The following is a 72,089-nucleotide window of genomic DNA, read 5'->3' on the forward strand; positions in this document are numbered from 1 at the left end:
TTAGTACCATCAAGCATATCATACTTTTTGTGATGTATGATGTATAACATTCAATCATGTTAAACGCGTTAAGTTTGCCTGTAGCCTGGCTAACGTTACTGCTCAATGAAAACTGTTCGAATATCGGTGGATTCAACTACATAGCCGGATATAAAAAATATACCACACAATAATATGAAAAAACAGATGAATCGCTTTTGCTTACTTCATTTCTATCATGTCCAGCGGCCGTCATCCGTGAAGCCATCTCCGACATGGTAAGCTGCTTGCGTTTCCTCTGGTTCCACAGCTCACTTTGTCTTACATGTTTGCTCCCGCTGAGATGGTAGTCGATGGTAGACTTTCTTTTATGGTCTAAAATTTTGTTACAAGGACTGCAAAACAATTTACCCCCACTCTCGTGCAATATGTCTGGATATTGCTTAGCCCGGTCCTTAGCGCTTATGTTTGGTGGCAGGTGAGACGCATTTTCTTTCGCCATGTTTATCTAAGTAACGCGCTCAGACATTACGCGTGCGCAGTATTTAAACTAGAGATAAATTGGGGTGATTATAATTTAATGTTTATTTAGGTCTTCTTCATTTTTGTGAATATTTTGCGGTTAAAAAAGGAATTATGCGGCTAAATTAGGAATTATGCAGGATCGCAAAAAAATGCGACATACCCAGATAGCAGTTACATGTGGGCCACATGTGGGTATTATCTGGCACATATGGCCTAGATGTGGCATGGCTGAACAGATATGGGCCAAATTGTGGCCATATTTGTTTTGCCATAACTTTAAAATCTGCGGGAAATGCTCTCTTGGTTCACAACTGATTTTGAGGTATATGGCCCAGATAACAACGAACACATGAGAACCATATGTGGTTGAGCTATGGCACACAGTGAAAACACCGACTTGTGGTAAACATTTGGCTTACACGTGGAAATACACAGGAAACCTAAATCAAGCGCGGCAGACATGCGCCGTTCCACACCTCAGGTTGCTATGCATCTTCCCTCCTATTGGTGGAGAGAGTACGGCGCGAATTTGACAGACGCGGCGCGGCAGCAGCCAGGTGGCATTTCTCCTCACGACTTTGTACGTTCAGGTAAGTAATGTTTTGGCACTTAAAGTCATATAAGTGAAATATGCAGCATTATGTGTCAATATGTCATGTTATTAAGCGTTTAGATTTTCGTTTAATTGAGGAAGGGGTCAAATTAGCTAATATATTTTCCTCAGTTTAACAATAGCGCTGCCTATATGTTACTGTATAGGGGTCCTCTGGTTTGCCGTTTTAAATTCCGATGTTATTGGTATAAATCAACTGTACATACACATAAAGTATGTCTTGTGTAACGTTAACGTTAATATCATTGTGAATTTCAGGCGACTTGGTCTGACGTCGGTGTTAACGTGTAGGCCCAAACCATTTGTGTGCACAAATCATATTAATAATAATAATAAAATGCCAACAAGAATAGCTACGTTACATTAATACGTGTGCATGATTGCATGTATCTTTTTATTTAAATCTGAAATGATATTCTATCAATACTTTTCCCTCTTTAAAATTAAATTGTACGTTAACGTTAGGCGATTAAGTTGTTGTCATAATACAAAAATTATGATATATCGATACAATACCTTACTAAAATACCTTGTTAACATGACCTAATAATGAACTGCACTTCTACAGCATATTAATGTGTTAATGTTCATTTCAACATTTACTAATGCATTCAAATCAGAAATTGTACTTGATAACGTTAGTATGCACTGTGAACTAACATGAACAAACAATGATCTGCTGTATTTCTATTAACTAATGTTATCAAAGATTACCAAATACAGTATGAAATGTAGGCTATCACTCGTGGTTTTTTAATACATTAACTTTTGTTAACAAATGAAACCTTATTGTAAAGTGTTATCAATTGTAAAAAAATAAAAATAAACTAAACTTCACTTGACTGCTTGTTCATGCCTTGCTTTTTGACCATTCTCTTCCCTTTATTTAAAATAAATAAATAATTACGTGCCACAGTGTGATCGTGCAGAAATGTTAGCAACAATCACATTATCAATTATGTTAACATTCTCTAACCTTTCACAAATACGAACCCCAACCTGTCTTTACCTGTGGGTGCTATGACTGAATTCTTATTTCATGATTTGAGTCATTTAATAGCTTTTTTTAAATAAAATTGTATAAGCACAATATATTTTATTTTATCTTTGTTATTAAAATAGGCAAACATGCAAATAAGCAATATGACAATTACTATAATAAGAAAGATACAAATCAAATAAACAGTGCTTCAAATTTTTCATACTTAAATGTTCCCAAAAGTTAGTGTAGCCATGATGAAACCAAGTGAACTAAACCTGTCTCTTCACTGTACATGTTATATGATGTGCTTATAATTTATATAATTTTAACTAAAATCCTGCACTTAATTAATATCTGAAATTATGCCTGATATCACTATGTAGCCTGCCTGCTTTTAACCCTGCTTCCTTTTTTACAACAGATTTTGTTTTTGTTTTTTTCTTACAGATTTATTCGGTGAGACTTTTCCCTTCAAACTATCATCATGGACATTGGAAGTAAATGTAAACCAAATAACCTTAGAAGGAGGGCTGTTAAAAGAGTAAATGACTTATTTGACTCCCTTGGTTGCATTCAAGATAGTGAGGAGGAATTACACTCAGATCATTTATCTACCAGGCATGCCTCAGATTCTGAGGAGCCGTGTGCTGAGTCGTCATCAGAGGTGGCTTCTGATGATGACCAATCTGATGATGGGAATGTAGTGAGTGATGATTTGGTTGGTTCACTGGCAGGCTGGGCTGTACATTTTGGAATCTCTCTGATTGCTTTGTCTGCCCTTTTGACCATACTTAGGGTGCAACTCCCTTTCCTTCCTAAAGATGGTAGAACTCTGCTTAAAACAAAAACCTCTTACAAGACTCAAATGATAGCTGGTGGAGATTTTCATTACTTCGGTATACTAAATTCACTAAAAACAGTATTTGAAAACATGTGGTCCAAAGTTCCTGACCAACACATTTTTAGACTGCAGTTAAACTTTGATGGCATTCCACTGTTTAATAGCAACTCTGTTCAGTTTTGGCCAATACTTGGTATTCTTCAAGACTGTAAAGTAAAGAGGCCCTTCGTTATCGGACTGTTCTGTGGTAGCTCTAAACCAAAATCTTTGAACGAATATTTGAAAGATCTTGTTAGTGAATTGAAAACACTGAGCTGTGGGTTTGGCATTAAAGGCAAATGGTTCTTTTTAAAAGTTAGTTCTGTTGTATGTGATGCACCTGCTAGGGCTTTTATCAAAGCCATCAAGAGTCACACTGGCCACTCCGCCTGTGGTAAATGTACTCAAACTGGCCTGTATCTCAAACACCGTATGACCTTTCCTGAAATTAATGCCCCACTTAGGACTGACCTCTCTTTCCGGCAGATGATAGATGAAGACCATCATGTTGCCATGTCTCCTCTAATAGAAACAAACATTGACATGGTTGGTGGTTTTCCTCATGACTACATGCATCTGGTTTGTCTTGGGATGATGCGGAGACTTCTAGATCTTTGGCTGAGTTCAGGGCCAGTCCGTGTTCGTTTACCTTCCCGGCTGAGTCAAGTAATTTCAGATTCTCTTGTAGGGTTGAGATTGTACATACCTTCTGATTTTGCACGTAAACCAAGACCACTAACACATAGACTGAGGTGGAAAGCTACAGAACTCAGACAGTTCTTGTTATACACTGGTCCAGTGGTCCTTTGTAATGTCCTGGCCTCACCAGTGTACAGCCATTTTATGCTTTTGTCAGTTTCTGTTTATATTCTTCTCAGTCGGAAATTTTGCTTTCTGTTAAATGACTTTGCTCATACATGTCTAGTGTCTTTTGTTGAACATTTCGGCGTGTTGTATGGTCAGGAATTTCTTTGTTACAATGTGCATGGATTAGTGCACCTCTGTGAGGACGTAAAGCAGCATGGTAATTTAGAGGAATTTTCTGCTTTTCCTTTTGAAAATTTCTTGGGCACTCTAAAAAAGCTTGTCAGAAGACCTAGCAATCCTTTGGCCCAAGTCATTCGCAGGCTATCCGAAATAAATGCTCAGAGCAATGCACGTAATGATGAGACCATCAATAGGACCCTTAGACGTGAACACAACAATGGCCCTGTCCCTTTGATGTTTTCAAAAGCAGTTAACCAGTTTCAAGAGGCTTTCCTTGGTGGTTTAGTCATTAAAATATCTGAAGGAGACAATTGTGTGAAAATACAGAATAGTATTGCCACTGTTGTGAACATCATTTTGAGCGAAGGAAAAGTATTTCTTGTGTACAAACAGTATAAACATAGAAGCTCTTTCTTTGACTATCCAATGAATTCAAGTGATTTGGGAATTTTTGTTGTGAGGGAACTCTCTGAAGACTTGCATATCTCAGAGTTTGATGGCAGTATTGAGAAGTATGTTAGGTTACCTCTTGGAGAAAATTTTGTTGTTTTACCATTACTACATTCTGCACAAGTTCATGAAACAGAAAATTAAATATGGGATGTGTGGCGATAAACCAGTACAAAAGTCACAGTTGGTAAGTATTTATCTAATTGTTGTTTTTGTTTTAATTCATAATGTCTGCCTCCCTAATTGATCAAAACTGGTGTTATTGCAAGATAAGGTGCTATGAAGTTGGGAGAACATTTTAAAGAGCTAAAACTAAGTTCAAGCTACAAGGTCTTACTGTTAGGTAGGAGTGTGCGATATGTATTGTCAATAATAATATAGTAATTGTTGTTTTAGCTGACATCGCTAACATTTCTTTTGTATGTGCAAGTTTTCACTGTGTGACATAGCCTAATAGAATGACATCCACATTTCAATATTATATAAGGGAGCAAAAAATTCCCCATAGGAGTTTTTGTAATTTTATTTTATATATTTAAGCATTATCAGTCGAGCAAGTCAAGTCAAGTCAAGTTTATTTATATAGCGCTTTTCACAACACAGGTTGTATCAAATCAGCTTCACAGTAATAAATTAGAACAATACATCAATGTTTGTTTCTAGTGGAACGTCTACGTTTGGTAATGCTGATCAATAGTATCGTTGATTGATTAATTAAATTAAATATCCCCAAATATCCCCAACTGAGCAAGCCAAAGGCAACAGTGGCAAGGAACCGAAAAACTCCATCAGGTGACCTAATGGAGAAAAAAAAACCTTGGGAGAACCCGGGCTCAGTCGGGGGCCAGTTCTCCTCTGGCGTTTATGAACTAGAGGTCGGATTTAACTGTAGGATTAAAAGTATTATATGAATGCCTGGCTGAAGAGATGCGTCTTTAATCTAGTTTTAAACTGGGAGAGCGAGTCTGAGCAACGAACAGTATCCGGAAGACTATTCCAGAGTTTTGGTGCTAAATGTGAAAATGATCTCCCTCCTTTGGTGGATCTGGATATCCTAGGTATGACCAAAAGCCTCGAATTTAGTGATCTTAAAGAGCGCGATGGATTATAGGGCGATAGAAGATCCGTTAAATAGACTGGAGCTAAGCCGTTTAGGGCTTTATAAGTCAGTAGCAATACCTTGTAATTAATACGGGACTTTATAGGTAACCAATGTAGTGATGATAAAATCGGTGTTATATGATCATATTTTCTTGATCTAGTTAGAACTCTAGCGGCGGCATTTTGGACTAACTGTAGCTTGTTTATTGAGGATGCAAGCAATATGTTTTTATGCTTTGTATATCTTTCAGGAGTTTTTAACTCTCCTGACAGGCGGTTGAAAATAAGAATGTGATCTTTAAAGAATAGTTCCCTTAAAAAAGCAAATTCTGTTATGATTTACTCACTCTCAAGTGGATCCAAACCTGTATGAACTTCTCTCTTTTGCTGAACACAGAATAAGATATTTTGAAGAATGTCGGTCACTAAACAGTTGATGGACCCCATTTACTTCCATAGTAATTTTTTTTCTCTTCTATGGAAGTAAATGGGGTCCATCAACTGTTTAGTGACCGACATTCTTCAAAATATCTTATTCTGTGTTCAGCAAAAGAGAGAAGTTCATACAGGTTTGAAACAACTTGAGTGTGAGTAAACGATGACAGAACTTTCATTTTGTGACTTGCCTAGTTAAATAAAGGTTAATAATGTTTTTCCTGAATATAGGCACGATTGCAAATTTAATAGAATCAATATCAAACAAAGTTATATTTTATGCACACTAAATTGTCAATTAAATTTGTGTTAAGCATTTAATGAATTGTTGATAAAATATAAAGTACAGTGGTTCTTAATTGGCTTGGCCACGGGACCCCCTTTTCCTGTGATCACTAAGCCTCGACTTTTTTTTTCTTAAAAAAAATGTGTGTGTATATATATATATATATATATATATATATATATATATATATATATATATATATATATATATATATTTATATTTATATTTATTTATTTATTTTAATTATACAATAAATCTCTTATTTACATTTACACTTGTGTTATAATGAAAGGATTAGCAGTGTTAAGCGGATTCTGACTTTCTGAGTAGCACCTCTGATTGGTCATGTCGTCATGTTTGATGTACTTCTGTGGAACTCAAATGAACATGTTTTAGTATGTGAATGATATTTTCAGTTTTGAGACTCATGTTCTTTTTCTTTTTTTGTTCAATAGGCATGTTCCATATCGTTTCTTTTTTGGAAACAAATGAGGTGGAAGTGGTGCCCAGCAGTTGGGTAGATGGTGACCAATGTGTCTGGCCCCATCTAAGAGGGGAGAGCCTCACAAAGGCTGTGAAACTTGCAATGAAACCCAAGAAAGAGTGGAAAGTCTTTAAAGTAAAGCTTCTCTACACAACAGGTAGTTCTTTAATATTTAACCCCAATAAATATGTGCTCTACATAATAGTTAATGTCTCACCATAAGTTTTGCGCTTTATCAACAAAATGAAGGAAAACAGATTTTTATTGCAAAAGAAAAATATTTGATAGTGTTTAGAATATCTGTGGATTCTATCAACTTTTCTATTTTTATACAATGTTATAAAATGTATAAATGTTTTATAAATTATGCTCATGTTTATTTTGTTTATGTCCCTTTCACACAGTAAGCCTGGTAAATTACTGTAAAATTACAAGTACAACTTTTCCACTAAACACAGAAAGGTGCTCTTCAAACACGCAATGGCGTTCTGTCTTTTTACCAGTAAGATATCATTCACACATCAGTACCAGAATACTAGTAGCCTCTGATGTCAAACGTTTGAAATGACCTTTAAAGTGTTAGTTCAGCCAAAAATTAAAACGATTTCATTGATTCCCTTATGTCGTTTTGAACCCGTAAGACCTTTGTTCATTTTTGGAACACAAATGAGGATATTTGAGGATACTTTTTGCAGAACGAGTCCAATACCGATACTTTGATTTTTGGTACTCGCCGATACCTGAATTTTCACTGCATTTGTAATTTTTAAATGTATTAGTAGATAAACCAAAAGAATATACATCATATTAGTTGGCTTAATTTGTTCATCATATATATATTTTTCTTTCAGTTATTTTCATGCTTAATTAAGCCTGCTAAATGCATTGTATAAGCTTCTGTTACTGTCACTGTTCATTCTATTGCTTTATTTTTAATTTAATAGCCACAGCACATATTTAGAGCTGCTTCAGCAGGGCTCAGTGCTGAGGATCGGGTCAGCGGTTCAGATGTTTGTCAAAACCAGTGAAATATCAATTATTTAATCCAAGTTTGATTCTACAACAAAAACTACCTGCCTAATTAATGTGAATTTAAAACAAGTAAGCAGTCAGTAACAAAATAAGAACAAACAATCGAATTACAAATAGGACAAATAAATACAATATAACAAAGAAAGACTACAAATGAAATAAATAGTGTTTTTAGAGTTTTTCAGGTAGATCTAACAGGTACAGACATTTGAATAAAGTAATCAAATGTGAAAAAAAGCATATTCATTACTGTATAAATTATATATAGATGGATATTTTTGTAAAGTTGAAAAGGGTAGCCTATTTAGTCAAGAGCAGTAGGGGTGGGGAAAAAAATCGATTCTTAGATGAATCGCGATTCGGGACGTGGACGATTCTGAATCGATTCACAAATGTCAAAAATCGATTTTCTAAAAAAAAAAAAAAAAAATCTAATAACGTAACATTGAAGGAACGCAAAAGGCGGAACTCTGAAGCGGACGTGCAGTGCGCGGACAGTCTGTGGCGTGAACATAACAGACACGCACATAACAGACGCATGATGGCTGAGCGCCAAATCCGAACGGCACCAGAGAATGTCTTCGTTAAAAGCTAACGTATGGAACATTGGCAATTTCATTGTGATCTATTTAGTATTTTTTTGTATGAGAGCTAATTTCTGTATTGTTTAGTTTTCACATCAATATGCTGTGTAAACCGATCTGATCTGTATGCAATATGTGCAATGCCAGTTACAAAAAGTTACATTTTGACTAAGTTACTCTCTGCAGAATTCATTCACTTTCTTTGCTATTTTTGATTGTGGTATACAGCAAACATTTCAAGTCATAACTCTTTATTATTTAGTTGTGTATAAGTCAAGAGCGACTTTGTATGTTACTAATTATTCAGAATATGCATAAGTCCACAAGCATTATACGTTATGATAGCTTCTGGTACATAATTCTATATTTTTGAACGAAAACTGTTTGTGAATTTGCTACAGCAAAATGTTTTTTGTCTGAAGGATTATATTGCTCATTGGAAATAACAAGAGGATGTTGGTTAGAAGTCTATTATTAAATGCTAGAGATTCAGAATATGCTGAAGTTTGTATTAATTTACTACAAGTACGCTGCTAGTACAGGAGAGCAGTGAGTATTTCTTTGTCATTTGTTTGATTAACATTAAAACACAGAAGCAGGTTTATCAAACTGCTGCCCCTTTATGACCGAACACACGGACCGCATTTGAACATGGCTACGTTCATTTGAGATATAACCGACTTTGTTTACTATAGGATACTCGCCAAGACAGGCGTTTTTACATAATTTTGTGTGAATTTTTCCGTACAAGCTCATGACGTGAAAGACAATAATTCCGTGTTCACGTGCTGAGACGCTGGTTTGCGGGGCGAGCACTTCGGATGTTTGCGTTCATGAAACTTCTTGACCTGCACACGTCCTGTAATAATGTAGGGAACCACTCATTATACTTAATTCAGGTAACAGTTCATGTTTTACTTTAGTTAAATATACGATTTAGTTTTCATCCAAATAACATGTGCACGGTTGTAGGCGCGCGGGACAGCGGTTTTGGAAAAATATTTTCACCCTGGCAATTCATACTAGCTGTCGAGTGTGGTAACAAGTTCTTTAAAAGATTTTTTTTTTCAACCGTGATGAAAGACACCATTTCCTTACAGATATAATTGGTGACTGCATCAGTGAATTCATTCCGCCTTACACCGTCCCTCTTATATTTAGTACATTGTGCAAACGCATGACTGATAGACAGCTGTACTTGGGTGTCTGGCTTCTGCGGTCGTTTTTTGCAGTGGGGCCCAGTTTGGCAGCCTCGTTCTTGTGGTGCACTTGAAGGTGCGTGTGTAAATTAGAGGTGTTTCCTCCAGCTCGTGCGTCTATGCCTCAGTTCACCTCGACAAAGCACTCGCGGCGCCGCGGCCAGTTTTGTTTGGCAAAATGTACGTGGTATCGGCAAATTTTTATGAGTACGAGTATATGAGGACAGTATCGGCCCGATCCCTGATGCCAGTATCGGTATCGGGCCATCCCTAGTTTCTGAACCATCCATATGCAGCAATGTCATTGCAACTTTCAATGCCCAGAAAGGTAGTAAAGAATTTTTTTAAATAGTCCATTAATGTGACTACAGTGGTTCAACTTTAATGTTATGAAGTGACAAGAATACTTTTGTGTGCAATTTTGGGATTATTACATAGCAGTCTACAGGTGGTCAGAAACCTCTGATTTTTATCAAAAAAATCTTCATTTGTGATGAAAGATGAATGTCTTACAGGTTTGGAACGACATAACAGTTAGTAATTAATGGCATAATTTTAATTTGTGGGTGAACTATCCCTTTAAACACTGAACCGCTTTTTTGAACCACCTGGATGAGAAGTGCTTTAGTTTCATCTGTCCAAGTTGACAACATTATTTTAATGTTAACGTTTATTTACTGGTAGTTTACCAGTAAAGAATGTATGTGTGAAAGGGACTATTTAGACTATGTGGTTGTCATTTAGTCTTGCATGTGTTTTAGACAACTATGATGATGCCAGGAAAAAGCTCCCTGAAGCAGAACTCTTCTCTGACATTCAGTCTGATACAGAGAGTGGGGCTAAAAAACCTAGACGAATTATGTAAGCAAACATTTCTCTTTTCCAAAATGAGTTTTTTATTCTGTTATGAGTTTTATTTTATTGTTATTATTATTATGTTTTTTTAAATTTAGCAAATATCTCTTTCAGTAAGTATATGGCAGTAGTACTAGTAACCTTGTGTCAATTTCTATTTTTCTATGAAAGGAAGAGCTTTAGACTTCAAAACTTTAAACTTTTGAGTGACAGTGATGATGATGATAATGAAGGAAAAAATTTGAAAGCCCTGGAACCACCGCCTCGTATTAAGCCACCAGCATTTAACACATTTAGTCAGTCAACTCAAAGCCCCTCTTCAGCAAGACAGCAGCCTCCTCTCTGCCAGACAGCTAGTCAGCCACCAGCAAGTGACCAATTTCCTTTATACCAACCAGCATGGAGCCAACCACCTCTCCAACAGCCAGCAAGTCAGCCATCAGCAAGTGACCAATCCCCGTTTTACAATCCAGCTAGTCAGCAGCCAGCAAGTGACCAATCCCCGTTCTACAAGCCAGCTAGTCAGCAGCCAGCAAGTGACCAATCCCCGTTCTACAAGCCAGCTAGTCAGCAGCCAGCAAGTGACCAATCCCCATTCTACAAGCCAGCTAGTCAGCAGCCAGCAAGTGACCAATCCCCGTTCTACAAGCCAGCTAGTCAGCAGCCAGCAAGTGACCAATCCCCGTTCTACAAGCCAGCTAGTCAGCAGCCAGCAAGTGACCAATCCCCGTTCTACAAGCCAGCTAGTCAGCAGCCAGCATGGAGCCAACCACCTCTCCAACAGCTAGCTAGTCAGCCACTGCCAAATCACCAACCATCTCTCTTCCAGCAAAATAGCCAGCCAAGTTTAGATTACTTGCAGCCAGCAGGCTCAGAATCTGGCATAAGGAGAAACCAACCAGTACAACGTATGTCACAATTGTGCAACTTTAAAGATAACACAGGTTTAATACTCTTGATTAAAGGATTAGTTCACCCCAAAATGAAAAGTTCCTAATAATTTACTCACCCCAATGCCATCCAAGATATCCATGTCTTTCTTTCTTCAGTGGAAGAGAAATTAAGTTTTTTGAGGAAAACATTTGTGGATTTTTTATATTTTTTTTGGACTGAAGTCCAAATCAGTGCAGTTTCAAAGGTTTTTGAATTGCTTTATCCGGCTGTGCGCGATCCCAGCTAAGGATTAGGTTCTTATCTAGCGAAACAATCGGTCATTTTATAAAAAAATAAATAATTTAGATACTTTTTAACTACAATAGTTCGGATTGAGCTGACCAGGAACAAGCCGGGAACTACGTCATCACGATCAACGGCGCCAGCGGAAATACCCATATACTGAAGTACCGTTTGTAAACAGAGGGCGGTACTTCCTCCTGCGCTGTTGATCGTGATGACGTAGTTCCCGGCTTGTTCCTGGTCAGCTCAATCCGAACTATTGTAGTTAAAAAGTATCTAAATCATAATTTTTTTTATATATATATATATAAAATGACAGATTGTTTCGCTAGAAAACCCCCTCGTCCTTAGCTGGGATTGCGCCCAGCCCGCTGAAGCACTTCAAAGACCTTTGAAACTGCATTGATTTGGACTTCAAAACGATGGAAACCTTTGAAGTCCATTGTGTGGAGAAAAATCCAGAAATATTTTCCTCAAAAAAAATTATTTCTCTTCCACTGAAGAAAGAAAGACATGATTATCTTGGATGGCATTGGGGTGAGTAAATTATTTGGAAATTATCATTTTGAGGTGAACTAATCCTTTAATATCTACGATGAATGGTTGTAGAGATGAATGTTCTTTGGACATATGGCTTTTAGAAAATAATCTATTAAATAATCGTCCTAATGCAACTAGGGGTGTAAATCGGAGCCTACATGACGATTCGATACGATACCGATTTCTTAAGCCAACGATTCGATTCTTTTCGATACTTCAGAATTCCCCGCGATACGATTCGATTCGATTTGATACGATTCAATACTAGATTTTTACATGATATCTATTAAGTTTCATATAAATCAACAAAAATAATAAATAATTTGCCTTTTATTGAGAATGCAGAATACAATTGCAATGCATGTCACAAAGAAATTGTTTTTCCACCTCCACGAATGAGACAAGTGTTGTTCATTATGTTTGTTGAGGTAAATTGTAGTTTTCCTTGCTTTACCCCCGGTCTTAAAGTAAAAAAGATGACTGTGAAAAATAGTACAATTAAATTAAATACATTTATGGTGAGATTACTACAATTTTATTTAATTAAACGCATTTATGGTGAAATTGCTACATTTTCATGTCAATCTGTGTTCATTTTGACCACGAACCATGCGCTGTCACTTTACAGCGCGTGCAGCACAGCACAAATAGACTCGGTGCGGAAACGATCTCTGCACTGCTGTATAGCCTATGCACCGCAGCTGGAACAGATAAACGGACCGCAACCGCGTGCAGTGTGAAAGCTCTGACCTGTTAACATGGGTACGGAAAAAAATACGCACTGCAAACGTATGTGTGAAACGGGCGCAATCAGACAAACGGCAACTCTTACCACTGCTCCATCTGTTTTCCTGAAGCCAAAATACTTCCACACCCATGACTTGACGCCGACTGGAGTGTGTAACATTTCACTGTCATTGCCAGCTCGCTCTGACGGTTCCATCGCTCTTGAAAGTCAGACTCAACAATGTGTCTGAACACAGATAGACTATGAAACGTAAGTAACGCGTGTGAAGTAGAAGACAATAATGAGGTTAGCGCCACCCGCAGCTTAGTAGGCCTAGGTTGTACGCATATGTCGGAGCGGATGCTGAAAATAGACAGGCGGCAAAATAAACACATTAATCGATTCTCTTGCGGACGCATCGATACATCGAATCGTCGGCTGTATAATCGATGCATCGATACGAATCGATTAATATTTACACCCCTAAATGCAACACATTTACTTGATTAATGTGTCAGTCAGCTAATTTGCATGTTAATTTCTTTCAGTTTTGCTAAAAGAGATATTGACAAAACAGGAAATGCTTCTAGACCAGCAAAATACAATTATGAGAATTCTACAGTCAACACATCGCCCAAGGTCTGATGTCCATGATGGGGCCAAGTTCAGAGATCGTCTTCCTGTCAAAGATGTAGAGTCTCTCCAGTGCCTGGAGGCTGAGCTGAAGATGAACCCTGATGCTAAATCAGAATTGGTAAGAAATAAAATGTTGCCTAGTAGTTCGATACAGTAAAGAAATTAAAAAATAAAATGTAAATATAAAATACTTCATAGTCTTCCCTGCATGAAGTAATTATATAAATAAATTCTTATTAAAGCTATAACGGTGCATTCACACGGGTCGTAGCGCTAACTTTTTTTCCCCCATTTACTTTGAATGGCTGATGTCATGCGTTGCCAAACTGAATTTTGGGTTCCGTTGTGTCGCTTCACTGGCATTGCTTGCGGCAGAAGTTGAAACTTTAAGCGCCAATGAAGGCGTCAGCCAATCAGATCACCTTTATACAAATATCTAGCGCGTTGCAGTCCAGTCTGATAGTAATGTGATTGGCTGTTGTTACTATGACAATTATCAACACCAAGCTTCAGACATCCATCAAGCATTGACGCTGACGCTTTGCGTGAATGCAGTGTAATAGTTATTCAGTCAAGAGCAGTAAGTTATTTTCTCTTTTGTTTGAGTAGCTTTAATGGCACAGAGAGCAATACGTATATTAGGCATCTAATTATAGTGATCATACTAATAAACATCTAGTTTACACCCAACTGTTTATGTTCACTTGAGACACAACCAACTGTTTGCATGAATACTACACACAATAGTCATTTTGTCAAAAGAAAGATAACTGAATTGTTTTTTGTGTGTGCACTTTAGCTGTGTCAGCATGTTCACCTCATTAAGTTATTTTTCTTGACTTATTGTGCTTAAAGGGATAGTTCACCCAAAAATGAAAATTAGCCCATGATTTACTCACCTTCAAGTCATCCTAGGTGTATATGACATTCTTCTTTCAGACAAACACAATCAAAGTTATATAGAAAAATGTCCAGGCTCTTCCAAGCTTTATAATGGCAGTGAATGGCCGTTTCTGTCCATATATTCTGTCCAGTGCATCCATCCGTGATTAAAGTAATCCTCATGGCTCTGGGGTGTTAATAAAAGCCTTCTAACCCCTCAGAGCCATGAGGATTACTTTAATCACGGATGGATGCACTTTTATGGACAGTTTTTTATTATAACTCCGATTGTATTCGTCTGAAAGAAGAAAGTCACATACACATAGGATGGCTTGAGGTTGAGTAAATCATGGGCTAATTTGAATTTTTGGGTGAACTATCCCTTTAACTCTTTTTAACGTCAAGGTGTGCTGCACATTATTCTCTCGTACATGCGTTTCATTGCTAAAGTTTCAATATTGCTGTGCTACGCGCAGAGCCGCCTTAACCTAATGTTAGGCCCCGGGGCTGAGAGGTTTTGTAGGCCCCCCATCCCCTCGATTTATAGAGTCTCATTTTAAAAAAAGTGTAATATCTAGGTAATCTACATCACAGAATGCATTAGTTTCTTTCGAGACCTACAACAGTGAGTTTTTTTTTAATATTGTTTTCAATTTTAATATTGTTATTAACATATCACTGAGCACATAAACACAAGACACAACAAGACACTTTATTTAACAACCACACACAGCAACTAAATTTCAACTTTATGCAAATGAGAAGCGATTTTCGCGAGCGACAACCAATAGGAAAGAAGCCTTTCAGTGGAGCTCAGCTCCCGTCACCGTCTCAAGAAACTGTCGACAGTCTCAGTGAGTTTATGCTGGATTTAGTGCGTAAATCATTTTGTTTACAAATTAGATGCTTTGCAGTTGTTATCCTACATGTTAAAGATTTTATTTTGGATGTGTTCATTGTGATTATATTGGCTGGGTTTATAAAAGTTTATAAAATTGAAAGGATAATTGCTTGGTGCATTTGGAAACAAAGCTTGTCTATTTCTAAATGTAATCGCGTGCATCTGTCCGTGTGTTGAAAAAAAAACTTAGATTAAACACACTCGCAACAGACACACCCCAAAGCGAGATGTTAGCGGCACTGAGCGGACTTTTGCCTCATTCGCGCCGCGGGACCTCTAGACGCGCGTAAACGCGTCTTTGCATTGACTGAAATCACTCGCGCAGCGTCGCGCCAGACGCTCTATTCGCGTTTGGTATAAACGCACCATAACAATAACATTCAGAGGTGGGACAAAGTCATTGTTATGCAAGTCACAAGTAAGTCTCAAGTCTTTGCCCTCGAGTCCCGAGTCAAGTCGAGTCAAAGATGAGGCAAGTCCCGAGTCGAGTCAAAAGTCAAAGCCAACAAGTCTCAAGTCGAGTCCAAAGTCCTACCATTTTAGTTTCGAGTCATTTCAAGTCCTCTTACCACAGAAATAAAATTTATACAAATCATGTATGTCTGTGAGATTTGTATTTATTTAAACCTCTTTTTATACAATGACATTAATCAAATACAGTAAAAAACAGAAAATTTAATTTTCACAAAAAATGCTTGTATTTCAACAGCATATTGCACTAGATAGAACAATGCACAGCATGCAGCTTCAGGCCTGTATTGTATTGACCTCATATTGCAAAACAGTTTAACTTTCATATAGATATGGGTCGTTTTAGAAACCTTTTTAAACATGTCATCAATAAAATCCTCACTCCTCAAAATTATGGACCAACCTGATAATATAATTGGAATGCCTCCATAGAGACTGGTGTGTATGAGAGAGAGAGAGAGAGAGAGAGAGAGAGAGAGAGAGAGAGAGAGAGAGAGAGAGAGAGAGAGAGAGAGAGAGAGAGAGATTAAAAGAGACAGGCGTCTATTGGGGACTCGGCTATTATTTGAAGTTTTACGGTACATCTGATCAGGTGCTTGGCATTCGTTCAAAACTTACCTTTCTTTGTGCAACTTCAGGCAACTTCAAATCGCAACTCGTTTTTTGTCGACTACCTCGTAATTTTCATAGCCAAACGAAACTAACGTTACCTTCGGTATCATTTTGCCAACTGGCGCGTTGTTGCTTGTTGCGCTTCATTGGTTGTCTTGCAATGTGCCTACTTACGCCCGTTTCACACATACTCCGTGTGCAGTGCGTATGCGGTGCAAGACCAGCACGCGCAATAGTGCTTTCACATATGCTGCGTTTGCAGTGCGTGATCCGCGGCTGTACCACAAATACATACTCACTATTTGTATTTCAAATCCAGAAGCTATTATTAAAGTTAACTTTTATTTAAAAAAAAAATTGTCAGCATTGCGATTCTCTTTAATAGACGTATTCACGTTTAAATACAATTTAAACAACATATTATTTAATGCATTACTCTTATATAATTATATATTAAGTTGCTCAAGCAAGTGGTAAAATATTTAACCATGTACTTATATTAAAATCGCATAGCCTACATTTTAAATTAAAACTTAAAATTGACAAAAACAGCAGACTCATACTCTTTCTTTTGCATAATTTAAATCACTTTACAATAAATCTTGCATGTCACAAAGAACTTGTTTTTCCACCTCCACGAATGAGACGAGTGTTCATTATGTTGCCTTGTTGAAATATGTATTTTCCCTTGATTTACCCGGTCTTAATGTCTCAGCATTGCGATTCTCTTTGTACACCTATACACTCTTTAATAGACGTATGCACGTTTAAACACAATTTAAACAACGTAAGCCTATTATTCAATGCATTACTTCTACTTATATTAAGTTCCTAAAGCAAGTGGTCAAATATTTAACCATGTTGGCTACTTATATAAAAAACAGCTGACTCTCATGCCTTTTCTTTTATATTTAAATTAATACAATAAATCTCGCATGTCACAAGGAACTTGTTTTTCCACCTCCACGAATGAGACGAGTGTCGTTCAACTTCATTATGTCGCCTTGTTGAGGTAAATTGTAGTTTTCCTTGCTTTACCCTGGTCTTAAAGTGAAAATAGTATTTAATTAAATACATTTATGGTGAGATTACTACATTTTATTTAATTAATCGCATTTATGGTGAAATTACTACATTTTTAGGTCAATCTGTGTTCATTTTGACCACGAAACATGCGCTGTCACTTTATTCAGCGCGTGCAGCACAGCAGAAATAGACTCGTTTCGGAAACGATCGCTGCACTGCTGTATACACACCGCAACTGGAACGGATCGACGGACTGCAACCGCGCGTTCAGTGTGAAAGCTCTAACCTGTTAACATGGGTACGGAAAAAAGTACGCACCGCATACGCACTGCAAACGGAGTATGTGTGAAACGGGCGTTAGATGCTGTCGAATCAAAACAACGTGGGACTACAGTGATTGGATGTCGTGCAGGCAGCGCGCGCGCTCTCTGCATGCATACAGGTGGTGCACATTTTTTTCACAGATGCAGATAAACTGAGAGCGGCGCGGCCGTGTGGACATTTTTTTTCCCCAGTTTTCATGGGAAGTAGCAAGTCTTCTCGAGTCAAAAGGCCAAGTCCAAGTGAAGTCACGAGTCATTGATGTTAAAGTCCAAGTCGAGTTGCAAGTCTTTGTACATTTTGTCGAGTCGAGTCTGAAGTCATCAAATTCATGACTCGAGTCTGACTCGAGTCCAAGTCACATGACTCGAGTCCACACCTCTGATAACATTAGAGCGACAGCACTACCAACGTCCACAAGCGACTAGCGACATACAGCGACAAAATCTGACAAGTTAAAACAATATGACCTTTTCAGCTCATCATAAACCTGAACATGGGAGGCCCCTGAACTTGGGAGGCCCCTGAACTTGGGAGGCCCCTGGGCTTCAGCCCAGGTAAGCCCGTGCATTAATGCGGGCTTGGCTACGCGTATTGTTTAAAGGTGCATAGCGCAAGATTCTGAGTTTTTGCAGAACTATGCCACCTCTGGCGGCAAGCGAAACTGCAGCCAGAGATGTGCACGCTCATGGACCACACGCACACGCACGCACGCTTGCACGAGCTGTTCATAACCAAAGGAGCATCAGCCGCAAATCTTTTGTTTACAATCATAATGTCTTCAGAGGTAATAAAGTTATAAATCTGCAAGTCATTTTAAATATGTGAAAGGAAAGGCATTTGAGTAAATTACACACTTATGTGTGAGGGAAAAACGGGGGTAGTAGAAAACTTCGTTTTTTATTTCCATCTATCTCCATGTTGAACTGTGTTATGTGTTTACTGTATCCACTTATGATTGTATTATTATGGAAACACGTTCATGAACAATATAAGTTGTAACTTTGTAAAAGCGCAAAGCTATACAGTCGGTCAAAAAAGTACACTCAATTGTCTCAAGGTAATAAACAATTAAATGGCACTATGACGTTTCCATAAAAGCCAAACAGGCTAATCCGCCGAAGATTTGCGGGGGTTTAGCCTGTTTTATTGATCTGCTAAGTAGCATATTCCAATAGCAATACATCCTAATTAAGCAGTAATTTGCTCAAAATTTGTGTCTAATTATCTAACTTGTATATCAGCATTTTATATCACACTCAAGATATTTGAACTGTTTTAATAGAATAGCAAATTATTAAACAGAGCAGACCGGAGATCTCTCCATTTGTTGAAAGCCTTCCCTATGTTTACTCTCGTCTTATTCCGACGCCTGTCTGAGTCCAATTTGGCCCTTTTGGTTGCACTAGACAAAAGTTTTCTTTTTTTTATCTTACGTGGAGTTTGCATTGGTGTTTGAAATGAACTACAAGCAGGTCTCTTACAATCCATCTTCTACGGAGAATGGCGGCGAATACACAAACCTGCCAGAAATAGCTATGTGAGAGTGCCGTGAACGCGCATGACATGACACGCCCAGTCTAAAATTCCGGCCCGAATCCCTCTCATTTATTTTACTTTACAGGATTATAGAGACAATCTCAGTGATCAGAGAAGGGCTCATTCAATCAGGCAATTGTTTAAGCATGTATGGGTTAGAAAACGGGTATTTTTAACATGAAAAGTTGCTTAATGTTAGTTGCTTTAACATGATATAGCAAAATTTCTAATGATAATTTACTCTCAGATCTTATACTATTGCTAATACTATACTACTAGTGCTCAGTTTTTGTGTGTGTTTTAAGTAATTGTTGTTGGTTTGGTGTATTTGAGTGCTCATTGTTACAATAACACAGCAAATGTTCAGTGACATTTTATTTGTGCATGGTAGAAAGCAAATACTGATACTGACATAATGACATACAATAAATATGGATTCAGGCAGCAGGCTACACAATGAACTGTATTGGCAAAAGCCAATATCTGCTTCTTTTACCTATATATTTAATGATTTGCATTTCCAATCCAAACAACGCCAAACTTGGCACTGCATTTACTTGTGCCGTAGCAAGACACCTGTCTTGATTTGCATTTCCAATCCAAGCTTGAAATCCATCGGACTTATGGTTCAAGAGATATGCGAATAAGACACACACACAGACGTTCCTGTAATTTATAGATAGATAGATGGTGTATATTGTCATACTGCCCAGCCCTAACGTGCGGTATGGGTTGGGCAATGACAAGAATTTCCATATTACAAACCTAGAAAATGTTTTCAGATGGAGCATGTGATAGTTTATAGTTAATTTTTGAATATAAAAGCATTTTCATTTTAGGGTGGTCTATTTAAATACCTATTTTAACCACTTACACAATGTTCTTTTTTTTTTTTCTTTTTTTAAGACTACCTTTCTGGGTCTGGTTGGTGGCTTTGACCTGAAAGACACCGTGTGGAGAGTGCTGAAAGCCACATTTACAACTGCTGTGGCACGTGTTATGAATTGGAGAGGAGTCAATAAGAAGATTGGTGTCCAAAGCCTGGTCTTAAAGGAAGTTGTCATTGGTAAGAACCTTTTTTAGAAGTAATTTTTATTTTACTTTGCACAATACACAACTTTTCAAAAACCGCTTTACAGAACATCATATTGTAATTTCTGTTTTCTCAGTAAAAGTTAGTCACAAATTTATGGTTTGGTGCTTAAATCCCCTAAACAGCTTTTCTCTTAAATTGATTCATTTTCTGCCATGTGTTTTACTTGATCTGTACAATCTGGCAACCCTGTGCTTGGTAGTGTTCATTTTGTTAATGAAATCAACACATTTTTCAAACGTCATTCCAATTTGACAAATAATACATTTTCCCTATCAATCAACATAATGCAGGATAAACATTATGAGATATACTAGAACATAATAAACATTATGAGGTCTAGCTGTCCTGTAGCTCAAACAGTAGAGCGTTGGCGCTTGCAACGCCAAGGTCATGGGTTCGATTCCCAGGGAAAGCAAGAACTGGTAATGTAAAAATATGTACTTTGAAATGCAATGTAATTTGCTTTGGATAAAAGTGTCTGCTAATTGCATAAATGTAATTAACAATACAAATAATCAATGTGTGAGTCAAACTCCCTAAGATTGCCGAAAGTTTATTTCGTTTTCATTTTATTATATCCACGTAGGGCTGTCCTTATTTATATATATTTTTCTAGTTGCGCTGCATCACAGTTGATGCTTCTCTACAAGCGCTCTGAGTTTGAGCCGCTTATAATTTGCATTTGGGAACGCAATGTGCACCAACCATCTGTAATAAGAATCGTTTATAAGTCTGTTGTCAACAAAGAGAAACGTCTGGTTTTCTACTAAAAATGAAATCTCAGTTGTTTAACTATTGAAAGCAAGACCCTCATAATATTATGTAAAGAGAATTTTTGATGTGTCATTACAAGTGCACAGATCATGTGAGTGATTCCTTCGGAGTGAACGTGAGTGAATCTGACTGCAGTAAATGTGAAAGATATGTTTAAAAAATGATGTTATTTAAGCCAGCGCTCATACCTGTTTACATCCTGTTTTCGGGTTGAAGTCCAAAGTAGTCGATTGTCGAGTTCACGCGCATAGGTTTAGTACATATGATCACGCGCGTGAACTCGACAATCGATTACTATGGACCTTAACCCGAAAACAGGATGAAAACGGGTATGAGCGCTGGCTTAAATAACAACATTTTTTAAACATATCTTTCACATTTACTGCAGTCAGATTCACTCGCGTTCACTCCGAAGGAATCACTCACATGATCTGTGCACTTGTAATGACACATCAAGGATGTTAAGAGCCTAAAAGCAGGTTTAGTACTTGCCCCATTGAAGTCAATAGGGTGCAAATTTTAAAAATAGAATAACTCGGTGTAGGCAACACCGATTTTTGTCGTTGTTCTCTGTATTGACAGCACTCCAAATTGACAAAAAAATTAGCTCAATGTTAAAATTGACCGGAGTTCTCCTTTAAGTGACTGCATTTTTTTATGTATACGTTTTGTTTTTGCATGAAGTTATTTTTTTATATATTGTCAATCATACATTTTAAAGCTGTAATCACAATATTTTTGCTTGAGATTATCATACTGTCAAAGTCTCATACCAGCGCATGCCTACACCTATCTGTATTTAGTTCATTATCACTGTGTATTTAAGTTCCTCCTTGCATTCAGTACTTGGCTGTTTGTGCTTGCACGCTGTCTCACAGCTTTGTGTTTGAGTTTATATTGTGTTCGTAAAAACGCTTCTATTTGAGTCTTTGGACTTAAACGTGACATTTATGCTATCTGTGTTGGTGTGTTTTTACATTAAAGTGTGCATGTCTTTTTTAAAGCAGAATACATGGAGTGTTGTAAATTTTAACCGGTTGCTGAAAAAGTATTCTAAAAATATATTCTAAAAACTAAATCTAAATAATTTTTCATAAGAAATTATGGTATTATTATGGCCCACATTTTGCAATTCCTTTTGAAAATATACTGGATTTAAAAAAAAATGTATATATATATACTGTATACAGTGGTCAATCAGAGGTGGTTAATAATTGCAATTAAAATATTAAAGGAAATAATTTATATTTAATGATTTGTTTCCCCATTATCCTGCAGCTCTAGCTTCCAGGTTGTATTGCTGCTAACATTATTTAAATTCATCTTTATTGCAGGTGCAGTCAGGCAGAATCCCCTTACTGGAAAAGCATCAAATAAAGACATTGAATTCAACATCATTAAATGGTTGCACCTCGCTGGAGACCGAGAGGGGGGGAGGAGGGAGCGACTGAAGAAACGCGAGGCCCAACAACACATTGCCGACCCTCATTAGAGACGTCCCTGTACATCAACACACATCTCAACTTACCTTTCAAGTTTCTTTAACTTTACCAATTTCTCTTTAAAGTTCTCTGTACAACTTACTTTTAAAGTTCTCTGTACAACTTACTTTTATTTATTTATTTTTCTGTGATTTTTTTTTTTTATTATTACTCTCAGAGTTGAACATAACATTAATATATGCTTTAAAACATGAATTTTGGTGTAAAAAAATTATTAGTCTAAGACTCTTTGAATGTTATTTATAATATTAGTATTTATTCTTAATGTTTTCAACTGCATTCCACTTAAATTGTTAAGTACAACTGAGTAGCTGTAATTATATTAATTCTTAAATGTATTCTTAAATGTTATTTAAAGCTGTAATTATTTAAACATGTCAAAAGTAAATTGTTTTGAGTACATTTGTTGTTGAGTGTTTCATTGTTGAGAGTTAAGACTTTTACAAACTGTCAGCTGCATGTGGGCCACATAAGGGCCATTAGATTTTAACAGAACTCAACCATACTAAAATTGCATATAAGGCTCACATATGGGCCACATTAAATTGTATTATTTGTCTTATGCTTGGTGGAGTTATGGCACTCCTTTGGTTCAGTTCTGGCAAAGAAGATGTGGGCCATATTTGGGCCACATAAAATTATATTTGGCTCATGCTTGGTGGACTTATGGCACTGCTTTGGTTCAGTTCTGGCAAAGAAGATGTGGGCCATATCTGGGCCGGCAAACACAAACTAATCTGGGCCACAGCTCAGCTGTTTATCTGGCCCACATCTTTGCCAAAGGAAATTTGCTGACTGGGTATTGTTGATTTTGCGTTGGATTCAGCGATCGCGGAATCGCGAAAAACTGGAGGGACTGCTATTTGTGATTATTACCAGGGCGATGAATTGTGATAATTATCATATGGAAAGCTGATAAAGACACAAAAGCTGTTTACATTGTCTTCACTGTTACTTTTGTACATGTAAGTTTGGCACAGCTTTCTCTGTCGTGACCGAGATTTTTATTTCTCGTGCCATTATGCGCCAAAAATAGTTTTTGCGTGCACATGATACGCACTGTAAAACACTTTGGTAGGATTAGAGGTGTGGAGTGCGTGCGTATTACACGCCATAAAGTGCGTATCATATGCACAGGATGAAACTATCTGATATTTAAAAATAAAATAAAATAAAGAAAAATAAATTACGGTATCATCCGCATATAACTGAATTTGACAATTAGAACAAACCTGTGGAAGATTATTTATAAAAATAGAAAACAATAGTGGTCCAAGAGATGAGCCCTGAGGTACTCCTCTATCAATAATTTTAAAATCCGAACAACTTCCCCGATACAAAACACATTGTTGTCTATGGTGTAAGTATGAATTAAACCAAAGTAAAGAAGATCTTGAAAGGCCAATCTCATACAATGTATCTAAAAGAAGATAATGGTCAACTAAATCAAAAGCTTTGGTTAAATCAATAAATATGGCACCAGTTAATTTACTAGAATCGAAAGAAGATGTAATATCATTGGTAATTTTCAGAAGAGCGCTTGTTGTAGAAAAATTTGGTCGGAAGCCGGATTGAAAAGGAGATATAATATTGGAGTCATTAAAATACTTTAATAATTGATTGAAAATGATTTTTTCAAATATTTTCACCAGGCTATTAATTATTGAAATTGGTCTATAATTATTAATGTCATGTTGATCACCGTTTTTATACAATGGAGTAACTTTAGTACGTTTTCAAGATAATGGAGTAGTGCATGTCTGTGATAAATTAAATAAATCAGACAACGGGTACACCAGGACATGTGAGGCCATTTTTAGAAACTTGATTTCCAACCCATCTGGGCCTGCGCTACTATCTGAGTCTGTCGATAACCTGCTGAACTTCTACAGGACTGATGAGTCTAAAGGAGAAGGAGTTTTCACAAATATGATTAGGAGTATTGAAATTAGAATTGAAATCAGAAGAGTCAGAAGGTATAGGACTACCTTTGGTAAAGTATTGATTAAATGCATTGGCAATTTCAGAGGAATCATCAATAATTTCGTTATTTATTCGTATGAAATTAGTTTGTTTTTTGGATGAAAAATTAGTTAAATTATTAATTCTATTCCAGAATATTTTGGGATTGTTATAATTTGTTGCTAGACAATCCTTAAAATAATTTGCTTTAGCATTTCGCGTTTTTGTTGTACATATATTCCTCAACTTCTTATAAGTATCCCATTCTATAGAATCCCTTGTTAAGCGATATTTTCTCCAAGCTCTATCTCTATCTTTGAAAAGATTTATTAAATCGCCATTTATCCAAGGCAAGTGTCTTCCCTTAACTTTGATTATTTTCCAAGGTGCATGTTTATCAATAATTTTGGTGACTTCTAAATAAAAATAGTTCCATGCATCTTCTACAAAAGGTATTAACTGAAATCTATCCCAGTTAATGTTAGTCATGTCCTGGATAAAGTGTTCAGAATTAATATTTTTTGATTGTCTGACCCTAATTAATTTTGGAGGTAGTCTGGGTATGTTTATTTCCCAGACACAGTAGATCATACAATGATCGCTAAATGAGTCTGGCAAAACTCCAGATGAAATAATCCTATCTGGATGTGAGACTAGGATCCAGTCTAGCAAGGATGATGAGTTAGAATCCGTTCTGGTGGGTTCTGTTATAAGTTGTGTTAAATTTGAACTACTAAATAAATTACGATCGTACCTGCATGAGCCAGCTAACCAGTTATTATTAAAATCACCCAAGAGTATCATTTCAGTGTGATCATCAAGGGAATTAATAGTTGATATAATACCTTTAGTGGATTCAACCGGAGCTTTTGGAGGTCTATAAATATTGCCTATTATTAATTGTTTATTTTTATGAAGAATTATTTTAACAAATAAAAATTCAAAATATAGGGGATTCTCCTTTGGTGTAACAAGTTCTGAGACTAGAGTTGAGGAAATATATGTAGCCACTCCTCCTCCTCTAGAATTGCGATCAGCCCCTGTATAAAACATATTTGTCAAGTTTTATATCATCATCTGATATCGTACTATTGAGCCAGGTCTCGGAAAATGTGATTACTTTAGGTTTATTATAAGTAAGCCAGGCTCTTAAAAGGTCAATTTTGGGTAGTAAACTTCTAATATTCAGATGAATGATATACATACCTTTACTAATGTTCATAGTACAGTTTTAATATGACAGTAAACAAACAGTCCGACAGACGAAACATAGCAATAGCAAGGACTAGCAGTAAAAAGGTAGAAAAGAGAGCTTACACACTCATTCACATATACACACACATTTCTACATAAAAACATAATCTAAGCAAAAATAAAATAATTTTTTTTTTAGCGTTTTATTAAATGGACTAGAGAATAAAAATAATGAGCTGTATTCATACTACTGGTCAAAACCTCAAACATCCCACCCCTTTCTCTGGGGAAAAAAAAAAAAACGCTTTTAGAAAAAAGGAAAAAATAAAATAAGATACAATGCTTCATTAGTGAATTGCTACCATATAGCCTACCAGTCAGAAATAGTACGATAATTTTACAAAGTTTAAGTCTAGGCAGCTTAAGAAACAAAATGATTCACTACGACCAACTATCAGCCACTACTAAGGTGGTGTACTTATAATATTTGCGGCAAATAGAGGTCACGTTAGTTCAGCCACAGGTGGCATACTGCCCACATCAGACCATGAAAAACAAAACAAAAAGTAAGCTCAAAAATACCCAAATTAATCAACTTAGCATTTCAGCTGTTTAAGATCTAACACAAACAGAGAAATATTATCAATAGGACTAACAGAAAAAAAAAAAAAAAAAAAAATGAAAATCATACAGTATTACGGAAGTCCCATGGGAGCATCTCGAAGGAAGCCCTCTGCCTCCTCAGGGGAACGGAGAGTGGTAACCTTACTATCCACAGTTACCCTCAGGACACTGCAGGATACTGTAACGAGTAATTGATATCCAGCTCTCTGAGTTTCTTCTTAATGGGATCGAACTGACGGCGTTTCTCAAATGTAAATGCGTGTCCCCTTGTACTGAAGATGCCCCTTCTCCCGGGCGAGACGGAGAATTTTCATCTTGTCCTGAAGGTTCGGGAGCTTTATCAGGATTGATCTTGCACCCGATTTGAGTTGGGATTACGTACAGTCGAAGTGTGATGTGCCCTTTCAATTACTGGAGGCATAGGGTAGTTTTCCACTCCGAGAAGCTGAGGAATAAGCTGTTTCATGAAGCTCAGTATGTCACGTCCCAAAAGCGGAGATTATGTAACCGGCTTCTGTTCTCCATCTCCTCTGTTTTTTCTCTCAGGTAAGTATTTTCCTTCTCTATGAGTTCAATACGTTTTTCCAGGTCGGATATATTGTCTTCATTAGCACTGACTCTTTGCTCCAGTAGAGTAACTTGGTCTCCAATAGTAGTCAGAGAGGCCTCTATTGTGTTCAGGCTCGTTTGTAGTTTATCCATTTTAGAATCAAAGTGTGTGAGCAACTCGTTTTTCAGTTCTTGTATAACTTCAGATATATATTTGTTGGAAGTCATTGTGACACACACAATGAAGCAGAGCACGCTCTTAATTGTCGTCTGTTTGTGTCAGTTTAGTTATAAAGTTACACAAGAAATGTTGGCCTTTGTTGAAAATATAAAGATAGATGCCTTGAGTCCACAATATTTAAAGAAAATGATTCATAATGCAGACCTGAGCTTCAGCAAACACTCACGCTGTTGTCAGTGCGGCCATCTTGGATCTTATACACAGCCACGTCCAAGTGATCTGAGGGCGCGCGCGCATCCTGGTGTGTGGTCATTTAAAAACCTTTATAAATAATCTTGATCTTGATCTTGATCTATAACGTGAGATGGGCGCCACCATGTTTCTTTGCACCGCAGTTCAGAGAGTCCTGTCAGTCATCAGTTTCTCCCGAAATACATGTAAGAAAGTGGCCGGTGAACTGTGAGAAGAATAGAGTAAACTTTATAGTTATTTCCACTATGTCTGTCTGATATGAATAACACACGTCTACAAATTATATTTGAATAAATTATTATTGCTGCTTCCACAGACATCAGTGTGTATTTCTACAAACTCCAAATGTATTGTTTTACTAGTCCTTATGTGTATTTAAATGTCTGAAACCTAAAATAAACATTATGAGGTTGAAAACACTGCATAGTTGTGATCCATTACAGCGCTGAGCTCGTCCGTCTCTGGCCTATCTGATATCTATATCTGATATCGGTATCTGATTAAGAATAAGATCAACTTTGTCATCACTGATAATGCATCCAACATGAGGAAGGCATTCCAGGAAGATAAGGCTTTGTCACCATGATGAGGCTCCTTTGTCACCATTGTGCGGGCTTCATTTGTCAGGTAGTTTGAGGCAAAACTTGTGGTAATAATAACGTTATTAGTTTAACGACCTATTTGTAATGTTTGCACTAGTCCATCTCACTTGTGTATTATAAGAAATATCACTCACCCTATAAAGCCCACAACAATAAGAAAAGCAGTTGATAAGGCAATGGGGTTTCACTTTTATGTGTCTTTGTAGTGCTGTCATGCAAGCTATGAGGTTTTAACCAAATTTGAGTATACAGAAATATGATTTCTGAAGTATTTTGTATGCATGTCTTGATGTGTCATATTTTGCAGTGTTAACAATGCACTTAAGATTGCACCCCTGTGTTAAGTACCCTTTTCTGCTTTTTTAGAGCAATTCAGGAGAAAAAAATAAAAAGTAAGAAAATTAATACACACATCTTTTCTGAAATTTATTGTGCTGTTGTTGTTAACAAGCCATGGTTCATTTGCTCTGCCCTTAGGATTGCAAGTGTCCTGGGACCAGTGAGGGTGTGAGTGGGAAACCCACTGCTGAAACTTGGCCCTGGTTTGTCCTCATGGATGAGGTGTTGGGACAGAGGCATTCTGTCAATCCGTCAATCCCCCGTCCTCATCGCCTCAATCCCTTAGGACACACCAGGGCCGAGTTCAGCAGTGGGTGCCCACAGTGAGGAGGAGCCAGAGGCAGCAGCACGAAGGCGGCGAGACGGAGGACGAGTTTTTGAACTTGGTCAGAGAAGACATTATTATAATTATTGTTGTTGTTAATATATATATATATTAGGGCTGTCAAAAATAGCGCATTAACGGCGTTAATTAGTTGTTTGTTGTTAATTACGTCAATTTTTTTAACGCATTTCACGCATGCGCAGTCTGACAAATTATTCAGGTCAGGAAAGTGGTTGGGAGCTAGAGGCGAGATGGAGCAAGGTGAGCAAAGTGGGCCTATTGACGGATTCAAATATAAAAAGAATGATGATGGTACAGTTAACAAGTACAAGGTTATTTGCAAGATTTGTAACAAGGAGTTTCAATTTCACCGGAGCTGTTCAAGCTTGAGGTACCATGTCAACGCCAAACATGCGTTTGCTGGGCCGTCAAAAACTGAGGAGCGTCATTTTGCGGAGGCTTGTAAAGAACAGTTCCTGTCTGTTGCACGTAAGTGGGACATCGAGGGCAAGACGACAACCATTGGGACTGACAGTGCACGCAACATGGTTGCCGCAATTCGACTTACACGCTATGAACACATGAACTGTGTCGCTCACATGGTGCAGAGAAGTATCAGTGAGTCTTGCTGACAGCGGCTTTGTAAATGCTTTGGCCAAGGCTCGCAAAGTTGTCGGTCATTTTAAGCACAGCCCAGCAAATGCTGCGGAGCTTCAAGCACAACAAGTCAGCCCGGGAAAGAAGCAAGAGCCATTGATCCAGGATGTTGGGTAGTGTTGGGTGTTTGTGTGGGTAGGTATGTAACTGAGCTCCTGGGTGGAGAGGCCTATGTCTCCTGTTCTGTGGTACTACCTTCTCTCTGCCACTTGCGTCTCAAGATGGAAGCCTGTGATGAGGACCCTGCATATGTGGTGAGATTCAAGACCAAGTTCAAGGAGGACCTAGCATCCCGTCAAGAACAGCTCAACAATGCATGGCTCCAGATTGCTACAGTTTTGGATCCTCGTTTCAAAGACTTGAAATGCCTGCCCAAGACAGACAGGGAAGAGGTGTGGACCACACTTGAAGGGATGCTGCAACAAGAATCACCTAGAAAGTCTTCACAGACACATGATGATGGGCCACCCAGGAAGAAAATCAGCCTTCTGCAAATGGGCTCAGATTCAGAATCAGAAGATGAAGAGGTCCAACCTGCCATACAGAGGTACAGAGCAGAGCCCACCATTAAATTGGAGGACTGCCCCTTGAGGTGGTGGGCATCTCATTCAGGAGCCCATGAAAAGCTGGCCTCACTAGCTCACAAATATCTAGCCACTCCTGCAACCACTGTTCCCTGTGAACGACTTTTCTCAGTTGCAGGTCACATTGTGAACAAGAAAAGGTCAGCTTTACTTTCAGAAAATGTGAACAAGTTAGTTTGCCTCAGCAACTGGCTGAAAGATGATGAAGCTCAGTAGATTTGAAAGGTGATGTTCAAACAAAAAGACCAGTTTCAGTGTAACATGTTATAGTAGTTAGCAACTGGATTTTTGAGCAACTGGATTAAAGAATGGAGGAAAAGGTAAAAGATTGTTCTTTGGTTTGATTTAAAAGTTTTATTGAAAATGTTTTTTTCCACATAACGCAACAGATGACTCAAATTGTGCAAAAATGTGGTAGGCCACTGTTATGATTTGACTACATTTATTGCTTTCTGTTCAATTGAATACTATAAATTGTACATCCTGGTTAAGAGGAATGCCAAAGAGGAAGCGATGGGACATTGCAAAGACAAATATTATGGTGTGTAGTATGTTTCAGCTTGATTTAAACCACCATTATTTGGCTGTGTTAATAAACAAACATAATATGAAAATTATGTATCTGTGTCCTGTTATTTATCTTTTGGTATGCATTTCAGGAAAAAAAATGGTTAGGATTCAGGTGTAATTGCAAATAGTGATTAATCCTGATTAATCCACTGAAAATTCTGATTAATTTGATTAAAAATTTTAATCATTTGACAGCCCTAATATATATATATATATATATATATATATATATATATATATATATATATATATATATATATATAATAACAACAACAATAATAATAAACACACCACAGATGCACAAGAAACGTTTAACAATAAAAACGAGAAGGACAGGGACAATAACAAGATGGAACTTTTTTATTTTTCAGATAATGTTTATTGCACATATATTTTGATAATTGTATGTTAATTCCTAAATATACATTCAGACAGTCAATAATACACAAGGCCGCATTAATGCACGGGCTTACCTGGGCTGAAGTTCAGGGGCCTCCCATGTTGAGTTGAAAAAGTCATATTGTTTTTTAACTTGTTTTCTGTCAATTACTCTAATCGCACGTTAATGTCTGCTGATTGAGTGGCCCACGTGACCCCATAAGCCCCGTTCACACAGCCAGCAATTTTGTCGCTGTATGTCGCTAGTCTCTATACTGTGAAGTCGCTTGAGGGCGTTGGTAGTGCTGTCGCTCTAATGTTATTGGTAGACTGCTCGTCTGGCCACATCTTTACAAAACACCATCACAAGTGATACAACTATATTATTTTAATTTGACTAGGAATTAGGCTCAAAAGAAACAGTATGCTATTGGGAGAGTGTTTTTATATTACCACACAGCAGTGTTCAGTGGATTAAATAATTTACTAGATTAACGATCGATCAATCTACAAATTAAACTCACTCATATCCTCATCAAAATATATTTATACAATACACATATCCTTCAGCGCAATGGTAAAAACTAATACTGAAAGACAAAGGGCATCAGGGCTCTCAAGTTTTGAAGACAGGCAAGAGTGACATCCCCCAACAACCCCCCCCCCCCCCCAAGAGTGACATCCCCCATTAATTTTGTTATTAATAACAAAAATGTTTTTGTTATTAATAATTGCTCAAATACAAAGTATTTATTCTATTTCCGCGTGTGTGTGTGTGTGTGTGTGTGTGTGTGTGTGTGTGTGTGTGTGTGTGTGTGTGAGAGAGAGAGAGAGAGAGAGAGAGAGAGAGAGAGAGAGAGAGAGAGAGAGAGAGAGAGAGAGAGAGAGAGAGAGAGAGAGAGAGACTGGTGATTATGATTATGACTGGTGTTGTTTATTGTAAGTGTTTGTTGCCTTTTTAGACTTCTTGCCTTTGACCTGCACTGTGTCTCCTCCTCTAATCAGCCTACCCTTTTTGCCACCTTCTCTGGGCCAGCATCCTCTAACCTGGCCTTTTTAAGGGGCTTTCCTCTCAGGGCAAATGAGAGGATGCTTAATTGCTTTTTACCTGACATCTTTGAAAGAGAAAGACAGATGCAATGATTAATGCATCCATGGCCAGGATATAATTATAAAATATGACATGATTTTAAAAGTGACCTATAACATTTACTATGCAATACACTTTAATTTATTTAGTGCTAATACAATTATTAAGCCTATTTGGAGAGAGAGATGTTTATAATGTGACAACATGTCAGTCATCGTGTGATAACAAAAATATGACTATAGTATAGGCCTAGACTACTTGTTCTGATCAGGTGTTGTCAGTGAACAGGCTGTAAAACTGTTGGCTAACTTACAGACACTCGTGAAAAACTGATGCTAATTATCTGGGAAACATTCTCTAACAGCAGTCAAGTTGTCACTGTTTGTGTCAAACAAGTTGTGAATTTGTTGTAACATTAAAACAGGAGATTATGACTTACTCTGTGCTAAAAGTGATGGAGACATTGTGGCAGAATCACTAGAACAATTCCAGGATATGCTTTTTTTTTCATTGGTTGTTGCGTTAAATCCTTCCCAGATACAATAGTGCTATTTTCTAATTGGCTATTGTGTAGCCCCTTTCTTTTTTTTGATTGGCTGATAAGTGGCAGGCTTGACTAAAAATTTTGGGTGCTGCGGCATATTAAATATATTATAAATAGTTTTTCTGCGTGAGAAATACAATGTGTGGCAGGAGTGCGTGACAAAAGACCAAAATGAGTGACTGTCACGCTCAATGCGTGACACTTGAGAGCCCTGGGGCATTCAGAGAGAAGAAGAGGAATAATGAAAATTTCAAGGAAACGAAATAAAGCAGAAAGATAAGAAAGAAAGACAGACAACTAAACCAAGAGGCAGACATTCAAGAGAAACATCCTGCAATGAGAGCAATGCACATATTTAGTGATGGATCTGCCTCTCAGTTTAAAAAGTAGTTTGTCTGGTGTTTCATGCCAACCACATTCAAGGAGCTGTTTCAAACTATAAAAGTACTTCTTTGCCACAAGCCACGGCAACGGTGCAGCGTATGGTGTGGGAGCAACAGTGAAGCGTGACAGGCTATCTTTGTGACAGATGCTGCTTCATTTGTAGATTCTGCAAGGAAGAGTTGCCCAAACACTAAAATCATACTGATCATCCACTGAAATCACAGATTTTATACAGCATCATAAGCTGATTATAGATGGGCCATTACCACAGCTTTCCCGGCACTCAGTCAGTCCACCATATTTAGCAAGTCACCTGGGGAGAAGTGCGTCACAAAATTTGTGGGAAAAAAAGTGCGCCACCGCGTTTCCTCATCCCACCGACTCCCCCTTGGTCAGTAATCACTCTTCTACTCACTTGCGCTCTGTCTCTCCACCCCTACGGCTATAGCTGGTTCCTCCTTCCCTTTGGGTTCGCCTCGTTCCTCCTTCCCTTTGGGTTCGCCTCGTTCCTCAGTCACACCGGCACCCCTCAGACGCTTGTCTCCGCAGCATCGCCTAGGTCTTCAGTGCCAGCGAAGTCGCTCAGTACCATGACCTCTCTGTCTGCGCCCTTGGATCCATCAGCTTCATCTCCTTTGGTTGTCGCCTGGATGTCATCAGCCACATCTACTCCTTGGCTCCTCCTTTGACTCCGCCGTGGGCTGTCGTCATCGGGCTCTGGGCCCATTCACCATCATCTCGGCCGCACATGAATGTTCTGTTAGTTTCATTATTCTGGGACTTTTTAGTTTGTATTCATTAACTTGTGTGTTCCTTTGTTAAGTTTTCAAACTTCTCCTTGGTTACCATGGTTCCAAATATGGATAGTTCTTTCCTTCAGCTGTGTGTTTTCAGTGTTCAGATGTCTGGCCTCATTTAAGTTATGAACTGTGTAGGTTGTGTTAGATAGATACACTGTATTGCCAAAAGTTTTGGGACGCCTGCCTTTACACATGCACATGAACTTTAATGACATACCATTCTTAATCCGTAGGGTTTAATATTGAGTTGGCCCACCCTTTGCAGCTATAACAGCTTCAAATCTTCTGGGAAGATTTTTCCACAGAATATTTTATGATTCTTCTAGAAGTGCATTTGTAGGGTCATGCACTGATGTTGGACAAGAAGGCCTAGCTCGCAGTCTACGCTCTTACGTGGCTGTGTGGTGTGTCCGTTTTTATTTCAGGCTACCATGTAAACATGTCACTGTCTGCGTGATAAGCGCGTCTCTGGCGTGGCCCGACACCTATTTTTCACGCGATACGCAAGTGTGTTGGAAGCGTTTCCAGGCAAAATAGAATAGGAAAAAATGTTTTTGTCATTTTGACATGAATACATATTAATAAATTACATTTTGATAAGTTTTTGACATAAATGCAGATATAAATATATATATTGTTAAATAATAATAAATAATTATTATGATTTTCAAATATAGCACTTGTCAATATAGAACGAAATATTCTGTAGCCTATTTTGCCGTCAATACTGCCGACGTTGTCACCTAGCAGCAGCATCGCGTCAGACACGTTTATGGTGTGCAAAGACATAGTGACATGTAGGGATGCAACGGTACACGGTAAAATCCCGGACCGTTCGGTCAGCCCTGCACGGGACAATCTACCCTCGTGTCCCGCGGGACTTCGGTTTTGCCATTGAGTTCGCGCTGAGCCTTTTAGTTTTTGCTTTACACGCCATCAGGTGCGTTTGCCTGTCCAGGCAGACGAAAGCCCGCCCCCGCAAGTTAATGTCCAATCAATCACTGTTGTGCACCCACACGCTAACTTCTGTCACTCACTGGCTCGTACTACTAGTTGTTTGGCTACACATGCTACAGAGACACGTAGAAATGGCGAGCTCTAGCGGAGTTGAAAAACAAAAATTTGAAGATGCACCAGCATCTTTCAAATCTTCAGTGTGGAATCATTTTGGCTTTGGGGTTGAGTACAACGACGAAGGAGGAAAACAATCAACAGAAATTACACAGTCTGTAAACTTTGTTTGGCACATGTCGCATACTCCAAAGGAAACACGAGCAATATGTCAAAGGATATCCAGCGAAAGCATCCAGACATAACGCTTCCTGAACACAGGTCAGTTGAGCGACCCGAACAGTCATCAGCAGAAAAAAAACAATTGTCTATTGAGAATGCTTTTGCTCAGACCTACCGGGCCTCTTCAGAGAAACACAGAAAGATAACCGGTGCATTGGGAGTGTTTATTGTTAAAGATTTACAGCCCTTTTCTGTAGTAGAGGATGTGGGGTTTAAACATTTAATGAAAACGCTCGACCCATGTTACGACAAAACGCGCAAAGCCATCGAGAGTGATTTGGCGAAAACAGAAAGCCTCGCACTGACTACTGACAGTTGGACTTCTCGGGCAACACAGAGCTACATGACTGTGACGGTTCACTACATGTTGGACTGGCAGATGAAAAGTGCCGTGCTGCAGACCCGCCCGCTCTATGAAAGCCACACAAGTGTGCATTTAGCAGAAGAGTTGAAAAATGCAGTCACCGAGTGGAAGCTGGAGCGGCCAAACACCACTATACCCGTCGCCACAGATAATGCTGCAAACATAGTTAATGCAGTCAATGAAACTGTTGAGCTGGGACCCCAAATTGGCTGTTTTGCTCACACTGTGAATCTCGCAGCCAAGAGGGCAGTGTCAATCAACGGTGTGTCCCGCCTCCTTGGGAAAGTGAGGAAAGTTGTCACCTTTTTTCACCGCAGCACCACAGCCAACCAAGCACTTGCATTGAAACAGGAAATGTTAAACTTGCCAAAGCACAAGTTAATCAATGATGTGATAACTCTGTGGAACACATCACATGACATGTTGTCACGATATGTTGAGCAGCAGCCTGCCATCTATTCGGCATTAACAATGGACAAAAACCTGAGGAGCCACGTCACGACTGATGGAGAACACAAAATGGCAGAGCAACTAATCGAAATACTTAAGAATGTGACAACACTCATGAGCAGTGAAACAACCCCCACAATTTCAATGATCCTCCCACTGAAGGAAATGATTCTCAAATCCATGGTACCTGGAGATGAAGACAGTACAGTTATCAAAGAAGCAAAAGAAGCCATTGCACAGGACCTGGATAGAAGGACAAGTTCCCTCATGTAGCAAAAGCGGCAAAACGTCTCCTCTGTGTCCCAGGGACTTCAGTTCCTAGTGAGAGAATTTTCTCCACTGCTGGGGACATCGTTAGTGCCAACCGGTCTCGCCTTGCACCAGACAGTGTTGATAGACTCATCTTTTTGCACAAGAATCTCTCAATAGTGGATGAGTAAATAACATTGCACTTTGTATCCTGAATGCAGTATTTTTTTATTATATTATTTTGCTCTGCTTTTTTTATCCACTTGAATATTTTGAAGTGTGTTTGTTTACATTTTGTATTTCATATAAGTGTTGAAGAGGTTGTATTACTTAGTGTTGTTCAGTACAGACTAGAGTGTTAATTTATTCCATACATTGATGTTCTTCCTACTGTGACATTCTGTTTATGCTCATAAGAAAAATAAAACATATTTTTGGGATGAAATAGCAGTCTCTTTCTGCACAAAACATGTACTGAAATTGAACTGAGACCGTGGCCCAAAAACCGAGGTACGGACCGTACCGTGGGCTATCTGTACTGTTGCACCCCTAGTGACATGGCAACCGTCGGCTGCATGGCATTTTCTGAGTATATTTCTGAAAAAAAGTATTTTTAATAACTAATACTGCATTGGGGAAAAACTACTAAAACCTTAGTTAGGCAAAATTATCTTGCATACTCTAATGTACTTAAAGTATCAAGAGTAAAACTAAAGGTATGTATTCTGCAGGGGAAAAAAACTTCTTGTCAGGGTTTTTATGATAGTTTTGCATTTAAATTAGGCTACTACTGCATTACTGTGTATGATGCATTTTACTTCTGAATATTTTCAAGGTTGTAACATTGAAACTATATACTTTTGTGAAGTTTAATGCAAAATCAGATGTGAGAGGAAAAAAGTATGAAATATGCAGTTCCGAAAATGAAAGTAACAAAATATTGGCCTATTGTCACAATATTGACAAATTGTTGCTAACTACAGCGTCCCATATCAAAGGGCGCATCTGAAGCGTTCGGACCGGTCTCGCCTACGGAGTATTGTTCTTGTCGTCTATCAACTGTGATAGCTGCCGATGACGAGCGGGAGAAATACTGGACTGTTTTATATTCAATTGGGTTTTATATTCAAACAGGGCTAAACCGAAAATACATGATCTGGCAGCGCCGGGGCTGAAACATCCTAACCATGGTCCTCCAGTAAAATATAAAACATAAAAATGACAAAAGCCAAATCTGGCTCCATAGCTGTTTACTCAATTATATCAAATGAATTATCAGGATGGCAGCAGTCCTCTCGCACCGTTGCTTGGCACCAGGAGCGGTGATCGGGAACACCTGGTTGCGCAATTAGGAAATCCTACGAAGGCTACATGGTGCGTCCTTCGAAGGATGCAGCCTTCACATTGGGACACAGCTAAAGTGTTGTGAATGCTTGTCTTCCTATTGTTTCTGCTCTCCCATAGGATAAGTAGCAGCACCTGTGGTTAATCAGCACTATTGAGTAGCTCCCTATGCTGATTCGCTCCTGCGGGCATGTGCTCTGCCATAAAAGCGGACCAGTTTTGTAGTGCTGCAGAGGTGGGAGGTTTTGTTTTCCCCCTGAGTGCAGGGTGAGTTATTTCCTTTGTGTTGTTTATATTATTTCTTTATTACTTTGTTTTAATTTAAGGAAGCTGTAGGGAGGGTGGTGCCATTTAATTTGAATGACTTATTTTTTTTCCTGTTTATATTTAGAGGAAGTTAGGTTTAGTATTGTCTTTTGTTTAGATCGTTATTTTGGTATTTAGGTTATTTAGTTTATTAAAACAGTTAGATTTGTTTTTGTTTGTTATTTTGGCATTAGCCTCGCCCTGAAGCAAATTGCTTCCTTGTAAAGCTCTTGAGTTTTCTTGGTCACTGTTATTATATGTTTCCTAAATAAATTCCATCTTTTGATTTGGAAAATGGTTCTAGTGTTTAATCAGTACTGGGATACGGGAGATGGGCTCTTAAGACGTTTATTTCTGTTCATTCTCCCTTACCCTAGACTGGGGAGTTCATAACATTATTGATAATAGTATTACAAAGTAAAATAGTTAGTCTATGATGTTACCTTTGCAAAGAAATTCATCTCTTATTTACAATACTTGTGCAATCAAAATGTAACCCTACTTCTGTTTCTCCCGTTATTTTCTAAACTACACGCATATCCAGAAACTAAATACCTAACAATCATTCAAAAACCACAAGAAAAATACCAATTAAAATTATTATTTTTTTCTCTAAATCAGTTCAAAGCAGTAACATTTTCAACACTGCTGTTGCAGCCTCAGTCACATTTGCACACATAGAAATAAAAATTCATTGACAATACCTTTTATCACATGCTATTTATTTATTTTATTTTTATTTGTTTATCCCTTGTGTTATGTTGCGGGTCAATTTGACCCGTTTAGATTTTCTAGTTGTTGGAAATACTGGTTAACCTATGTTTTTTATTTTCTTGATTTTTATTTTTTTATTTTTTTATTATTATTATTATTTTTTTTTTCTCATTTATCATCATGAACATGCATGCAAAGTTTCAACATGCTGGTGTTTTTTGACATTTACTGTTCCTTTCGTGATGTTCGCGGGTCAATTTGACCGGCATATTTTAACGCTCTAAAGCAACTGTACGGACCCAAAATAATAACATTTCTTGTTTCTATTTTGTTATTTTATTTTTTTACTACCTTATGAAGCTAAAAAAATTGTTTTTCCACACTTTTCAATACAGAAAAATATTTAGTCAGCCACAGATGGTAAAAATTACCTATCATTTATTTTTTCAAGCTACCTGAAATAATATTAAACCTTTTTATATATATATATATATATATATATATATATATGTTGTGACTTTTTCTCATTTATCTTCATGAACATGCATACAAAGGTTCAACATACTGGTGGGTTTTTTTGACAAATACAAACAAAAATATAGCTGCGAGCAGCGATTGCGGGCCCGTGGCGGTGTCACCGGCTTGGGCCCTCCATCGCTGCTCGCAGCTATATATATATATATATATATATATATATATATATATATATATATATATATATATATATAAGACAAGTAGTAGTCTCTGTCTTGTCACTTATAAAAAAAATATATATTTTATTATTTACATATTATTTTATATATGTCTGAAATATCCAAAAAATACATTTAAGTCAAAATATGTGACTTCCTATTGGTCGGAGCTAATGACTGTAAATTAGGAAGTTTTCCGGCTAGATGAGACCAATATACGTACTGATTTTTGTAACTGTGGGTAAAACTAACCCCCAGGCTGCGTTTGAAACCGCATACTTCCCTACTATATAGTATGGTTAAAAGAGTAGGCGAGCGAAAAAGTATGTACGAGTCCTCTGTGTTCATAAAAGAGTAGGCGAGAATTACCTGGGTGACGTACTAATTATCGCGAGATTCGGACGTACGTATACTTATAGTGCGTTCGAATATGCTTACTTTCCTACTATATAGTAGGCAAAAACAGTATGTGAAGGAAGCAGTACATTCGAAACATATCAGTATTCATAAAAGAGTAGGCGAGAAGTTCCCGGATGGCTTACTACTTCCGCCCGGATTTTTGAGTGCTCAACCATGGATACTTTTCTATCCCAGGAGGCCATGCGAGAGGATACGTCATAAAAGAAGAAGAAAAAGATACGTCATACGCAAACATGGCTGAACAAATGGAGAGGTCTTTCAAATGTGAGTATTAGCCTACAAACCAAATCACATGTGTTGAATACTGTGTACAGTAAACTGTTGATTGTTGAATTGTTGAAGGTGTAAAGACGCTATATAATATGGTTCAATTGTGATTTTGCTGTAAATTACATTTTATTATCTATAGCTATATTAGCTAACAGAGGAGCTCTAGTAAGGACACATACGTCTCCAAAGTGGATTTGCATACATTTTAAACTGTATACATCTAAATTACTAAATGTCTATTAAATACCTGGCAAGAAAATATTCTATAAGAATTGCAGATTTCTACTACGTCTAATAGATATGAAATAGACATCTGAGTGATGTATGTGTACTATTGTTTAGGAGAATATTTTTTTTTCATTAGACGAATGTTTAATACATTTAGATTAAGTAACTAAACATAAGTAATCTATTTCATTTGTCCATTAGTAGCCTACTGTTGAACAATTGTGGAACGTTTATGATGGATAAAAAGCTAGGTTACTTATCAGCAACAACCTCAACATGTAAATGTAGTATTGAGCTCATAAATCACAGAGGTAACGTGAATCTTGTCTGGATGCTACAGGGACAGATGAACACACACGCAAATATATCTGGTGGAGAGTGGCTTATGAAGCACTCTTCACCGGAAAGCGTAATGCTGCCATCAAAGGCTTTGAGTGAGTATACAGAAATGATTAAAAATCTGTTTAATTGTTCATTTGTAGTATATTTCAGTTATTGTATTTTCAAACAGAGATATTGCAGCACTATTTTAAACCTTGATTTCTCTGCATTTGCTGCAGATCCTTTGTGGTGGAGCAGGACCTACATGGAAAGGCGACAGCGGCATTTGTAAAAAAAAAAAAAAAATGGGAAAACCTTAAACAGAAATATAAAGTAAGATCATTTTGTCACCTCTAATACAGAATTTAAATATTGTGATGTTAAAATGAATGCTTTTGTATCATGCTTGTGCATTTTTGCAGGATCTGAAATGTCCGCAGACAGGAAGGGGCACTGAGGATGGAGAGACCACTGCAGCATCCTGGAAGTGGTACACTGCCATGGATGAGGCAATTGGGGGCAGACCCTCCATCACTCCTCCTGCCCTCGTTGCCTCATGTGGGCAGGATGTTGCATTGGCATCTTCGTCCTCAGTGAGCCCAGAGCCCTAAAGAGGCCGGAAAAGGCCTAATGACGTGATGGCATTATTTCGGGAGATGGAGGAGAGAGAAGAGGAGAGAGAGCGGAAAGCTGCTGAGAGGGAGGAGAGGCTTTGGAGGGAAATGGAGGGGGAAGGAGGAATGACGAGAACAAGAGAGAAGAGAGAGAGAAGAAAGACAAGAAAGAGAAGTAAGAGAAAAGAGAGGAGAGATGGCACCGGGAGGCAATTGAGAAGGAGGAACGAGAAGTTAGAGAAGGGGATGAACGATTTTTATCTGTCCTTGAAATCCTTGCTAAGAAATAAATTATGTGGAAAAAAAAAACATCTTATGGTCATTTACACATTTGGGTTAATGTGAATAAAATGTGTGTGTGTGTAATATATATATATATATATATATATATATATATATATATACACACACATTTTATTACACACACACACAGTACTGTGCAACGACAACAACAAATGGTGGCCTAAGACTTTTGTACAATGTTATGTAAAACAAACTATTTCTAGGCAGTCACAGTGCATTATAGACTTATATAAATCTAGTCATACTTTTAGATTGATAAAATTCATAAATTAAATATTTATGAAGTGATGAATCATTAGTGAATGTGTGGTGTAATGTAAAAAAAAAACCACTTTAAAACAACAGTTTTATTGGAATTTATTAAATGACTTCTAAATGCATTCAGAGCTCATGCAGGGATTTTCAAGGCAGGTCATGGAGGGTTCAGTTCCAACACACCTGTCTGTAATTTGTTATTAATTGGTTTAAATTGATTCAGGTGTGTATAATTAGGGTTGAAAACTCTGAACTTGAGACGGTTTACACAAACCACCTTAAGTTTTGCATTAACTACCCACTGTTAACCCTCTGGGGTCTGGGGTGTTTTTGGGGTCCTTGAGATGTTCTGACATGCCCTGACATTTGTGCTTTTTTCAGTTGCTTACAAACATATCAATGGCAAAGGTGTAAATTCACTCTATAAAGCACAAACAGGACTTCCATAATATGTGAGCCACATGTATGTACATGTTTTCATTTTTGAGAGAATAATGTTTATGCATGGTTATCGAAAAAACTAAAAATTAAAGTTTCTGAAATAAGGCCACAAAACGCATACTAAATATGTGGCAATAAGACTTTTGACTAATGGATGTCATCGCCTAGATTTTTTTCTTCAAAATGATGTGAAAATCATCCTGCGTAATCATTCACATAAAACGATACAGTGATTTTATTTTTGTAAAACACTTTTAGTTTGGAAAGCCAATATGCGGATGGGGCGTAAACGCTCCAACAGCATCATGCATATTTAGTAGTTCACACCTGGTGAGACCATGTCCCTGCATACTTAATGAGCCATTCATTCAGGTGTGTCACCTATAGCTAACTTAAATATACAAGCTTCATAAAAATGATCATTCTAGGAGAAAATTTCAGATGGCATTTAGAGGCTTTTGCATCTGAACTCTTCATATATACACACATATATATATATGCATGCACATACATACTTTATAATCTTTTCAAAACTAGTCAACGTCTTTCAGAACTAAAGTATACATTTTATCATACGTATTTCAAATTAAAGGATTCATTAGTTAGTTGATGACTTTATTTTTGACAAAATACATACAGTATATATTCCTCATCTCAGTATAGCAATAGAGTTTGCTAAAAGCTGTTCATTCAATACAGCAGTATTTGAAAATTGATCATATTTTGTAAAATTACATTTATATTTGCATTTATGTCAAAACCTAGACACTTTTAAACATCAAAAGGACATTTATTAATATGTATTCGTGTCAAAATGACAAATAAACAGATTTTCCTATTCAATTTTGCATGGAAACGCTTCCAAGACGCTTGCGTGTCGCGTGAAAAATAGGCGTTGGTTCTATTTCTAGAATGCACGCGTTTTCCACGCGGCTCGTGCCGCGCCTGAGACGCGCGTCTCACACAGGCAGTGTGCAAACTCTAAACTGTTAACATGGGAGCCGAAATAAAAACGGACACGCCACGCAGCTGAGACGCTTACGCCACGCATCCAGTGTTTCACCGGCCTTGATCCAGCGGATGTGGGCGTTTCACAGGTTTGTATGGATCGCCTCACATTTGCGTTTGAATAGCGCGGTCTCCGTAGGCGGAGTCACATTAAAACTTAATTAGCTGAGATGAGAACGACTGACATCTCTCTCTTTACATACATATTATATAAACTGTGAATATTTGTTTTTTATAAAAATTACTTCATTTAAAAGAAGAGAACTCAAGCTTCATGCCTGTGTGTTTGTATGCCTGTTTGACTGAGTATTCGCTGAGTTACAGTTCATTTTCGGACGCGTTTCAGAATTGACTTCACTGACGGAGAGTAGGCAGAACTCGCATCATGTTTATTTTTCTTTATTTAGCGAAAAGCACAACACTTTGTTTTTATTATGAGCACACACACAAAACAAAACACAACAGGATTGATTGATGTATAACAAGCATATAAGATAAAAATTAAATTTTTTTTTTTTTGCACTCATACGGAAAAAAACGAGCCTATCGCGCCGGCGGGTTAAAATAGTGACTAAAGGGTTTGTGAACCCAAGCAAATAATTGAGTCATTATTTACTCACCTTCATGTTGTTTGATCCCTTTGTTTTTTGTTTTGTTTTCCTGAACACAAAAGGTGATTTTGGTCAGGTTTGTACTGTTGGTTTAATACAACATCAGTCAATGGACTTTCAGAAGATTCAAAAACATTATCAAATAATGCCAAGAAGCTTCTGATAGTTGGCCTCCATTGACTGATATTGTGTTAAACCAGCAGAACAAACTTGACAAAAATCCCCTTTGGTATTAAAAAAAAAAAAAAAAAAAAAAAAGAGTAATGTAACGGCATTAAAGCAAGCAAATAATGGCTGTATTTATTATATGTTGAGGTAAACTATCCCTTTTTCCCACTAAGTAGAAATTGTAGTAAATGTATGTATTTTGTAGTAATACCTTGAAGAAATAAGCAGCTTTGAGCGTTTATGCCCGAGACTGTTTCTTTACAAAGATCCATCAAATTTATGCATTTGGCAGATGTTTTTATCCAAAGTGACTAAATGCATTTATTACAGGGACAATGACCCTGGACAAACCTGGAGTAAAGAGCCTTGCTGATTGACCAGCAATCTTCTGCTAACCATTTCAGTGGTTTAGCCCACTACACCACAAAGGTAGTAAAGCTCTAACAAATATTTGCATGTAATTGTTAACCTATAAAATGACATTTGACAAGAAATGGAATGCTGACAACATGAATTGAACAAAAAAAACATTTTAATCTTCCTAAATATTTTAAAGGTAGTCATGCTCATGGAGAGCAGGCACAGGGATGTTTTGGAGCAGACACCGCAGCAGCCAGATTGTCCCGCACATCATCTCCCACTCTTGCTGCAAGGTTGCGGGGCTCAGGGGGGCCGTCATCATGGTCATCCTCATCCTCTGGCTCAACAATATCTCCATTGACCAGAGCGAGATTGTGAAGAACAGCACAGCACGCAACAACCTCAGGCACGAAGGCAGGGTTCACCTCCAAGGCCTTGAAGAAAATGCAGCGTCAGCGTGTCTTCAGCATCCCAAAAGCTCTCTCCACGATGTTGCGGGCACGGGAGTTCTTGCTGTTGAAGCGAGCCTGCACAGGGTTCTGCACCGGCTCTCTGTACAGGGTGATGAGGCAGATGGGTGCACTCAGGCAAGGATAGCCTCCATCTCCGAGGATGCATTTGCCTGCAGGTGGATAAAGGCCTTCAGCATACACAGGGCCGTTCCTCAGCACCCTGGCATCGTGCACAGACCCAGGATATCCCACAAAGACATCTAGGAATTTCCCCCGGTGATCAGTGATGGCCTGGAGTTGGATGGAGTGAAAAAGCTTCCGGTTGAAATAACAGTGGGAGTTATTTGCTGGCGGTTTAATACAAATATGACAGCCGTCTATCGCACCAACTGCTCTGCTGAAAGCTGGTGATCCAGACAGCTGTGCAAATCCTGTTCCCACTGCCTCCAGGTCATCACCGGTTGGAAAGCAAATCACCCTCCTCAAAATTCCTATGATGGCCTTGCTTACTCTGTGCACAATGTCATGCACAGAGGTCTTGGGGATATCAAAGGTCTGCGACACCACCCTGTAAGATGCTGCATGAGCCAGCCAGTGCAGGAACACAAGCACCTCGATGTCCCGTTCCCATCCATGGTCAGATTCCAGTCTGACTGCACCAATCAGGGACCTGATGGACGGAAGAGACAGGCGAAGGTGGGCACGGTGGTCAGCTGCTTCATCAAAATAAAACTGCAGAATTGGAACAGCTCCATTGAGATGGCAGTAGGATGTGGGGTTCACCGCCTGTAAAAACATGATAGTTTGTTAGAACAAAAAGCTTGAATAAAGCAATGTTTCACGTAGTGTTGACTCGTATGTATTTATTTATTGTGATTATTTATTTTATTCATTTACTTATTTTTATTCATGTTTCATATTGTTTTCAGTAAATAAAACAATTAATTTCATGCATTAATCATTGCTTGAATAAAAATGTATTATTCACATCAGCTACATTTGTCTAGTGTGTATTTATGCATAGCTATGTCATATGACAATACAACAGTTTGCTTGTTTTACCAAAATAGATCATTTTTATTATGAAAATGGGTAACACTTTACAATAAGGTACATTAGTTAACATTAGTTAACTACATTAGTTAACGTTAACTACATTAGTTAACATTAACTAATAGTGAACTGCACTTATACAGCATTCATTCATCTTTGTTAATGTTAATTTCAACATTTACTAATAATTTATTAAAATCTTGTTAACATGAGTTAACGCACTGTGAACTAACATGAACAAACAATGAACAGCTTTATTTCTATTAACTAACATTAACAAATATTCATAAATACTGTAACAAATGTATTGCTATTTGTTCGTTCATGTTAGTTAATACATTAACTAATGTTTAATAAATTAACCTTATTGTAAAGTGTTACCAGAAAATGTTATATAAATAAGTGTTGGTCAGCATTTGTCGTTAGTATTGTGCATAAGTGTTGGGGTGGGCTAGTAATGCAATTCATTTTGAATAGGGGTAGTCTTCATTTTTTAAGTAGTAATACTTGCCTTGTTTGAATACAAAATCATCAACCTTCTCCAAAGGCGAGATCTTCGAGCAGCTGCCCGATGTCTCCTTTGTGCACAAATTATTATTCTAACTTGGTTAGGTGGTACTGATGCAATCAGATGTCGGTGGTGCACACCTGTCGCTCATAACTTTTAAATTGTTGCGCTTGTGATAACGTCATAGGTCACATGATAACGTCAACATGGCAGATGATGCCGAACCGCATTCATACTCAACGAGATTTGGCTATTAAGTACCTACTCTTTTAGCTCTCGTTAAGTAAGTACTTATTGAAAAGAAGTACCTACTCGTTGAGTATGCGGTTTCGAACGCAGCCCCACACTTTTGTCAAAAGCATTTTGAAAGTGACACACTTCCTGCTTCCAGTTGGTGGCGCTATAACTTTGACTCACAATAGGTACATCCATCTGATCGGCCTCTTACAACGAACACACTGCTGAAGTTTCATCAATATCAGTTAATGTGTGCAGAAGTTATAACACTTTGTGTTTCTCTTTTGTCGCCATAAATTTGTGTCCTCACCACGGCCAAACCGTTCAAGCTATCAAAAATTCGTCCGCAATTTTGCATCCTCAATGTTTTGACTTCATACACACCAAGTTTTGTGGCGATTTAATTAATTTTCTAGAAGGAGTGTTTCAAATTCCACAGCAAGCGTTCTCCAAACAACCCATAATAGCTGACGTCCTGTTGGGCTGACATATAACTGAAGAGTGCGAAAGTTGTTCGGCCCGATGAGATCTATATGTGTACTGAGTTTCTTATTAATTCATGCAAGCTAGTTTGATCTATGGACCAAGTGTTCGGACCCCATTCAAGGGGGCGCTGTTGAGCCCCCCTGCCACGCCCTGGTACCAGCTTCAGCCTAGCCCCGATGGCCGCAGGTTCTGACCTGTGTTCCAGTAAACTATGGAGTGCCGCAGGGATCTGTGTTAGGCCCTCTATTATTCTCAATATATATGCTGCCACTTGGAAATATTATAAGGAAACATGGAATTAGTTTCCATTGTTATGCTGATGACACTCAAATCTATATTTCATCACGGCCAGATGAAAACGCTAAATTATCCAAATTGACAGAGTGTGTTAAAGATATAAAAGATTGGATGACGCATAATTTTCTTTTATTAAATCCAGACAAGACAGAGGTACTACTTATCGGTTAAAAAAACCACCCACAAAACCTCTCACAATACAACTTTAACATAGTAGGATGTCCTGTTACTTCATCCTCTACAGTAAAAGACCTGGGTGTTATATTAGACTGCAACCTGTCTTTTGAAAATCATATTTCATATGTTACAAGAACAGCCTTTTTCCACCTTAGAAACATTGCTAAGCTACGTAATATGCTATCTGTTTCTGATGCAGAAAAGTTAGTTCATGCATTCATGACCTCGAGACTAGATTACTGTAATGCGTTATTAGCCGGTTGTCCTGCATCCTCAATAAACAAGCTACAGTTAGTCCAAAATGCCGCCGCTAGAGTTCTAACTAGATCAAGAAAATATGATCATATAACACTGATTTTATCATCCCTACATTGGTTACCTATAAAGTCCCGTATTAATTACAAGGTATTGCTACTGACTTATAAAGCCCTAAACGGCTTAGCTCCAGTCTATTTAACGGATCTTCTATCGCCCTATAATCCATCGCGCTCTTTAAGGTCACTAAATTCGAGGCTTTTGGTCATACCTAGGATATCTAGGTCCACCAAAGGAGGGAGAGCATTTTCACATTTAGCACCAAAACTCTGGAATAGTCTTCCGGATACTGTTCGTTGCTCAGACTCGCTCTCCCAGTTTAAAACGAGATTAAAGACGCATCTCTTCAGCCAGGCATTCATATAATACTTTTAATCCTACAGTTAAATCCGACCTCTAGTTCATAAACGCCAGAGGAGAACTGGCCCCCGACTGAGCCCGGGTTCTCCCAAGGTTTTTTTTTTCTCCATTAGGTCACCTGATGGAGTTTTTCGGTTCCTTGCCACTGTTGCCTTTGGCTTGCTCAGTTGGGGATATTTGGGGATATTTAATTTAATTAATCAATCAACGATACTATTGATCAGCATTACCAAACGTAGACGTTCCACTAGAAACAAACATTGATGTATTGTTCTAATTTATTACTGTGAAGCTGCTTTGATACAACCTGTGTTGTGAAAAGCGCTATATAAATAAACTTGACTTGACTTGACTTGACTGTGTGCAAAGTTTCAAGAGTTTTCGAGCACGTTAAGGGCCCCAAAAGCCCCTGAAACCTTGAAAAACAGTTAGAAAAGCAAATTTCTCCTAACAGACAAATCTCCCCCCCCCCCACACACACACACACAGAGACACAGATACAGAGAGAGAGAGAGAGAGAATTCTCCAAAAAATCACATTCCAACCTAAATATCTGACTTCTTCTTGGTTGCAGCTAGCAACTGTAAATTAGAAAGTTGTCCGGCTCGATGAGAACAATATACATACCGATTTTTGTGATTCTAGGAAAAACTAAGCCCTTATTTTTGACTGAAGGTGGCGCTACTGAGCCCCTCACCACACCCATTTCTGAAACTTTGCACATGTATACTGAATAATAAATGTGATGAGTCTGTCGAGTTTCATGCATTTTCAAGCACTTGAAGAGTCTCAAAAGCATCTGAAATGAATATTGACGTTTGATGTGTTGCCACGTCAACAGTATCTAAGATATCAATAATCCTTTCACAAGTCTACATTTACCGTGTGTCTACATTATACACATAAAGTTTGAAGCAAATTGGGTAAAAATAAAAAAGTGATTTCAAAGCATTTTGAAAGTGACACACTTCCTGCTGCCAGTTGGTGGCGCTATAACTTTGACTCACAATAGTCACATCCTTGTGTTCGGCCTCTTACAACGAATACACTACTGAAGTTTCATCAAGATCAGTTAATGTATGTAGAAGTTATAATACACTTCCTGTTTCCATTATTCGCCATAAATTCATTTCCTCGCCACGGCCAAACCGTTCGAGATATCAAAAATCTGTTCGCAAGAATTCATCCTCAATGTCTTGACTTCATTCACACCGAGTTTGGTGGTGATCGGATGAATTCCCTAGGAGGAGTATTTCACATTCCATTGTATGCGTTTTCCAAACAATGTATAATAACCGACTTCCTGTTGGGCTTTTGTAAAACTTAGAGCACGAAAGTTGTTCGGCCCGATAAGATCTATGTGTACTGAGTTTCATATAATTACATGCAAGCGTGTTTGATTTATGGACCAAGTTTTCGGACCCCATTCCAGGGGGCGCTGTCGAGCCCCCTGCCACGCCCCGGTACCAGCTTCAGCCCGGCCCTGAGGGTTGCAGGTTCTGACGTGTGCAAAATTTCAAGAGTTTTTGAGCATGTTAAGGGCCCCAAAAGTGGCAGAAAAATAAAAAATAATGAAGAAAAAAAATCCTTACGAAAGCAATAAATACGGGAACAATAAATTCGCCCTTTCAGGGCTTGGGCCCTAATTACTATTACGTTTGTGATGTCCATCATAGGCAGCTATTCAAAAGCAACTGTACAGACACAAAATAAAAACATTTATTTTATGTATGTCAGGGCATCAACTCAAGTTCTAAAGTGTAAGTGTATCTAAAAGTGCTCTAACCCAAACCAAACACACTTGAAAAAGCTAAATCATGGTGTTCAGAATTAATTGCAAATTACAAATGAAAATTTTTGACAGACACAGATAGTAAAATAAGCTCGAATTTATATATTCAAATAAGCTCGAATTTATATATTCAAGATATCTGAAATATATTGAGACTTCGACATAGACAGCAGGAAAAAATTAGCTCAGATTAATTGATTAATTGTTCAGTTATGATGTTCTAAGCAAAAAAAAAAGTAAAAAAAAATGTATATGCAAATATATATAAATATAACGTATATTCAAATTTTAAATAGTTTTTAAAAATGGTTAAAAAACATTTTCATTAAATCATATCTTCAGATATATATTTTTTGGAATATTTGACAAATGCTTATATTAAAAGTTTACAGTTTGAACCTGAATCTTTGTTTTTTTTCATAGTGTGATTTGAGGAATTGTATTGAATCCAATGCGGGTCAATTTGACCCGGACCATAAGGGGAGTGCACAGAATTCCAACATAACACGAGGGTTAAGCAATCAACAACATTGATTCATATTGTATAGCACCATACAATCAATGCCCAAATTTTTAATAATTTAATAATCAGTTGTTGAGTTCCTACTAATTTAAATGTTTAGTTTCAACATCCCAGTATTATCCTTCTTAAACTGTGATGAAATAACACAACACGTGACATGATCAACCTAGATTTCAGTAGAATAGCTAATTAAAGACACCTTTAATTTAATATCTTACATACTTTGAAAACTAATAGTGTGACCTCAAAACTCAATCAGTTACTTTAGTATTCATACTGAGTCTGATTTTTGTGAATACTAGGGAATACCAATATGGCAGCTCAGTGGCTTTACTTATGACATCATGACTCATAACCAATCTAGTTCTCCATTATAGATCAGTGGTTTGACCACTTAACAGTATTCCAGCCAAAAAAATTAATTAAAAAAAATTATACTAACATATTATGCTAATATTATTACACAATTATACCATGACAGTCATGTCTTTGGCAACATATAAAACCAGACTAAATACTTAACATCACAGACACACACAAATGAAGCCTGGGCAACCTCCAGCTCCTGAAGAGCATTGTCCAGTTGGCTCTTTATTTCTTGAGTTTCCTTTTTGGTGAGAGCAAGTTTTTGCTCCACACACCGCCTCAGCCGTATCTGACGGACCAGCAGCTCCATGGACCTTTTATTTATTTTTGAACATTGCAAATAAACCTCCTGGCGAGGCATTGCGTTATCCAGACAGGCATACTGCAAATACAAACAACCATCAAAACATGAAAAATACATGAATGGACACTTTAGAGATACAGTATGACCATTAAAATAAATACCAATTTTTCAATGTGGGGCATATAGTGGCCGCTCTTTGAAATGTAATACAAATGCATTAGTCGTTGCCTTGGTTACGCAAAGGTTTACTAATGATATGAGATATAAATTGTGACTGCATTAATGAGAACGATTAGCTATGATTATTCAAAAATTACATTAACCACATTTGTTAGCCTACTTAAGGTTGACAGTTGAAAATCCTTCACTTCTTCCTCATTAATAGAAGCAAATTTGCTTGGTGAAAAATCAGCCATTATCTGACAAATAACTCAATACTCATCATCTATAAACAGTATTTACGCTTATACTTAAATCTATAAATTTACAAAAATCATCCTTATCTTAGCGGGATTTAAAACAATAAAAGACCAACACAGCTTACCTCGGCAATGCAACATTCATTGAGCAACATTTCAGAATTTCAGTCAAGGGCAATATTATGCCATCAAAAAGCACCCAGAGCACCAACATACAACAATAATTCACCAACAATTTTCAACATAATATCTTATTTTGACATAATATGTTTGCATGCAACAAGCAAGATGTGCATTTGTAAATCCGGTGACACGCATGCATTGATTTTTATTAATAAACTAGTGTTTTGTGTCAGTGTTGGCTGCAAAGATGAAGTTGACGAGCATATAGAGAGAAATGCACATAATGGATTACATAATCATTGAGTCGAATATTTCTTTTCATTTTGAATTGTTTCTTTTAACCCTCTGGGGTCTGAGGGGTTTTCTGGGCCCTGGAGGTGTTCTGACATGCTCTGACATTTGTGCTTTTTTCAGTTATTTATAAACATGTTAATGGCAAAGGTGTAAATTCACTCTATATAGCACAAACAGGGCTACCATAATATGTGATCAACATGCATTTATATGTTTGAATTTTTAAGAGAATAATGTTTATGCGTGGTTATTGAAAAAAATAAAAATGAAAGTTGCTGAAATAAGACCACAAAACACATACGAAATATGTGTCAACAAGACTTTTGACTAATGAATGGTGTCGCTTCGAGTTCTGGCTTCAAAATTATGTGAAAATCATCCTGCCTAATCGTTCACATAAAACAATACATTTATCTAAATTGTGTAAGACAGGATTTGCTTGGAAAGCCAATATGCGAGGGGAGTGGTATACACCTGAGAATACAATGTCCCACCCATTATGCGTAATGACTTGCATAATGAGCCATTCATTAAGGTGTGACACTTCAGCCACAGGAATAAATGCAAGGACAAAATATATATTAAAAGAAGACTTATATTGACCATTTAAGATTTTGATTTCATCTATCTTGTAAATATGTTTTGCTATTTTATTAAAAAGGTTACAATTACAACAATAATTACAATTTCAACAATATTTCAAGTGTACTCTTTCTTTGTAAAAAAAATTATTATAGGCCTACATTTTATCATATGTATTTATTAGTTTGAATATAGCCAACACTGGAACAGCTAACATCTTAGTTGATGACTTTATTTTTGACAAAAATAGTATTTTATATATATATATATATATATATATATATATATATATATATATATATATATATATATATATATATATATATATATATATATATAATGAGCAAAATTGCTAAACAAAAGCTTATTTGATGTGGCAGTATATTCTACAGTAAAAACTGTACCCAAAACTAGTCAACAAAATGTTGTCTTTCATATTTCGCCTGACTGTAACGTTGTTTAGGGCATATAAATGTTAATTTGCAGTTTAATACGTTGCTTATACAAATAGCCTACATTTTATTTCAACATATTTCAGTCGATTTTTACTCATCTCAGTATAGCAATACAGTTTGCTAAAACATCATTCATTTACACACAGAAACGTGATTCAAATTTAAACTGTCTTTTTGCGAGCTGTGGTAAACAGCGTGCATCTCTGCCGTTCATTCATTCACACACAGAAACGCCGTTGCTCCTTGAAATACCAGCACTTCTGAGGTACATTTTCCATTATTATTATTATGATAGTATTATTCCTCACAGCGCTGCGAGACGGTGTAAATAAGTACAATGTGTTTTCTCGAGCTGATATGGGGGCGTTCACAGGTTTGCGGATTGCCTCAGTCATTTGCGTTTGAATAGTGCGCGCTCTCCGTGGGCGGGGTCACATTAAAAATAATTAGATGAGATGAGAACGACTGACATCTCGCTCTTTTCTTACAGATTACATGAACTGAGAATATTTGTTTTTTATATAAATTACTTCATTTAAAAGAAGAAAATTCAAGCTTCATGCCTGTGTGTCTATATGTCTGTTTGACTGAGTATTCGCTGAGTTATTGTTCATTTTCGGACGCGTTTCAGAATGGACTACACTGACAGAGAGAACTGGTCTCCCGATATATTGTGCATCTTATCTTACTCATGCTGTTCACTTTTCATATAATTAACATAGATGGAAAAAAAATAACATTATAATATTTTAACAAATATGAAACTAAATGTGCTTATTGAATGGCTACAACACATAGTAGTAGGCCTACAGACTTTATTTCTACAAATTGCACATTCATTTAATTCTGAATTGTGCACACATAAGTTGAAAGGCATTTGTTTGTGCATAGTAAAACATATCTGAAAAATTTATCAAGTTCATGGATAATTGTGTGTGCATTTATTAATCATTATTATACTAAAATCATAATAAAGTAGACTATACTATGTACAAAAAATCAGATGAGCCACGAATATGAACGCAACATGTTTAATTACACATTAAGCATTTTCCTCCCATAGAAAACCATTAAAAGAACCTTAATGTGGCTTAATGCAGATTAGAATGTTCCCTTATGTCGAAATAAGTTATGATGTCGAAATAACAGATATTATGTCAAAATAACGACTTAATATCTCGAGATAAGTTTTCTTTTTTTTTCTTCACCATGCGGTTCAGGGCTTCCATAGAATACAGCCTGAATATAATTGCTTCCAGAAATTATTTTTGGGGGTGCTATCACAACCCAGTCTCACTGCAGTTCAAATTTAATCTATTGATTTGTGTTCGTAAACACGAATTTCCCCTTTTTTTCGTGTCACTCAGCACGACTTTCAATCTAATGTATTTCACTAGGAAGTATATTTTGTGTCTGCACCACGTTTTTCTTTCTGCCAATCTGGAACATTGCTTTTTCTCATTTGTCATTTTTTTTTTTACTTTAACCCTCTGGGGTCTGGGCAGTTTTTGGGGCCCTTGAGATGTTCTGACATGCCCTGACATTTGTGCTTTTTTCAGTTGCTTATAAACATATTAATGGCAAAGGTGTAAATTCACTCTATAAAGCACAAACAGGGCTACAATAATATGTGAGCCACGTGTATGTACATGTTTTCATTTTTGAGAGAATGTTTATGCATGGATATTGAAAAGACTAAAAACTAAAATTTCTGAAACAAGGCCACAAAACACATAGTAAATATGTGTCAATAAGACTAATGGATGTCCTCGCCTAGAATTTTTTCTTCAAAATTATGTGAAAATATTCTTGCTTTATCGTTCACATAACATACATTGATTTAAATTGATGTAAAACAGGTTTTGCTTGGAAAGCCAATATGCGAGGGGGAGGAGTAGTTTACACCTTAGATTACAATGTCCCACCCACTCTGCATAATGACTCTGCATAATTAGCCATTCATTCAGGTGTGAAACTGACTGAGCCACAATGCAAGGACAAAAGATATATTTAGAAGAAGACTTATATTGACCATTTAAGATTTTGCTTACATCTATCTTGTAAATATGTTTTGCTATGTTATTAAAAAGGTTACAATTACAACAATAATTACAATTTCAACAATATTTCAAGTGTACTCTTTCTTTGTAAAAAAAAAAATGATTATAGGCCTACATGTTATCTATGTATTCATTAGTTTGAATTTAGTCAACATTGGAACAGCTAACATCTTAGTTGATGACTTATTTTTGACAAAAATAGTAATTTATATATAGAAATTGCTAAACAAAAGCTTATTTGACGTGGCAGTGTATTCTACAGTAAAAACTGTACCCAAATCTAGTCAACAAGATGTTGTCTTTCATATTTCGAAGAGACTGTAGATGGTTCGCACTCTGAAAAACTAGACAAAGTCTTTAGCAAAAAGAATCAGTTATTTTAATAGAGCAAGAGCAGACGTTTCAGACATCCAGCTATTCTCAATGCTCATAATGAGCATTGAGAATAGCTGGATGGCTGAAACGTCTGCTCTGATGTAGTTCATTGAGCGATTTTCACATAAAACTAAACGTTACTCTTCTGTTTTATGACAAACTGCGACTTTCTTGACTTTCATAATTACCTTTTAAATTGACAAACATCATATGTGTAGTTCAGGGCACAGTTCAGACGGAATAAAAAGATAAGTTATCTCTCGCCATTGACTTCCATACATATTTTTTCCGAAGTAAGGTCCCATGAGCCGGAAGCGGAGGGGCGGGACTTAGGCTCTCTATAGAGTAGGCGGGGGCGGGCTTAACATACACGACAGAGTTGCGACGGTTACCTGGCTGCTGCTACTTGAAAACAAAGAATGGCGGCTGCTGATGGAGAACAACGGTCTTTCGAATCGGCTTTGGCCGCGACTCTGGAGGACTTGGAGTTAAGTTTTTCTTTGAGAAAAGAGCAAAGAACGGCACTTAAGTCATTCTTAAAAAAAAGGAAGATATGTTCGTCGTTTTGCCGGCCAGATATGGCAAAAGTTGAATCTATCAACTAATCTCCGCTGTTGGGAAAACGCTCTGGTTGGTTGAAGCGCTGTCCTATTGCGTGCAGAGGGAATTTGAAAGACAGCCGTTTATCCCGCCCCTCGGATTGAGCCGTGACTATGGTGAGTTTCTAGACCTAACATCTTGATGTAGGTCTGGCTTGCCAGGCTAGAGGTTGACTGGAATCGCTCTCTTTTAATACAGATTTCACAAGATGAGAATATTTGTTTTTTATATAAATTGCTTCATTTAAAAGAAGAGAATTCAAGCTTCATGCCTGTGTGACTGTATGCCTGTTTGACTGAGTATTCGCTGAGTTATTGCTCATTTTCGGACGCGTTTCAGAATGGACTACACTGGCAGAGAGAAGGCAGAACTCGCCTCGTGTTTATTTTTCTTTATTTGGCAAAAAGCACAACACTTTGTTTTTATTGTGAGTATACACAAAAATAATACACATTTAACAGAATCGATTGATGTATGAAACTTATTTTGTACAATCAAAGTCAAAAGAGTATTTGGGGTCTCAATTCAACTCATAAGGAAAAAAGCGTGCAGATCACGCCGGCGTGATTGCCGACCTCTGAGGGTTAAGCGCTACGTTACTCAACATTTAATCATACATTTTTTTGTCATTATTTTTATTGCTTTATATTCTGTAGGCTTCTCACCATTAGCTAAACCATCGTCCGTGGCTCCTTCCAGTCAAAATATAGTAAATATGTAAGGGATAATGTATAGCGAGGCAGTTGTTATAGCAAATACAACCTCGACAGGCTGACAGACCCCGATGCGAAGTGGAGGAAAAGCACCTTATTTTCATCACCCAAAGGCACTTTTAAGAGCCAACCTCTTTCTATCTCCGTCTATCTCTTGTAAACTATCTGTCCATCTATCTCACTATCTGTATTTCTATCCATCTCTCCAATCTATATCTATATCTTTATCTATCTCAGCCTTTATCTATTTCCTTAATCTTACTTCTCTGTCTTTGTCGACTTGTCTGTCTTATCTGTCTTTGTCAGTCTGTCTGTATCTGTCTGCGTTGCTATGGCCACCAATCAATCAATCAATCAATCAATCAATCAATCAATCAATCAATCAACATTTATTTGTTAAGCACATTTAAAAACAACACAAGTTGGCCAAAGTGCTGTACATATCTAAAAATTACTCAATAAACACTCAACAAACATTACTCAACAAAAAACACTGGGTCAATATACAACCTGATCTGTATCCTAAAACCTAGGGGCACTTGTGTGCCACAGCGGAGAGGTGTGTTTTCAACATAGATTTAAAACATTCTAACGAGTCACTGGTATGCAAGATCTGATTTGCAGTGGAAGACTATTCCAAAGACGTGGGTCTGCCACAGAAAATGCACAATCTCCTTTGGTTTTCAACCGTGATTTGGGGACATGTAGGAGCAAACTCTGGGATGATCCTAGGGGTCAAGTGGAATAATGATGCTGTATCTGTATCAGACGTGCTATATACTCCGGAGCAAGACCATGCAGACCTTTAAAAACCATGGTCGAAACTTTATATTGGAGTCTAAATTCAACAGGAAGCCAGTGTAAATATGCTAGCATCGGAGAAATCCTAGACCATTTCCCCGTGCCTGTCAACAGTCTGGCTGCTGCATTTTGCACCAGCTGGAATCTTAATAGAAACTTTCTTGATAATACTAAATATAACGAGTTGCAATAATCCAATCTGGACAAAAAAAAAAACGAAAACGTTTCCATGTCCTTAAAATACAGAATTCTCTTTAATTTGGCGATTCTCCGCAATTGATAAAAGCTACTTTTGATCACGACATTGACTTCTTTATCAAATTTCGGCTCTGAATCAAAAATTACACCAAGGTTCCTCGCTTGGGTGTTGACATTAGTGGCTAAGGGGTCATGATGTAAAGAAAGCTGTTTGGCTAACTTAGGTGGACCAAAAAATCAGCACTTCCGACTTTGACTCATTGAGCTGCAGAAAATTAGCAGCCAACCATGCTCTTATTTCGTTCAAACACTCAAACATAGTTGTAATGTTGGAGTCGTTATTACATCTCATGGGCACATATAGCTGGATATCATCAGCATAACAATGGTAAGAAGCATTATATTTTTGGCAGATTAATCCCAGAGGGAGCATGTATAGGGAAAATAAAACAGGACTAAGACATAAGCCTTGAGGAACCCCTGAGGAAACAGGCTGAGAAGACGAAATCGAGTTTCCAAGCTCCACTACAAAAGATCTTCCATATAAATAGGATGTGAATCACTTAAAAGCAAGCCCCCTAATCCCACCCCACTGTACAAGGTCCATTTCCTTGTCACTTTTTCTAATTTGCCTTTTAAATGGACCTTATACAGCTCCTTGGCAGGCAACTTGAAAAGAAAGAATAGTGCAATATGATTGATAAAGTCTGTAATACAAACACAGTCCAAATAATTAAATGAAGGACAACTGCAGATTTTTTTTACATTGCTAAGATTCTGCGTGGAGGTAGATGGACCCTAATCTTTATGTAAATCCCCATCCATATTCTATGAAAGGACAATGATATATTTGTATTCTCTTTCCCTAAACTGATGAGTTGAAATGTTTTCTGGCTCTGTGTTTCAGTGACACGTGTAAAAGGGGTTTGTCTACAAGTTTGTCAAGTAGGTTTCTCCTTCCTGTAGAGCCACATCCCTGCTTAGTTCGTGCTTCAAATAAAAGAAAACTAATTCTGTGCCAATATAATAATTATCTGGTGTCACATCTACAGGGCTACCTGTTTTTTTTCTTCATAAGCAAGGATTAAAACCTCCAACTGTGTTTCACTGAAGTATGTTGCTCGCTTTTTTTCTCCCTGGGAAAATCCTCAGACCCCAGTGTTAAAAGTACACTAACTTCTAGTGTTCAATAAAACTGCATGTGTCTTGCGGAAGAACATCGTAGCCAGAGCTACTTTTCTCTGTTTATGTATATGACGAGTCAAGCAGGTACTAGGACAGTCCACAGCATTTGTCTTCCTGCCAGGTCTAAAATAGGCAGGTCTAAAATATTATATTTATAAAATAAACACTTATTATAGGCGGACTGTAGCCATTTTAGGATGAGATTCATGGATTCATAATGAACTTGCTCATTATATTAATTCTGAGCAAAATGAAAGTTTCATACTGTACCTTCAATAATGTAATGTTATGTAAGCCTATGACCACAATTGTAAGTTTATCTTTCCCTAAACTTATGAGTTGAAATGTTTTCTGGTTCTGTGTTTCAGTGACGCGTGTAAAAGGGGTTCGTCTACAAGTTTGACAAGTAGTTTTTCATCCCTCCTGGAGAGCCACATTCCTGCTTAGTTTAATTTCGTGCTTCCAATAATAGAAAACACATTCTGTGCCAATACAAGAAATACTGTATGTTGGTGTCACATGTACAGGGCTGCCAACTCTCAGGAATTCTCATGAGACTCACGCAATTGATACTTTTGGCATCGGACCCCTATCAGATCAGCTGTTGCATTATTACGTGACAACACAAAACCATGAATTGGTACAGAAAGATTTTTCTACACTTTTTGGACTTTGCTGCCACCAATGCTTTCATTGTACTCAAAGAGTTATATATAAAGAGTTTATGAAACAACTTATTACAGAGCTCTGTGGTGTGTGTCAGAAAGCAGCACCAGTAGTGACCATTGACCGGCTCCAGGAGCTGAGCTGACCTCAGATATGGCAGGGATGGTGACACTGCTGGTCACCGGATCTGTTTGTGTTGCAAAACAGTGCGTGGTAAAAAAAAAAAGCAACAAACACTGTCCCAACTGTATGTACATTGAACACTTATTTTTCTTTAATTTTGCACTGTCCCTGTTTTGCCCTGAATGTCTCTTTTGCACTGTCTTCTGTGCCACTCCATTATGTGTTGTTTTATGTGTAAATCCAAGTATATGTCTAATGTTTTAGGTAAGGTATTTTTGTAAAGTATATGTAGCTATGGGTAGGTTTATATCAGATTTATAGTTATGTGTAGGTTTATAGACATTCACTTCGTGTAAAGTTAGGATAAAGCACAGCAAACTTCAACTACCTGTATACATATTTTTATTTCGTTTTACTTTTCCTTTGTACCTTGCAATGCTTTAAAACTGTCTTTTGTTATCATTTGTTGAATATGTCACTCCCTGTTAACAACTGAAAGAAACCTGTATAAATGTACATAATATTTTTTGTAACACAATATACTGGTGTGGTGATCCATATGATGTGTTCAAACCTGTTCTGAGACAAAACATTCAACATTCTTCATGTTCTTTGGTTGTGAACTGTCTGTGGTTGTAAAAGTCATAGTGCTGAAAAATGTTACTGAAATTCCATTGATTTTTCATAGGCCTATTTCCAATAAATAATAAAAAAAACTTTTATTTTTACAAACAAATATACATTTACAAATTAAAATTATCACAAGGATTAAGGAAAAAATAAAGTGAAAAAAATCACTTTGACTGTGAAACCAAAAATCCCAGAACACCTGAATGATTACAGCTACACTGATACAGCAGATATAGAATATACTTAAATACATGAAACATTTACCATTTAATTTATTTATTGCTACAATATGATGATCATTGATACAAATGGATGATCTATTTTGTTGCACAACAAACACTCATTCAACATTTTTACAAGGCATAGTTTCATAAACATGTATGTTCTTGGGCTTCAATTATAGAGGCACTTTTGACTTGAAATCTTGAAAAATGAAACCTTTAAACGTTGTTGAATCTATGTTAAACATGACATTCTTGCCATTTTCATCACTTAAGATTTGCATTACAAAAGTTTGGAATCACTATGATTTAAGAAATGTACATTTCTGTCAGGACCACTACCGTCAAATACAGTATGATTGACAATTAGCATACAGTTTGGATTGGCGGTATGGTTCCGTTCTGGGCGAGAACTCCGTGCGCATTCATGCAGCCTAGCATGGATAAGAGCAGGGAGAGCAGCAATAACCCCCCTTGGGGTAAACAGAACAGAACCAACATGAATGGATGCAAATATATTTAATTCAAGATTTTAAAGTACAACATAATTTGAGAATTTATTCTGATTCAAGGGGAATCTGAATGCCAAATCCTGACTGGGCGAGAGGAGGAGCTGGGGATGGAGGAGGGTAATTAGCTCCTGAGAAAAGCGATAGCTGCTGATAACACTGAAGGAGCTTATATATGTATGTGATAGGTGTCGTATTCCTATAGGTAGATGTGGATCAGCTGAGAGTCAGCTGATGTGAGCTTGACTAACGTGACCTGCCAGAACTAACGCTACGCTTGATTTTATAGCAAGCAAAGATGCATTAAATTGATAAATGACAGGAAAGATTTCTATTTCAAATCAATGCTGTTCTTTTGAACTTGCTACTCAAAGAATCCTGAAAACAGATTTGGTATAATGACTTCCACACTTAATCCACACTTTAGAATCCATGTACAAGGTTAGCAAGACTAGCACCTCGTGGTAACACTTCATTGGCAAAAACTTACTTCACAAACATTTACATTAAACACTTTTCTCACATTTACTTTTCCTGTCATAACTCACATTTTTCTACATTAAAGAAGGTTTGATGACAACATTTTTAAACACCCCTAAGCACCCCAATGTGAAAATTCCCTTTACAACGACACCTGGATTGTGAAAATCAGTTGAGGATTGAGAAAGTTATGATATTTATAATATGGGGATTATATTAAAATAGTATACATTAATTACAATAGAAGGCATGCGACCGAAAATGTTTATTATTCACATTTTTGCTTGTAACTTCCTCATTTTATCAGATATTTGCATGAAATTTGAACAGAAGGTAGAATTCTGTTAGTTCTTCCAATGAAATTATGAACATTTACGGTTTTAGTTGGATTGGGCATCAGACCCATGGTACCTCGCTGAAAACAATTCTAATTAATAAGTGTTCATTCATATTCATAAACATTTATTTTCAGAATAGAAGCGAAGACAACTTTACACACCACTATTAATTGTGAATTAATATTTATACATGTTGAAAATACAAATATACATTCATATTCATAGTCATTCATTTTTTTCATGATTAGAGTGCAATCGGTACTCATGATCATTCAATCATGATCGGTATGACAAATATACAGGCTATCTGTGTGACTGTGCTGACTGAGTTGATAACTGGTTATTGACAGGCTACTGTACAACCAAGTCATCCAAGATGACATCTGCTGCCTTCGCATAGATGGACACATGTGCATCAAATTCATACCCCTCTCCGCTCATGGCCCAATAGCCAACAGTGTATTTCTTTTTTTAGCATGGAAAGTTTAAATTTTCCCATTGAAAATTACCCTGTTGCCACCTAAATCCCACGCATGACATATAAATGCCCCCACCCCTCTGCCACACAACAACTCCTTGATCAAGCTCATTTTTTTCTTCTGGGAGTTCTGGAAACGCTTCCTCGATCTTGTCTGCACCTATTTCTTCAATCTTTTTCTCTAACACTTTCCATTCTTGTTCACTTCTCTTCCTTTCTTTTGTGGCTTAACGTTTGTGCAATTCCTCTTGTGGCTCTCCTTTGCTTCTTCCTCCTCTTTCCTCTTTGTATTACCCCCAGCCTCACAGCTTTCCTGATTACCAAGGGTCTGTTCTTCGTACGTTGCTTAAAAAATCCGAGATCAAATGAGACATCCAAGATAATATCATTGTGCTAATCATGATCTGGCTAATTAGGTTCTTTGAAAACACCTGCCGGTTATGACTAGTATAGCTGGATTGAGTTATCTGAGATCATTGCGTGTTCATGCGCTGGTTTAAAAGGGGATATGTATCGATAGTAGAAACATTGATCAGCAACGTTGCTATTGGTTGCTCACCATGGCCAAAGAGCGCACTCAGTTTTTCACCGCAGCAGAGCAAGAGTTATTGCTTGAAGGTTATGCAGAATATGAAACCTTAATTAAAACGCTTGGGAACACCTCAAAGTGTGCAAAAGCCAGGAGAGAGGGCTGGCAAAAAGTAGCAGACAAATGAAATGCGTACGTGCTCACGATGTTATGGTTCCACTTATTACAGTATATATATTCTTGTATTTTAATCATTTCATTATTGCTTAATGTCAGAGCCACCTCAAGACCCACTAGAACATGGGAACAAGTAAAAGTGAAGTACAAAAATATTCTTCAAAATGGTAATCTTTTCCACTTCTACTGTTTAGTCTACTTTTACAAAAAAAACACTGTATATGTTCTCTTCATAAATATTATAATTTTATTTGTAATTTATTTTTGCTGAACCTACTCACAAATTTGCATATTTTATCAGATTGTTGTGTCGACAGTGTCGGTGATGTTGGATCCAAAATGGATCTCATTCTCAGACTTCCAAATAAAATGTTTAACAGTGACTTACAACAAGGTGTTTGAACAGGTGTGGGGTGCTTCTGTTTTTTTTTTTTTTTTTTTTTACTTTTTTGAAGTTAACAATACAGTACTACAAAATAAACATTTATGAAATATAATATGACAAACTGCCTAAAACAGCAATTACTCATACCTGTATAATTTCATATGTGGTGGTGGAATGGTTTCACTGATCTTTCAGAAAATGTAATTTTCATTCAAATGTTTTGTATGCTTTTAGGTGGACTGGGTGTAATAATGTGTCCTTCTGGTGTTGTGTACTCTATTAAATTTAACTTGAGAGCAGAGAGTCCCCGTGACATTGCAGACCTTCTCTTGTCTTGGAAACACTTTCCCAACATCACAATTTATGATTACGATAGAGGATTAGTGGCACACACAAATAATCGAAAACCACTTCACCCACCTTTCCATCCCTTTTAGGGCAGAGTACAAGACCCCTCCTCAAAAAGCAAAAGAAGGAAAGCTAAAGGTTCATCTTCCCTGGCTGGCTCACAAGAAAAAAACCTATGGATCCTGACTGCCACCCATTGACAGAATCCTCAGAGCACTATTGCCTGTGTGACGTTTACCACCAAAGCAATAGTAAAGACGAGAGATGTGCTGCGCACTATTGGTCTTGTACCAGAGCTGGCTGGAAAGTAAAGCTGTTTTCTGAAGTAAAGAGAAACAATTACTTCATGAATATGTTAAGACCTTCTGCACACATTTTTCTTGCTCGAAACATCCTTCACCACTGGAATCTCACACGGAACAGGAAGAAGTTGGAACAATTCAAGAAATTGTTCAGTGGCAATCCTAATTTGCAATTAGACTCCAAAGGAAAGGTCATACTTGGTAATGTATAGATATTCTATTAATGTGCTGCATTAATGTCATTCCATTCTATTAATTGTTTTAACTATATCTTTATAACACTTACATTTTGACGAAATGAAACTTACATTTGCTTACATTTTAAGTGATGTCTTTTTTTTATTATTATTATTATTATCTTTTACTTATGTACTGCTGTCCAGTTGCAGTGTGACCCTAAACTTTGTCCAAATCCTGTGGTAACAAGCCTGAACATTGTTAAATCAAGCAAAACATTTTGGGGGACAATGCCAAATGATGGGCAACAGCAGTTCGTAAGTGAATTTTAGGGATTTTATCTTTACAAAATACTGTTCATCAGCCTGAGCATTTATGTATTTCTATCTGAATGTTAGCTAAACAATGCTTTGGATGTCAGAAAGTGCAAAGACGAGCTATTGACAACTGTATAAAACACCACGCTAAACCGATCAGACCTGTGCTGCCTGGGACTGGAAAGAGAAGTTGAGGGAACGGTACACAATTCAAAGACATTATATTTGAATATTTCAATTAATGGTGAATGTTGTTTATATTGAGTTTCTATATTGTATTTAAACACAGGTTCTCAACTGTTGCCTGAAAGTGATAGAGACCATAGCACAATCACAGGTGAAATCAGGGACGGACTGGGACTAAAAAACAGCCCTTGACTTTTGACTAGGCCCGGCCCAAAGCAATCGCGCGCGGAAACTCAACAACAACAACAATAATGCCTGGCATGAGTGTCACAAGACTTAAATTGTGGCTCATGATACTATACCATCCAAATTATAGCAATAGCACTGATGTTGACTAGATGTTGTGTTAAAAGCATATTATTCTAGATTAACTTGAATACTCACATATAAATGGACTTGGTCTAAGCTCAACCTGAATAAACAAATGATGGAATGGATTTAAAAAAAAAAGAGAGCATGGAATAGATTATATAATATGCTGTGACAATCTATTCCATTCTGTCTTAAAATGAATTTATTACTTAATAATCTTAATTAATTTATGCAGTAATTAATTAAGTAATAATACCACATCTAAATGAAAATACACCATTACAAATGTAACTTCTGTATTCAAAATCTTCAAAGTTTGTAAGCATTAACTGTAACGTTACCAACATTTTTAAAAGTAAAAGCACAACATATTTCTTAATATTAACTACTGCATGTGGGATTTTACAGCTAAAATGTTTAAGTTTAGCTGTTTTAACTACTGTAATCGTTAACAATGTAGCAACCTGAATATCACTTCCTAACATCATCCCTAGCAAGTAGCCTAACTCTCTTTCTCCTCTCATGTTCCATACCATAGACTGTAAAAAAAGATGGACGACGCCCCTTCGCTCTCTTCCATTGGTGAGAACTGAAGCCGCCAGCGTCCCGATATGGCGCTGACATATTGGAACTTGAGTCTGCGCAGTAGCGATCTCGGGACCAGACCTACGCAGTAGCGAGCAGGAAGTAAGGCCGCGAAATCAGCGCTCCGCCCTCACTCTCGCAGAATACACTCAGGGAGAGTGGATTCTGCACACTTTTTTAAAAATTGATTGCAGTACGACAAGAGGCTTGTTAAAATAAATTAAATACAATCTCCTCAGTCCTCCAAAGATCCCGAAAAAAATGTCCGTTGGTGCTTCAGTGACTACTTTGCTCAGAGAACCTGTCAATCACAGCTGTCAATCATGACGTTACACCACCGCATCATGGTAACTAACTAAAAAACAACTTATTTTTGAAACAGACACTTGGACTTACATCAGCGTGATAAAAAAGACAGCAAATGAAAGAAACCGCATTTGGAAAAAAGATATTTGAAGTGTAATTTAATTGTTTAGTTGGTCTCACGTCCCGTTGAATAACACGGGGAGGCGGGACTTATGACCTATACTAGGACCAGTCACTGGGGGGCGATCGAGACGTTTTGGCTTCACTTTTCAGGGCTTGTGCGGCACATTCGTTCCATACTTACTTGCCCTGGATCTGCCTGTGGAACCAGCTCATCTTTCTGTCCCTCATCATCACTGGTGGCATGTTGCTGCATAGCTGTCTGGCTGCTAATATTTAACTGCGAGGTGCTGCTGCTGACTGTGCTGCTAAATATTTCAGTTAGTTTGCGACATTTAGCGGCTTCAGTAGGCCTATCTAAATTCCGCAATTTTTTTTCTCTCGCCTTCTCAGCCCCACCCTTTTTTTTCTTCCGTTTTTTTACCCGCGGCCGTGTTATGCATATTGTTTGTTTGTTTCTATGCTTTTATCTAACGTCTTTGCTTCTTACTTGGCGGCCACGGCCAGTGCAGCTGGCATCCAACTTGAAGGTGCATTGCTGCCGCCTACAGTACTGGAGTGTGAAACAGATTAGTGGGGGGAAAAAAACAGGTGATAACTGCGTGCATGGCGGGTGGTGGGCCGGCCCACCGGCCGTCCTGGAGTACCGGCCGTTTTGTGATTCTCCAGATCACACAGATGGCCAGTCCGCCCCTGCCCTTCAATATAAGACGTACTGGTTTTGCAGTAGCCATAAGTCTCAATGATTTCCATGGCAATTTTCTAAATAAATGCTATGTTTTGACAAACGTTTACCATTGCAACTATTTTAACCAACGACAATCATAAAATGTAAATACATCGATTCCTAAATAATCTGCTGTTGCTTGTATTTGAACTTCCGTAGCCCTGCTATTAAGATATCGCATTTTAGACTTCTTAATGTACTCTGACACTGAAGAATATTCTCTTCTCAAAACGTTTTGATATTTTTCACCATTCTCTTCCAGCTGTTGCACAACAGCTGGTCATATTTTCCTATGATTTTTTTGTGTACCACTCACAGCTCGAGAGATGGCTCAGACGAAACAGTTTCCATCAGGCTCTATACTGTCATTTTTGTATGGAATTCCTAAAAAGCTAACATGTGTAAATACTGGAACAATAGATTTTTCAAAATCCACCTTTAAATGGCTGCACAAAGTTTGACATGCATGTTTACAAATAGGACTAAACATCATGTTTTTATTTATTACACTAACACTAACAAATTCAACATCTGAATTAGCTTCAATAACACCATATATTTTCCTTTTTTTTTAAATTATAATTACTTACTGAAATTTTCTTTATTTACCAGTACATTTTTTGCAGAATCCAAATCAAATTCAATGTCAAATTTCTTGTCAGACTCTTTACAATTCTCTGTCAGTCTTAAACACTTTTTACGTTTGCCTTTTTTGCCAAAGAGCCATTGTCCAAAACAAAGTCATTGGTCACAAAAGTCACAGCTTTTTTTTTTTTTTCACAAGACCTACTCACATCCTGAGTTTGCAATACATTTTGTGAAGGGTTGAAACTAAAGTCATCAGTTGGTTTACATGTCACAACTGAAATTATTGCCAATTGCCTAGATTGCACAGTTGTAACACTTATACTGTTGTGACTCAGAAGGCGGAGACAGATCCATGTGCAACAGGTTATTAATAACGTAAAAGTAGTATTAAAGGAACTCAAAACAGTAGTAAAGGCAGCAGGCTGAGTCGTTGTAAACCAGGCGTGAGTTCGGGGCTGGCAGCAAGCATGCAGGTCAGAGACAGGCAGAAGTTCACGGCAGGCGGCGAGTATCAGAGTCAGGTCACAGGCAGAGTTTCACAAGGCGGGCTGCACACAATCAGAGAGGTTAGTTCAAGCAAAGGTTCAGTATATCAGAGTAACAGGGATTTTTCCAAAAGAAGCTCAGACATGTAACACGGGAGTGAGACAATACTTCGCAACAGACGCTGAGTAAACAAGCTAGATATAGGCTTGAGCTCAGAGTTCATTGCAGACAGGTGGAAGGTGATCAGAGCGCCAATGATGCATACTAGGAGGAGTATGCATCATTAGTATTCAGGGGAGACTGAGTACTGGGGATCTCACTAGACGCCGTAACATATACACACACCAGCTATTTCAAAAGGTTTGTGCTTCTCACTGAGCCCTAGCTAAATTTCAAATGCGATTAAACAATTCTATAAAGCCGAGTTCAGACTGCACGATTTTCAAAGTAGTCGGGTCACTGTTCTTTTCACACTGCATGACTATCTTGGCCTGGATTCAGTCGCTGCTGTGTTCACACTGCACGATAGATCGGCGACAGAAGGTTTCACAAGACTTTACAATAGGAAGAATCGCCGACAACTCTGTCTGGCACGCAAACTACTTCACAACCAAAGACACGCGAGATGTGACAAGGAAACAACGCGAGATCAATGCTTTAGTTAAACGTTCCAGAATATGATGTGCATACATATTTGTAAAGGCATTGTCACGTTACAATAAAGAAACTAATGGAGAACTCAAATGCAAGGAGAAATAATATTTATTTATAAAAGAAAAGACAAAGCACAAAACAAGAACTTCAAAAAAACATACCAAGCGGGTTACAGGAGAACAGGAACACATGACAAGACAACGATCCGACACAGACTGCAAACACAAAGGAACTTATAAAAGGGACAAATCAGGCAGGTAATGAGGGAACAACAGGTGGAACAAATGAAACCAATAATGAGATAACAAGAAGGGTGGGGTCAAAACAGAGACAGGAACACAAACACCACATGTGCTACACAAGACAGGACAGGCATGTGACATTACCCCCTCCTTAAGGAGCGGCTACCAGACGCTCCACTAGGGACAGGAGGGACAGAACAGGGTGGGACGGGAGGGACAGACCAGAGTAGGGCAGGGGACATGGACAGTTCGGGAGGCCAGGGCGGGCCACAGAGTTCGGGCGGCCAGGGCGGAGACCTTCCCTCGGGCGGCCAGGGCGGAGACCCTCCCTCGGGCGGCCAGGGCGGAGACCTTCCCTCGGGCGGCCAGGGCGGAGACCTTCCTTCGGGCGGCCAGGGCGGAGACCTTCCCTCGGGCGGCCAGGGCGGAGACCTTCCCTCGGGCGGCCAGGGCGGAGACTCTCCCTCGGGCGGCCAGGGCGGAGACCTTCCCTCGGGCGGCCAGGGCGGAGACCTTCCCTCGGGCGGCCAGGGCGGAGACCTTCCCTCGGGCGGCCAGGGCGGAGACTCTCCCTCGGGCGGCCAGGGCGGAGACTCTCCCTCGGGCGGCCAGGGCGGAGACTCTCCCTCGGGCGGCCAGGGCGGAGACTCTCCCTCGGGCGGCCAGGGCGGAGACTCTCCCTCGGGCGGCCAGGGCGGAGACTCTCCCTCGGGCGGCCAGGGAACAGGCACCGGCTCAGGAACAGACATCACCGGCTCGGGCACAGGAACTGGCACCACCGGCTCGGGCACTGGAACTGGCACCACCGGCTCGGGCACTGGAACTGGCACCACCGGCTCGGGCACTGGAACTGGCACCACCGGCTCGGGCACTGGAACTGGCACCACCGGCTCGGGCACTGGAACTGGCACCACCGGCTCGGGCACTGGAACTGGCACCACCTGCTCGGGCACTGGAACTGGCACCACCTGCTCGGGCACTGGAACTGGCTCGGGCACTGGAACTGGCACCACTGGCTCGGGCACTGGAACTGGCACCACCGGCTCGGGCACTGGAACTGGCACCACCGGCTCGGACACTGGAACTGGCACCACCGGCTCGGGCACTGGAACTGGCACCACCGGCTCGGGCACTGGAACTGGCACCACCGGCTCGGGCACTGGAACTGGCACCACCGGCTCGGGCACTGGAACTGGCACCACCGGCTCGGGCACTGGAACTGGCACCACCGGCTCGGGCACTGGAACTGGCACCACCGGCTCGGGCACTGGAACTGGCACCACCGGCTCGGGTACTGGAACTGGCACCACCGGCTCGGGCACTGGAACTCCCACCACCGACTCGGGCACTGGAACTGGCTCGGGCACTGGAACTGGCACCACCGGCTCGGGCACTGGAACTGGCACCACCGGCTCGGGAACAGACACCACCGGCCCAGGAACAGACACCACCGGTTCAAGTGTGTGCGTAGCCCACACACACCACCTGGCTGTGGTCATAATGGCCAGTGTCGCGGTCACTGAGGGCTCAGGAACAGACGTCTCCGGCTCCGGCTCAGGAACAGACACCACCGGCTCAGAAACAGACACAGAAACAGACACAGGCTCAGGAACTGAAACAGACACAGACACTGGCTCCGGCTCAGGAACAGACACAGACACTGGCTCCGGCTCAGGAACTGGAACAGACACAGACACTGGCTCCGGCTCAGGAACTGGAACAGACACAGACACTGGCTCCGGCTCAGGAACTGGAACAGACACAGACACTGGCTCCGGCTCAGGAACTGGAACAGACACAGACACTGGCTCCGGCTCAGGAACAGGAACAGACACAGACACTGGCTCCGGCTCAGGAACAGGAACAGACACAGACACTGGCTCCGGCTCAGGAACAGGAACAGACACAGACACTGGCTCCGGCTCAGGAACAGGAACAGACACAGACACTGGCTCCGGCTCAGGAACAGACACTGGCTCCGGCTCAGGAACAGACACTGGCTCCGGCTCAGGAACAGACACTGGCTCCGGCTCAGGAACAGACACTGGCTCCGGCTCAGGAACAGACACTGGCTCCGGCTCAGGAACAGACACTGGCTCCGGCTCAGGAACAGACACTGGCTCCGGCTCAGGAACAGACACTGGCTCCGGCTCAGGAACAGACACTGGCTCCGGCTCAGGAACAGACACTTTCTTCCTCCTCCGTCTCCGGACCACCGGAGTCGAGACCACCGAAACTGGGACCACCGGAACTGTGACCACTGGACACGGGACCACCGGAACTGTGACGCTCTTCCTGGCCTCTCGCTCCTGCAAGCGAGCGAGACCCTCCACCATCTCCCCAAAAGTACCGTGATCATACGCCCTCCGAAGTATCCAGTCCATGGGTTCGTCGAGGGTGCAAAAAAAAAAGTCCTTTAGAGATTCATCATTGAATCGTAATCCCTCTGCCACTCCAAGGAATTTGGCCGCAAACTTCCTTAAGTCCGCGCCTTGTTGGCGGAGAGAATTTAGGACCCGAACACGGCTAATGTGTTCGTATAGGGGGCACGACACAAAGGGGGTTGGTGGATGGTGGGAAAGTCCTTGCTGAGTTCTCAACATGGTCGGATCGTTCTGTCACGTTACAATAAAGAAACTAATGGAGAACTCAAATGCAAGGAGAAATAATATTTATTTATAAAAGAAAAGACAAAGCACAAAACAAGAACTTCAAAAAAACATACCAAGCGGGTTACAGGAGAACAGGAACACATGACAAGACAACGATCCGACACAGACTGCAAACACAAAGGAACTTATAAAAGGGACAAATCAGGCAGGTAATGAGGGAACAACAGGTGGGACAAATGAAACCAATAATGAGATAACAAGAAGGGTGGGGTCAAAACAGAGACAGGAACACAAACACCACATGTGCTACACAAGACAGGACAGGCATGTGACAGGCATGAAAAATACTATTTACTACACTTTGTTCATTTATATTACAGCATACTGTAATATTTACTATAGTCAATTGTTAAACTATAGTAAATATTGAGGTATACTACAATTTACTGTTTTATATTTACTATATGGTTCAAAAACACTATAATATACTATTAGTATTTTTTCATCACGTAGTATCCTTTGTTAATAACTATTATGATAACGAAGCCCCTACTGGTATAGAAAATCAACTTATTTTGCTCACCTGGCTGTTGAAGGGAATTAGCAATTTCTCTCCAACTTTTTTCTTTTTCAACCTGGTTGTGGTACAGCTCAGATGAAACGTCAAACAGACACGGGTGCTCCTGCCAAATTTCTACTAATTTTTCTTCCATTTCTTGGGTCCAAATAAACCGAGAAGAAGCCTTTTTCTGAAATGAAGCCATGCTTGCTGATATTGTGGCCAATAACTCCTCCCCGAACTCCCCGCTGCTCTGTATCATGCTCTCTCATTGGCTGTCGGTCATCGCCGATGTAGTTTTCAGTCAGAACACTTT

The 72,089-nt window shown here is 38.5% G+C and overlaps 1 protein-coding gene across 1 annotated transcript in view; it reads right to left on the bottom strand.

Annotated features, from left to right (window-relative positions):
* LOC308689555 (uncharacterized protein) overlaps positions 1–663 on the bottom strand; it is a 3,674-nt gene extending 3,011 nt beyond the window's left edge. Inside the window, exon 1 of the mRNA XM_081363340.1 lies at positions 206–663. Within this exon, the coding sequence (XP_081219466.1) occupies positions 206–481 (276 nt within the window). The 5' untranslated portion in view covers positions 482–663. The remainder of the gene's footprint in view (positions 1–205) is intronic.
* Between the last annotated feature and the right edge of the window lie 71,426 nt (positions 664–72,089).

Source organism: Scardinius erythrophthalmus (genome assembly GCF_964197995.2).
Source record: "Scardinius erythrophthalmus genome assembly, chromosome: 4".
NCBI classification, from domain to species: Eukaryota; Metazoa; Chordata; class Actinopteri; order Cypriniformes; family Leuciscidae; genus Scardinius; species Scardinius erythrophthalmus.